The 71,250-nt window shown below is 46.2% G+C and overlaps 2 protein-coding genes and 2 long non-coding RNA genes across 9 annotated transcripts in view; 2 read left to right on the top strand and 2 right to left on the bottom strand.

The window, feature by feature from the left end:
- LOC121062937 (uncharacterized protein C18orf25-like) overlaps window positions 1–7,384 on the bottom strand; it is a 65,539-nt gene extending 58,155 nt beyond the window's left edge. For 2 of the 4 annotated variants that reach the window (XM_040543249.1, XM_040543248.1), the window contains exon 1: window positions 7,222–7,371. The gene's annotated coding sequence lies outside the window, so the exon portion shown is untranslated. Of the gene's footprint in view, window positions 1–7,221 lie in introns of all 4 variants that reach the window. The other 2 variants (XM_040543247.1, XM_040543246.1) reach the window with 2 other exon arrangements.
- Window positions 7,385–38,136: 30,752 nt separating this feature from the next.
- On the bottom strand, window positions 38,137–46,832 carry LOC121062941. 2 transcript variants are annotated; one of them, XR_005815748.1, is made up of 5 exons: window positions 46,646–46,832; window positions 42,789–42,919; window positions 40,879–40,944; window positions 40,113–40,404; window positions 38,137–39,570 (listed from the first exon to the last, which is right to left on the bottom strand). It is a non-coding gene; the product is annotated as an uncharacterized LOC121062941 (long non-coding RNA). The 2 variants fall into 2 exon arrangements; XR_005815747.1 differs by having other exon boundaries at window positions 38,137–40,404.
- A 525-nt stretch (window positions 46,833–47,357) lies between these two features.
- Window positions 47,358–54,252, top strand: LOC121062942. Its single transcript, XR_005815749.1, has 2 exons — window positions 47,358–48,052; window positions 51,455–54,252. It is a non-coding gene; the product is annotated as an uncharacterized LOC121062942 (long non-coding RNA).
- A 1,619-nt stretch (window positions 54,253–55,871) lies between these two features.
- LOC121062936 (ATP synthase subunit alpha, mitochondrial-like) lies at window positions 55,872–69,126 on the top strand. Of its 2 annotated transcripts, none has more exons than XM_040543245.1 (12): window positions 55,872–56,261; window positions 57,259–57,337; window positions 63,953–64,122; window positions 64,900–65,073; window positions 65,148–65,314; window positions 65,457–65,605; window positions 66,508–66,659; window positions 66,794–67,018; window positions 67,125–67,232; window positions 67,782–67,926; window positions 68,127–68,277; window positions 68,917–69,126. In XM_040543245.1, exons 1-12 carry the CDS (start codon window positions 56,202–56,204, stop codon window positions 68,996–68,998), a joined length of 1,662 nt encoding a protein of 553 aa, XP_040399179.1. In that variant the 5' UTR covers window positions 55,872–56,201; the 3' UTR covers window positions 68,999–69,126. The 2 variants fall into 2 exon arrangements, with proteins under 2 accessions (XP_040399179.1, XP_040399178.1); XM_040543244.1 differs by having other exon boundaries at window positions 68,914–69,126.
- Window positions 69,127–71,250: the final 2,124 nt, after the last annotated feature.

The raw sequence follows: 71,250 nt of genomic DNA, 5'->3' as shown, positions 1-71,250 counted from the left end.
AAAGTCATTCAATGGACTAGCAATGGTATGAATTTATGACAGCCATCTGTCTTAAACAAAGATGAGTTAACAGACATATTAAGCAAATTTACAGTCTGCAAGTATTTTACAATCAGCCCATTTTACACATCTTTGTCACATGTTAGTATGGAGGGAGTAAACGCAAACCACAGTTCATGTATTTTAAAGCTTCAAATACTTTAATTCAATACCAATACCATGTGTGTTTTTTTTTTTTTCTAAAGCCAGTATCTTCCTGCCACATATGGCAGTGACATAACCATTTTATGGTCTGGACAGCTGAAGAACTAGGTGACAAACCCAGACCCTACACAAAGGCTGGAAAGGATCTATAAGCCAGACCCTCACCTCAAGTCATTTCCTCATCCACAAGTTATTAACATTAATTTTTTGATTTAACTATTAAGCTAGAAGTGCAAAATCTAAATGCTGTGATATGAAATTGCAGTAGGCATACTACTAAAAAAATAAATGGCATTAATACACTAAAGACAAAGTCATGCTGCATTCAATCAAATTATGAAAATTTTAGCAACAGTAGATATCAACTGCTCTTGGGCTGTTATTGACAACAAAGTCCCAAATTTTTTTTAAACCAGTAATCAGAGATACCAATTCATGGTAATTTTTTGGTGTCTAACAGATTGCTAATGTAATCTTTACACATCCAATATGCTCCACTGAAGGAAGCGCTCATGGCACTGCTCTGTTGTGACCTAAGGACTCAGTAAGCAACAGACAGCTCCAGCAAAAACAACCTGCTGCCTTCTCACTAAGGAAGTTCACCTGTGCTGCTGGACCGTAACCAAGACCACAGCTAACAAGACAGCCAAACTTTTAGTCTGTATTTTTACAAATCCTAATGCACTGCTCCTTATTTGAGGTTTCCTAAGAAACTACTGCAACAACAACAAAAAAATTCTCACAGGACACAGCAGCCATAGATGTCTGGACGCAGGCAGAATGCAAGAGACTGGGGCATGATCTGTTACGGAAGGAAAACAGAGCACGTAAGGAAAAAGGACAGTGCAGGAGAGGGTTAATTAGCTTTTGACAGCCAGCAGGTGAATAAATTAGTATTAGGTACACAGGTTGGTTCTACAACTGAACAAAAGCTACTCTGGGTATTTTTAAAACACAACTGACTGGGTCAGAAACCAGCTGCATGTGCATTATGAATAATGCTTTTAATGCTGTTTTTACTATCAGATACTTCCTAAAGTATTTATTTCCAGTTGGCATAGGTGAAGAAATTGGACCTTTGCTATGAGAGGACAACAGACAGACCAGGAAACAGACATTTATTTCCCACAACGTACAGAAGACTTTGCATATATTTGACTACAGGGATTAAATATCAGCATACCTAAGAGAATACCGAGTTACCAACTATAAAGAGAGCAAAAGAAAACTAGATGGTAGTTTTCATCAGTACCATGCAGGTATTAACAGAAAAAAAGCCCCACTTACCCTTAAATAAAAACACTATTTACCCCCAAATGATTTTTGTGTTACTGTTCTTTACTTAAGAAAAGAAGCTCATCTGGAAGAGCTTTCTTAAGAATAATGCTAATAGTTAGCAATAGAAGACGTATAAATAACATATATACAACCTTCCTAACAAAAGAGAAAGGTAGAAGAAAAAATAGCATTAAGTCTGGAATATTAATTAAATCCCATAGTGTTCATCCAACACAGCCTTATCGTTACTGTAGCTTTATGAATTCCATAGGAACAGTGAAATTCACTACAGCTGTTAAGTAGAACAAGCACTTTCATCTTATAATCCAAAAAAAGAGAAATCAATTGTCTTATCAAATCCACTTTTAAACTACATGAGGTCTATAGCTTCATAAGCCCTCAAAAATTATCTAACTACAGTATGATACTCACTAGATTTCCCTAGCTTAGTTTTGCTGTATTCAACAATTTCTGAAGTTTCTGTTATTATAGTGGGCTGATAAAGACTGTAGATCAAGCATGGCCTGGGATCCAAAGCCTGTGAATTGCCTTTAAGATGACTTACTAATATCAGTAGCTGGAGCCATGGAAAATAAAACTTCATCTGGTAGGTTTTTAAAAAAAAAAAAAAAAAAAAATCACACAAATATTTATTTTAACTCCTCATAGATTCTACACAATGCTGATCCAAAGGTATTACAAGCTTTGAAGGAACCACAGCTACTGACAACTCAAATTGTATAAGTAATTCAGCTCATGGGCACTGTTACCTACAAGCATGTTCTTTCCCACAGTGACAACTTCATTTCCAAAAGACATCCTGTGAAACACAAGGAGGCCTCAGGCTACCGAAATTTCATCCAACTTACTTCCTTAGCAGAGTCTAAAAAAACCAACCCTTATCTTACATTGTATTCCTAACAAGAGTACATGGGATTAATACACAGCTTCCTGACCCAGCCTTTATCACTCTTCTTCCCTAAAATTTTGCTTGTACCACGTTACTTAGATCTCTCTATAGCAAGAGCTGGCATTCATATCAGCCTTGAGAAGAGAAGACTGAGAGGGGATCTTATCAATGTTTACAAATATCTTAACTGTGGGAGACAGAGGGATTGGGCCAACCTCTTCTCAGTGGTTTGTGGGGACAGGACAAGGGGCAATGGCCACAAGATGGAGCACAGGAAGTTCCCCACCAACATGCGAAAGAACTTCTTCACAGTGAGGGTGACAGAGCACTGGAACAGGCTGCCCAGGGAGGTTGTGGAGTCTCCTTCTCTGGAGATATTCAAGGCCTGTCTGGACGCCTACCTGGGCAACCTGCTCTAGGGAACCTGCTTTAGCAGGGGGGTTGGACCCGATGATCTCTTGAGGTCCCTACAATTCTGTGATTCCCACAGAGCAAGAACTGGGAGAGTAAACTGAGGAGTCAGGAGATTTTCAGCTGATTAGAAACCAGGGTAACAGAGAACTGTGCTATCTTAATCTTATCTGGCTATCACGTTACGTTGCTTCTTTTTACTTCAGCAAGTTTGACAGGACTGTTGGAGCATACAGTGCAAACTGCTATCATGGAAACATAACATTCCCAATGAAAAATAAATTACTGAAATTGTAGAAACTACTCACAGACAACTGGCATTGCAAAGTCTGGCACTTAGCTATTCCCAGCTCTGCTACTGCGAGTCTCTTGGTCTCTATCCATTTTGAATGAATGGAAGTGAAATCTGCTTTCTCCGAAATAGTCTTGGAAGACTAATGACCAAGCACTGCGAGACAAGACATTACAGAAGAAGCGTGACAAGAACATTATCCAACCACAGTCAGTCTCTGCCTGCTCACTTTCAGGAAATTCTAAAGCATAAAAGCAGAAGAGCATCCTGCAGGACGCTGCAGAAGTCTCACTATGAAGTCAAAACTACGATCCAAGCATACTGAAACAAAAATGCTAGCTTGAGTCTTAACTACCTGCATTTAATTGAAGTGTCCACCTGTTCTTATGGTTTAAAAGCTCCCAGCTTGAGACCTAACAGCTTTTAGCTGTCTTCTGGGAGATGAGTATCACAAGGTGCAATATGGCCAAAGCCTGTACACTATTTTGCTAATTAAATCCATTTGTGAACATTCAAGAGGCAGGCTACATGTTAAAATTGATTACAAATACTTTCTTAAATAAAAAGGCATATTACGTTGGATCACTCTGAATCTAAAGATGACTCGCCACAGCCACGTTACTTGACCTCCCCATGCATTCAGTAATGCATCTGCAACGGTGTAACATCAACACCTCAGCTACTGAGCTGCATCTCATTTCCAGTCCTGAATGAGTAATTGGCATGTGCCTCAACTGCAGAAACAAAGTCACATCCGTGCAGAAATTACTATACCATACCAGCTCTACTCCTGCTCATCAGCCATGTGAAGAGGGAACACAAATAAGTGTGAACAAGCAACCACAAATTTCAATTCTAACTCTTCACAGTAACTGGGTGAGTGACACTGTATCAGTCACTCCAGGAAAGTTCAGAGATAGACTCTTGGGATAAAGCAACTGCAGAGGCTTACATTTATTCCATATCCAAATTTGTACTTCAAAAAAAGTTGACAGATATTGTTCTGTTTTTTTTCCCCTCAGAACTACCCATTTGTAGCAGTTACATCCTAGCTCCCAATTTGCAGACTCAAAGCAGTAATTTTCGCTGCAGCAGATCCCGGTGCCGTAACAGCTCAGCTGCCCCACAGCTACAGCACTGAAGTCAAAGGCACGAGCACCAGTTCTCCACTGAGCTCCGATTTGTGTGCTGGAAAACTGAGCCAGAAGTGGTTTCCTTGCTGTCCTGAACACAGCCTAAGCTGCAGTCTCAGAGTTGTAATTGTGCAGCAGCACTTCTTTATCCCAGAGCTCTTTCCCAGCCCCAAGCCCATCCCGCTCTCCCGCTGCAGTTTCATTTTTGGTTCCCCACTGCTACCCACAATGCACAAGTCAGCAAATGCTTTTTAAGTTCCGGTACTTCTTCCCAGGAGTGCCTCTTCTGAAGTGCGTTATGTGCTTGCTGCTACAGTACCAAAATCTTTCACTTTGATCTAGTAAACGTGTTATTGAGTCTGCTGCCCAGTTTCTGTCAACGTTTACAGGTTTGTAAGCCACGTGGTCAGCTGCAGACAAAAACGTAGAAGCAGAGACTTACCATAGACCCCATGCTGTCAGAAAGTACCATCAACCCACCACCTTTGAGATGTTACAGAGAAGAGACACAGGTTGCTTGGAACAATTTACTCATGTGAAAAGTTTCCAAGCTTTCAACGTTTTTAGTGTTAATATTTTGGCCAGAGTGTAATCAGACAGCTCACGCAAACTGAAGCCACCTCAGCGCAGCGTGTGGAGGCTCCCACCTCAGTAACAGACGTGTGAGCGAGAGGCTGATATCCAGGTGGGTCACAAATGGCACAAGCATCCTTGATGGAGCAGGGGGATGATGAGATCATACGTAAGAAATAGCGAAGAAAGTGAACAAAATCGGTTCTGACCTTGGAGGCGAGGTGAAAAAGCCTGCACTTTAAATGTAAACACCCAGCAAGGAGACAGGCGGTGAGGAAAAACAAGGCAATTATTTCTTGTTGTTCTGATCGAGTTACACCAACTTCTCTCCCTAACACTTAGCATTCAAAGCCCCTCATGATTCTCTATATTTACTCTTTGTTCATCCAATCTTATTTTACCTCATTAATCCCCACCTCCTCCCCACTGTCAACTGCCCATGCGATCTGCCTGTTTGCCAGACACACGCAGACATCCTTCCTACCCCTCCGTTATTGGTTACGGCACAGCTCGGCTTGCCTGTGTTGTGACCACCACGTATTTACCGTTCCTAACTGCCTTGCAGTCAGCTTTGGGTTTCTTCCCTTTTTGCTCCCCCCCATGGTACCCAGCTCGATGCATCCACTCATTTCCCAACTTGTTTTTTGTGCGCTTCGGGTTTTACCAAGCGGGCAGCCCTCGTGCAAGCACAGAGGGCTGCACCACGATGCACATCGTGCGCAAGACCACATGAGGAAATAGTCCTTTTCTCTTCCTGATTTCTCAGGAATTTCTCATCACTCCTCTTTGTGAAGCTTACGTGCTAGCCAACTAGCAATTAGCTCGAAGAGCAAACAGAAATAGTCAACACATTATAATTAAAAATTCAAGTGCTTAAAAATGAGTCAAAAGTGTTATTCTCATACTTGAGCACAAATACCAGCTGCTTATACTCACGTACTGCCTTCCCTCACTCCCTGTCCCTCCTCCTAGCCACCCAGACAAAATACCAGCCTTGTTGGTATGCCAGAACCACAGAAAGCAACCTTTTATTAGCTTTCAGTGTTTACCTGTAATCTGAACTCCATGTGAGGCATTTGGGTTTAGCAAACACACCTCATGAGCAACTTCCTGTTCTCCTTTGAGGTCGTTACAAACTTATTCCCTCCACAAAGGCAGCTTTCCCTCCTCCAGGGCAGCAGGGGAAGCTGCACTGCTGGCACTGCCTGACTTCAGCTCTTCTATCAGAAACGGCGATTACAGGCACGAAGAGAGGCAGGAGGACCACACAATGAACACCTCAAAGGAGCACCATACCCAGTTTCCACTTATTTGGAGTATATAGTATATCACCAAGGTCAGACCTTAAGTTTATTAATCGATTTAGGCAACTTAATATACTTTAAGACAAACATTTTAAGTGTAAATGTTTGTCTGCTGTTCTAAGGAGACAGAAAATAAATTTGCACTTTTGCACAAGTTTTTAGCTTGAAAACTGTAAGTATCCTATCCTGTGAGACTGCTATTTGGCCTCATGCTTGACAAGTACCAGAAAAGACTTAAAACCAAATAAAATCTACTTGGAGGGGAGGTGTTTAAGAGAAAACTTACATTTTTAAGGAGACGATTACAGGTTCAAAGCTTTACTGTTCATTCATTTTTAAAAGCCAGAATTACAAGCCAGTAAAAAAAATATATATATAACAGGACTTACACTTATGCCACAACCTCTCCACATCCAAGTTGTTACAGCCTTTGAGGTGCAGCGAGGTACTCTATGCTGGTTTAAAGCATGCAGGGAGTTGCAAGCAAGACCTCGTTTAACTCAGTTATCGCAGTTAGGGCTTCACAAAGATACCTACAGACATCGACACGCGCAGCCGGATCCCGCCATGAACAAACCAAGACGTAAGCACAACGAGGAGCTGCCAAGCAAGGCTGAAAGCTCCCTGCCAGCTGCACAGCCACCCAAAAAAAGGAGGGGAGACTTTCCAGAGCAGCCTCGTAGGTGTTTGCCTGATAGCCTCAATGCAAAGCTGTGATACTGAAACTGGTGAAAGTGCTTGGCTGCTGCAAGCTGCTCAGTCTGCCCCTCTTTTTATTTAAAGAGGAACAAGTGACAGAGTTAAACTTTATATTCTCCTTGCTCAAAGCCACAGCTGCACCCACTACGCCTCGTGAGCCAGCTCGGGCTGGGTGAGCGATGACACCACAACTTTTCCCCAAAAAAACACCCCCTCCCACATCACCAAGGAAAACGAGGCCACATACAGCAACGGCGGGGCGCGCAGCCCCAAACCTCCGCTTCCAAAAGTTGTGCTTCTTTCCCCAAAATCACCCCCGGGGGACAGCGCCCGTAACCCCTCGGGGGCGACACCAGGACGGGACACGAGGTAACGTCGGCAACAGCGGCCGAGCCCGGCCGCTCTGCCCGCACTCACCTGGGCGCTGAGGGCCCCTCCAGGCCTCCCCCCCGGGGGGCAGCGGCTGAGGCATGGACGACCGGAAAGAGCCGAGGTTTCCCCTACGCCCCCGACGCCGGAGAAAATGTCCTCGGAGGCCACCGGACTCCGCCGCCCGCCGTCACTTCCGCAGCCGGAGCAGGCGAGCGCCGCGCAGAGCGGCCGCCGCCCCGCAGCGCCTCGCCGCGGCGGAGGCCGGCCATGGGGAGCGGCCCCAGGCCTCGGGCCTGGACGTGGGGGGACTGGGGTCAGGGTCGGCCCTCGCCGGGGCTCACAGCAGCGGCCCCCTCAGGGAGCCGCTGAGCACCGCCGCCGGCCCCCCGCTGCCTCAGTGCAGGTGGTGAATGTGGGGAGTGAAAGGAGAGCAACGTGTTTGGGAATAAAGGGTTCTGCTGAGAGAGGGAGTTAGGAGAATCTTAGCAAATACAGATAGAGCGCTGACAGTATCAAACTAGTGGATGCTGCTTAATGTCTTTGCTAACTATAGCATATTGTGCAAATTAACTAAATCAAGAAGCCTTGGGCCCCTTACTAAGGTTAGTCTCTTGATAAGAGTGTGAGCCTGATTCATGGAAGAACTCTACAACTCAAAGCAAATGAGTTATAAAGTAGGTATGTGGTTTATTTTGGTGCCGGGCACATGCGGGATAGCTCCCAAAGGCACGTGCACCTTAACACGGCAACTTGGTTTTGTTATATGCAGTAAAGAGTTACATATGCATGAAGTTTCCCAATATGCCTATACATATGCACAACCTATCCCCGCTTTGTATTAAAATTAGCTCCAAGAAGTCATTTCCATAAACTCCTCCTGTTTGTGCTTGCGCAGTGCCTTCTGGTGGTGGTCGTCAGGGGGTCCTGGGGATGAAGGTTGATAACTCCTCTTCATCACCACTAGTTGACCTCCTGCCTTTGTGCAGACTCAGCTGCTCCTTGGCTCTTGTCCAAACCACAAGGTCGGTCTCAGCTGGTTTTTGAGACAGGTTCCCCATTTTTGTCAGGAAACATCCTCTGTGAGGGGCCCCGAGACTCCCTGTTTTGGTTAATTTGCACAGTAGTAAGCAAAGACACTCAGCAACATCTACTTTTAATGTGATTAAGCAAGCCCACATTCTTCCATTCCTGGCTTCAATAATAACAATTGTTTTATTTAGAAATCATTAGTGCGATTAAGCAAACCCCCATTCTTCTATCCCTGGCTTCAGTCCCTCCTTTTCTAGAAGATCAGTAAATTCTTTTACTCGCAGCAAAGATTCCCCACTTGGTACTGATCACTCAGTGCCATACCGTGGACACGCGACAAAGAAGTCAGCGTGGCTATCCGGTATAACATTCTCCAGTTCCAGATTAGTATAATTACAGACAATACAAGACTTATACCAACTAAGATCAATATGACTGTGATCTGGTGACACAATGTATTGAGAATGCCATTTGCTGTTGGTGACCACCCGAAAAGTGTATCCCACCAGTGATGACCAGCATCTTGTTTAGATTGTATTGTTAGACCTGATCAACTGGTGGGATACCACTGGTGCCAAATATAAAAATCACACCCGACAATTCTAACAAAGTTACAAATACAAAAGTTAGAATGATTTCTGCTAGGGAGAGTTATATTCTCCTTATCTACTTCTACAAAAGCACAAGCAGTTCTTAAACACACACAGCCTTGCAAACATCTTGCTCAGCGTCAAGACATACGTCCTGAGCGTCAATTGTGTTGCTTTCACAGATAAATCCTTGTTGTTCCCGGGTAACACATGATTCCAGATTTATAGTCTGCCATTTCCCACTCTCCATCCGTGCCCATGTTCTATGCTCCGAAGGACAGAGCACTGTCTCCTCATGGTTTAATCCTAGTGCAATGATGGGGTGGATAACATAAACTGTGGCATTACGTATAGTAAGCACAAAGGCAGTAGCCATGTTAACAATGGGATCGTAGGTAAAATTTACCAGAGTCCACCAAGATTGGAACTTCCTCTCAAAATCATTGGCATTGTCTCAAACAGCCTTTCGGACTTCAACCAGGAAAATGCCTTCACTTCCTTCCCTAATGATCTTAATTGCGGTGAAGGTAGTAAGGAGCACCTGGTATGGTCCTTCCCACTGTGGTTTCAAAGTTTACTCTGCAAGAGACTTGACATATACATAATCTCCAGGCTGTATGTCATGCACCGGTCCATCCAGCTCTCTACTCTGAGTTCCAGCCACATGTTTTTCTATTTCTCTAAGTTGCTTACTCAAAGCTACCATACCAGTAGTCAGCGTCTCTTCCTCAACCTGGGTAGACATTCCCTTCTGGACCCCGTATGGTTTCCCATAAAGCGTTTCAAAAGGACTTAATTTTTCTTTAGTTCGGGGCTTAATCCGAATCTGCAGCAATGCTAGCGAGAGAGCTTGGGGCCAGGGCAAGTTAGCTTCTTGCCCTAACCTTACAATTTGTTGTTTGATCAAATGGTTCATTTTTTCCACTTGGCCACTCGATTGAGGGTGGTATAGAGTGTGGAGTTCCCAATCTATGCCCAAATGCCGACTAATTTGCTGTACTATTTTTGAAATAAAGTGTGGCCCCCTCTCTGAGGACATGGTGGCTGGAACTCCGAAGCGTGGTATTATTTCTTGTAACAATACCTTGGTTACCTCTCGGGCTTTGGCAGTTCTAGTGGGTACCACCTCTGGCCAACCTGAAAAGGTATCCGTTAATACCAACAAATATCGATACTCCCCTTTTCTTGGAAGTTCAGAAAAGTCAGTCTGCCATTGTTGTCCAGGCCCAAGGCCTTTCCCGATTTGGCCCAATTTCGGTTTGGGGGTATTTTTGGAGTTGGTCTGGAGGCAGAGGTCACATTGTCGGGTTACTTGAGTGACAGTGGCATACAAATTCCTAGCCGTAATTTTCCCAATCAGATAGTTATATAGGGAATTTATTCCCCAATGAGTTTTCCAGTGTTCTTCCCTTACTAGCGACCATAGCAAATTAGAGGGGATGACTAATTTCCCTTTCCCTTCTTCGGTAATAGCCCATCCCTCTTGGTTATACTCTCCCTTTTGACTTTCGATTAATTTTCTGTCCTTTTTGTTATATACTGGCTTACCTTCAAGGGGAATCCGCCCATCTGGGATTAGGGTTCCCTCAGTTGCTTTCTCACCTTTTGCTGCTTCTTTTGCCTCTCTGTCTGCCAGATCGTTTCCTTCCTCCAATTCTGAGCTCACCTTCTGGTGTGCCTTAATATGCATGACTGCTACCTTTTCAGGCAGCTGAACTGCTTCCAATAATCGCATTAGCTCTTTTGCATGTCTGATGTTTTTCCCTTGCGAGTTCAACAGTCCTCTTTCTTTCCAGATGGCTCCATGTGCATGTACAACCCCAAATGCATATCTTGAGATGTATATTTTCTTTCCTTTTGCTATTTCTAAGGCATGGGTCAGAGCAATTATCTCAGCCTTTTGTGCAGAGGTATCTGTTGGCAAAGGTCCAGATTCTATTACCTCTTTGCAAGTGGTAACTGCATACCCAGCATGTCATTTTCCGCTGATGACGTAGCTGCTCCCATCAGTGAACCAGATTTCCACATACGGCTGGAGTAGGTAGCTTCGATGGTCTCCAGGCAGTCATGGTGTACTGGCTCCCCTTGGTTTCCGCTGAGGAAAGAAGCTGGGTTGACAATGTTAGTTACCACTATTTCTACGTCATCTTGCTCTACTGTGATAGCTTGATATTTCAGGAACCTTTGTGGGGAAAGCCAGTGACCACCTTTCACTTCCAGCACTGCAGACACTGTGTCAGACACTAGCACAGTTATTTTCTGGCCCAAGGTAAACTTGCGTGCTTCCTGGATATTTAGCACCACTGCTGCAACAGCTCTGAGGCATCCCGGCCATCCCTTGGCGGCGGCATCCAGCTGCTTAGAAAAATAAGCAACTGCCCTTCGATATGGGCCCAGGTCCTGTGCTAGTATTCCCAGGTCCTGTGCAATCCCAGGGCAATCCCCTGTTTCTCATAGGAGAAGAGGAAGAATGGCTTATTCACATCTGGAAGTCCCAGAGCTGGAGCTGACATGAGAGCCGCCTTTAGTTGGTCAAAGGCTCGCGTGGCCTCCCCTTTGTCCATTGGAGGTCCCCGTTCCCATTTGCAATGAGCGCATACAGTGGTTTTACAAGCAATCCATAATTATAGATCCGCAGTCTGCACCACCCCATCATTCCCAAAAAGGTTCGCAGTGCTTCTATTGTCTTAGGTTTTGGGGTTTGACATATCGCTTCTTTACGATCTTGCCCCAAGGTCCGTTGTCCAGCACTAACCTCATAACCCAGGTAGGTCACCTTCTGCTTTACCACCTGAGCCTTCTTCTTCGATACCCTGTACCCCTGGAGTCCCAGAAAGTTTAGGAGGCTTATCGTCCAGGCCACACATGCTTCTTCTGTCTGGGTGGCTATTAGGAGGTCATCTACCTACTGCAACAGCCTTCCTTCTCCTGATGGGGCTTCCCAGGTCTCCAAGTCCTTTGCAAGTTGTTCTCCGAACTAGGTGGGCGAGTTCTCAAAGCCCTGAGGCAACCTTGTCCATGTGAGCTGTGTTTTGCGCCCACTCTTAGGGCTTTCCCACTCAAATGCAAAGATTTTCTGGCTGGCTTCATGGAAAGGGAGGCAAAAGAAGGCATCCTTCAGATCTAAAATGATAAACCAGGTTAGCTCTGGTGTTAAGCATGTTAATAAAGTATATGGGTTTGCCACCACAGGGTAAAGATTAACAGCTCGTAGATCCTGTACAACAAGATCCTGATATGATCCATCAGGTTTTCGAACAGGTGAAAAGGGAGTGTTGAAGTCAGACTGGCACTCTTTTAGCAACCCTAATAGTAAGAAATTTTCAATTATCGGGCTAGTTCCTTCTTCACTAATTTCCTTTTTAGTTTCACTAGCCGTCATCATCAAACTCAACACTTCCACATACCTTTGATCATTTACCTCCAGAATAATCTCCCCATTTTTAAATGAAATGGTTGCTTGTAATTTTTCCAATAAATCTCTCCCTAGGAGTGACTCCAGAGAGTTGGGCATATATAGGAACTTGTGAATGCCCCACTGTTTCCCATATTTATATTTCAATGGTTTGCAGAAATATGCTATTTCAGATTGGCCAGTTGCCCCCTTCACTACAATGTAATCATTCCCCACTGGTACTAATGCTTTATTTAAAACTGAATATGTTGCCCCTGTATCCACCATAACTTCCACCTCTTTTCCCTCCTTCCCCAGCTTCATTTTTATAATCAGCGGATCTGCTGGGGTAGACTCCCCCGGTCTTCCTCGGTTGTCTTTTGCACGCGCAAACATCACCTCCCTTCCCCCATTCCCTTTTCCATTTATTTTCTGTTCTGGGCATTCATTTTCCAATGCCCAAATTTCTTACATAAGGCACATTGATCCTTGCCTAGCTGGGGCTGTTCCTGTCTAGGCCTCCTTTTTCCTTCTTCCCTAATAACTGCTATCAGCCTCTTCTGCATGTTTAATTGAGGAAGATAAAAGTCCTCTCTCCTTCCAAATAGCCCCGTGTGCATGCACCACACCAAAGGCATATTTCAGATCTGTCCAAATGTTTGCCAGCTCAAAAGCTCTTATTAAGGCAATGATTTCCACCTTTTGGGCTGATGTTTGTTACCGCATATCCTGTGAGGCGAAATCCCTGGCGGACAAAGCTGCTGCCATCTATATACCAATCCTCCGCATCTTCTAGGGGTGTATCGTTTAACTCTGGTCTGCTGGAGCATACCGTGTCCATGGTCTTGATGCAGTCATGACTAAGGAAAGAGGCTGGGTTCACAGAATTAGTGCTGAAAAACTTTAGTAAGTCCATTATACCCATTCCTTTTCTTCTTCAGTAGCTATCATTTGCTTATTGCAACAGTGTCCCCTTTTCCCAAAGGGGTCTTTCAAGCTTCAAGATCACAGGCTGGTTGTTTCTCGAATATGGTGGGGCTATTCTTGAACCCCTATGGTAACACAGTCCAAGTAAGCTGAGGTTTTCGTCCTCTATTAGGATTTTCCCATTCAAAGGCAAAGAATTTCTGGCTTTCAGTTGCCACGGGCAGGCAGAAAAAGGCATCCTTTCAATTTATTTCCATTTTTCCTTGTTCAAAAGAAATTTTTGCATCCATTTTTTCCAGCAAGTCCCTTCCTAACAAGGACCTTGGCAAATTGGGTAAGTATAAAAATTGATGAATTCCAATCATTTTTTCCTATTTAAATTTCAAGCATTGAAAAAAAAAAAAAAAAAAAGCCTTTTCCTGTTTCCATGACAACTCACTCGGACCCATCACGGTCCCTCCGCCCCAGAGGGCTCACACCCGTGATTTTGAAATCTCAGCCTCGGGTTGAGGCGGAACTACTAACATTCCTACATCCTCTTTCCCTGCTCATTCAACTTCAAACAGCTCTGTCAAATACTACATGCCACACCTTTAACACCTTCAACAACCCTTTTAACACTTCCTTTATCTTTTTCCAGCCTGTACTTTAACCAAAGGCTCAGTTAGGGGCCAGCTTAATTCCATACCTTTTTCCCTCCAAGATGCTGAAACAACATGTATAAGAAACAGTGTGGCCAGCAGGTCTAGGGAAGTGATTGTCCCCCTGTACTCGGCTCTGGTGAGGCCGCACCTCGAGTACTGTGTTCAGTTTTGGGCCCCTCACTGCAAGAATAACATGGAGGTGCTCGAGAGAGTCCAGAGAAGGGCAACGAAGCTGGTGTGGGGTCTGGAGAACAAGTCTTACGAGGAGCGGCTGAGGGAGCTGGGGTTGTTCAGCCTGGAGAGGAGGAGGCTCAGGGGCGACCTCATCGCTCTCTATAGGTACCTTAAAGGAGGCTGTAGAGAGGTGGGGGTTGGTCTATTCTCCCACGTGCCTGGTGACAGGACGAGGGGGAATGGGCTAAAGTTGCGCCAGGGGAGGTTTAGGTTGGATATTAGGAAGAACTTCTTTACTGAAGGGGTTGTTAGGCATTGGAATGGGCTGCCCAGGGAAGTGGTTGAGTCGCCATCCCTGGAGGTCTTTAAAAGACGTTTAGATGTAGTCCTTAGTGATATGGTTTAGTGGAGGTCTTGTTAGTGTTAGGACAGAGGTTGGACTAGATGATCTTGGAGGTCTCTTCCAACCTAGACGATTCTGTGATTCTGTGAACATATCAGTATACAACATTTCATCCTATTTTCCTTCTCTCCTCAAAAACAACATTAATTGCAAGATAGTGTTATAGTCGATAGATCCATAAAGTGGCCATTTAGCTTATATAGTGGCCACCATTGATTGCAATACTTCTTTGGATATTACCCATTTCCTTGATTTCCCATTCCCTTTTATTTATTTATTTATTTATTTATGTATTACTATTCCTTATTAGTTCCTGCCCCTTGTTTCAATTTCCACGCAAACCTTTTTATTGAAGGTTTTTGCTATCATTTCCTAATCTTCTTCCCAAACGTCCCGATTCTCTGGGATTAAACTCTTCCTTCCACATACAAACTTTACTATTTCAGATTCTTAATGAGCCCCGTTCCAATCATAAATCCACAGGGCTTCGGGAAAACACCTGAAGCACTCAGTCCTCCTTCTTCCAGACAAACAATACCACCTTTTTCACAAAATTTACATTTCAACAGGACTGAATTTCAAGCCAAATGCCATTTTTCTCATGCACTTTGTTAGTAAGCCCACACAAAACAAGGAATCACTCCTGCGTATCCATCAATATGGAGGTTTAAAAAGGTATTGAGACCTAAGTAAATTCACTCTCCCCGCAGTGCCTTCTGGTGGTGGTCGTCAGGGGGGTTGTGGGGATGAAGGCTGATAACTCTTCTTCATCACCACTAGTTGACCCCCTGCCTTTGTAGACTCAGCTGCTCCTTGGCTCTTGTCCAAACCACAAGGTCGGTCTCAGCTGGTTTTTGAGACAGGTTCCCCATTTTTGTCAGGAAACATCCTCTGTGAGGGGCCCCGAGACTCCTTGTTTCGGTTAATTTGCACAGTAGTAAGCAAAGACACTCAGCAACATCTACTTTTAATGCGATTAAGCAAGCCCCCATTCTTCCATTCCTGGCTTCAATAATAATGATTGTTTTATTTAGAAATCATTAATGTGATTAAGCAAGCCCCCATTCTTCTATCCCTGGCTTCAAGACTATCTTAAGAAACTGGCAGAAACTGGTCCTGTGGATGGACAAGAGCCAAGGAGCAACTGAGTCTGCGCAGAGACAAGAGGTCAGCTAGCAGTGACAAGGAAGAGTCACCAACCTTCATCCCCACGACCCCCGGCGACCACCACCAGGAGACACTGCACAAGCGCAGATGGGAGGAGCTTATGGAAATGACTTCTTGAACTAATTTTAATATGAAGCAGGAACAGGTTATGAATATGTATAGGCACATTGTAAAACTTCATGCATATGTAACTCTTTACTGTATATAACCATGGCAAGTTGCTGCGTGGGGCGCGCATGACTTTGGTGGGAGTACCCCCCGTGCTGCCCAGCGCTGAATAAACATACCTACTTTACAATCTTAGTGATTGTGGAGTCCGTTTTCTGCAAGTCACTGTCCTAAAGATGTGGTTTTGGAGGTGCTTCAGAGCGACCGTCGTTTGTAGGGGCACCAGACTCATCCAAAATTGGTGCATCTGGAATTGGCGCATAAAAATCAGCCTGTCCAAAATCAACACATCAAAATCTGACCATCCAAAACCGGCCCATCCAAAATCGGCCCGTCCAAAACTGGTGGTCTCGATAGCAGAGGGCACAAGGAGGGCACTGTGCTAGGACAAGGGGTAATGGGTATACATTGAACCACAGGAGGTTTTGTTGTCCCATGAGGAAGGACTTTACTCTGAGGGTGACAGAGCACTGGGACAAGTTGGCCAGAGAGGTTGTGGAGTCTCCTTCTCTGGAGATATTCCAAACCTGCCTGAATGCCATTCTGTGTAACATGCTCTGGGTGACCCTGCTGGGCAAGGGGTTGGACTGGGTGATCTCCAGAGATCCCTTCTGACCTCAGCCATTCTGTGAATGAGCCCTGGGCACCCCTGCTGGCAGCTCAAATTCAGAATCACCTCTGTGAGAAAAATCTCAATTTTCTTCAGACAGGACCTTCTGTGAAGCTATTTTATTTGCGATTGCAATTGCAGTCGTCCTGCAAGCAGGAGCGCACAGTAAAAGTTTATCATAACCTTATATTCCCTATTACCCGACACCTGATTTCTCCCGTTTCCTCATTGGCTGAGTACTACAGGTTCACAACCTACTCAACACACTTCTATACCATATATGTACAATTTGATTTGACCAACCGTTAATTTCTCTTTTTCCCTTTTTTTTTCCTTCTTCTCTCGTGACTAGAGGGCCCATGATTTTTGTTTTTACTGATTTTGTACTGCTCATCCTGTTTTCCTTAGCTATCCTCCTTATTTTGGGACAGTGGGACCTTCCCCTTATCTGCTTAACATACTCCCCGCTGCTATGCTGCACAATCACTTTTGAATATGCAAGGTTAGTGGAATTTTCCCCTGCAAAAACACCTTCTATTGCAAAAACACAACTTTGTTTCTCACACCTCTGATCTCCCAAGCAGCTTTAGTCATGCCCTCCCACCAACTAAAACCAGCTCTGAGAACCTGGCTGGCTACCTCTGGTTCAACAGCCCAGCATCTCTATTTAAAGGAAAGGACATGCTTCAGAGGTGCGACTCCTGAGAGACAGCCAGTGGGTGGCACACAGTTACGCACACATTAGGACACAGCAGTGAGGAACAGGCAATGCAGTTTTGGATGGCGTACAGAAAAGCATAACGACACAGGCGAGGGCAGCAAGCATCTGCCGCACGTTTGCAAGAAGAGCGATAAATGGAAAGGAGCTCAAAGAACCACAACTGAAGGAATCATCTGCCCAGAGGCATTACGAAAGAAAGAAGATATTCTGAATATAATAGGCACAATATAATTAGTAAACTAAGCAGGGACACATTAGTGATCTGTAAATATTTGAATGAAGTAAATGGCATAAAGGGAGAAGACTGGTGATACATTAATGATTTTAATAGGGTGAAATTAAGAAAGGACATGTCTAAGCTGAGAATCAGGATGGAAAGCTTTTGAACAGAGAACCGTAGGCTGGAAAATTGTCTCCCTAAGGGAAGTGGTGAAAGCTTTATTGCCTGAGACTTTAAATGCCAGATTAGGAGAAATACCAGGGGGATCATTTTGAATTTTCAGGGAGATGGGCTGAAAGATTAGGAAAGGAAGAAGAAAAGTGAGAGGTGATGCTGGCTCCAGGAATTTAGGGAGTACAGCCTAGCAACTCCTGCACATTCCTTTGGCTCCCTTTTATCACTCTTAGACTGCATCTGCCAAGAGTGAAATTATTTCAGCATTAGTTACCTCCACAAGGAAGCAATAAGAACTCCGCCACCGCAAAGAATGGCTGAGACATGGGAGTCTCAGTGGAGCACCTGTCAAAAGGCTTACCAGAGAAGCAGCGGAGGTTTGTTTAGCTATGGAAGGAGGCACAGCCTGAGCTTCCAGGGGACCTCAACATCCCCTTTGCAGCACTTGTGCTTCCCCAAAGACAATGGGAGGAAATTAGCTCAGCATTTGCCTGTGGTGTGACAATGTCTAGCAGATGCAGGAATGACCCTGTGCTGTGCTCCCCTGTCAAAGTAAAAGCTGGCTGCCAAGCTGCTTGGCTAGTAAGCGTTTCCAGGTTGGTTTCCCTCGCTGGGTCTTGCAGGGAGAGCAGAGCTCCTCCATACTTGCTCTCTTCTTTTGTCGTCGTGTCCCGTGTTGTGGTTGTGTCCCCCCCCCAGGGCAAAAGTTTCCCTCCAACTCCAGACCGGGAGAATGGTTTTTCAAGAACCCATCCCCATGGGTCCAAGGGCAGCATCCATAGGCACATTGCTAAACATCCTCTGCAGAAGGAATATATAAAAACTTCACCTTCTGAGTAACATTTAAAAAACACCCATTTTCCAAACTCAGCTGCAGGCTGCCAAGCATCTGAAATCACAAATGTGATGCTGAAACCCAGCCAAGCCATCCTCTCTGCATTCCTGCTCCCTCACGATGTCGCACCATCTCCTCCACTTGCTGACCTGCGATCAGAGAGAAGGTGCCCAGGACACCAGCAGAAGGGTGGCAATGCCCCACACAGCCCTAAAGGGCTCACCCATTCTCTACCTACAGCCCTCCTCTTCCAGGGAAGGAAGACAAACCTTCCTTGCTGCTGTTTTTTGCCAATGTTGGCTAATTAAGCAGCTCTAATTAAGCAGCTTTAAAGGCACATCTAGCATGGGGCTAGAGGAAACATTTATTACATTAGATCATGGTTTTGGAGGTTGCTTTTTTTTTTTTTTTTTTTTAAAAAACAAGAGATTGCATGGTTTAGGAAGAATGGTGTAATGCTGAATTACTTAAAGGCAGATGAAGGTAGTGCTGTGTCCTACCACGTAGGTGGTACCCAGCTAAGAACGAAGGAAACACAAGTTTGACTTCAAGCACGCACTTACTGGTAAAGCCTCTGCTTACTCACTTGTGAATTACTTTAAGTGAAATATTTCTGAATTGGAGAAGCAGAAATCCTTCCAGCCTGGTACAGAATTGTTTTAATGAAGTTAGTGCATAAGAAAACGTAAAATGTTTCTAAAGCCACATGAAGATACTAACAGCAACAGCATACCCAGAGACAAAGCTGAAGGATTTCCTGCAGCACGCATGGCTGCGCGGACCAGAATTACGATTGTTCCAGTGCTGGCCCCTGTAATTTAAAAACTCAAAGACTAGCTTAGAAATACAAAATCTTTCCCAGACCTATTCAGTACTAGATGTGATAAAAAAAGCCTTGAGTACATTTACAGGCATGTTGGCACATACCATTTTTTGTTTAGAACTTTCCAAAATGGAATTCTGTATCAAAAGAATTGGAGCGTTTTATTGGAGACAGTACAATACGCAGCCAACTTCCTTTTCAAATACATCTTGAAACTATTTTAAGATTTTAAAAATGTATTTAACTCCAAAGTTCTCTATCTACTAAAGGGTTGAGATGAATGAAGAAAATTTTGAACGTTTTGAGCTGGGGAAGCTTGAAAAGCAACCTCAATGAACCATTTGCAATAAATAGAATATTCATATAATATGGACTAGCCAAATGATAGCCAAGAGAGTCCATCCACATTTTTTGATCCAATGTATTTTGAGTAAATACATACATATTTTAGAACATTGGCCTTAATTTTGTCCATGTTTTTTGCATTTCTCTAGCATTTTTATTATTCTGATTTAAGTACCTAAGCATTTTCTTTTTAAATAAATCCATATCATTGAGCTGATTTGAAGATTTTCTTATTATTTTCTAAAGCAATTTTTATTTTGCATGTTATCACAGAATCGAAGGGACCTCAAAAGATCATGGGGTCCAACCCCCCTGCCAAAGCAGGCTCCTTAGAGCAGGCTGCCCAGGTAGGCGTCCAGACAGGCCTTGAATATCTCCAGAGAAGGAGACTCCACAACCTCCCTGGGCAGCCTGTTCCAGTGCTCTGTCACCCTCACTGTGAAGAAGTTCTTTCGCATGTTGGTGGGGAACTTCCTGTGCTCTATCTTGTGGCCATTGCCCCTTGTCCTATCCCCACAGACTGCTGAAAAGAGGTTGGCCAAATCCCTCTGTCTCCCACACCTCAGGTATTTATACACATTGATGAGATCCCCTCTCAGTCTTCTTTTCTCCAGGCTGAACAGACCCAGGTCTCTCAGCCTTTCCTCATAGGGAAGATGCTCCAGGCCCCGTATCGTCTTTGTGGCCCTCCGCTGGACTCCTTCCAGGAGATCCCTGTCTTTTTTGTACCAGGGAGCCCAGAACTGGACACAGTACTCCAGGTGAGGCCTGACCAGGGCAGAGTAGAGGGGGAGGATCATCTCCCTTGACCTGCTGGCCACACTCCTTTTAATGCTCGCCAGGATCCCATTGGCCTTCTTGGCCACCAGGGCACACTGCCAGCTCATGGTCAACCTGTCATCCACCAGGACCCCCAGGTCCTTCTTCTCAGAGCTCCTCTCCAGCAGGTCATCCCCCAGCCTGTACTGATACATGCGGTTGTTCCTTCCCAGGTGCAGGACTCTACACTTGCTCTTATTAAACCTCATCTGGTTTCTTCCTGCCCATCTCTCCAGCCGGTCCAGGTCTCGCTGAATGGCAGCACAGCCTTCTGGCACGTCAGCCACTCCTCCCAGCTTTGTGTCATCAGCATACTTGCTGAGGGCAGACACTATTCCCTCATCAAGGTCATCGATGAAGATGTTGAACAGGACTGGACCCAGCACCGACCCCTGGGGAACGCCGCTAGTCACAGGTCTCCAGCCAGACTCTGCGCTGCCGATCACCACCCTCTGAGCTCGGCCAGTCAGCCAGTTCTCAACCCACCTTACTGTCCACTCATCTATCCCACACTTTCTCAGCTTTGCTAGCAGGATGTCATGGGAGACAGTATCAAAAGCCTTGCTAAAGTCAAGGTAGATGACATCCACTGCTCTCCCCCCATCTACCCAGCTGGTGATGCCATCATAGAAGGCAACGAGGTTGGTCGAGCAGGACTTCCCCTTGGTGAATCCATGCTGACTACTCCTCATAACCTTCTTCTCTTCCAATTGCTTGGAGATGGCATCCAGAACAAGCTGTTCCAACACCTTTCCAGGGACAGAGGTGAGACTGACTGGCCTGTAGTTTCCCGGATCCTCCTTCTTGCCCTTCTTGAAGACCGGAGTGACATTGGCTATCCTCCAATCTTCAGGCACCTCTCCTGTTCTCCAGGACCTTTCAAAGATGATAGAGAGCGGTTCGGCAATCACCTCTGCCAACTCCCTTAGCACACGTGGATGCATCCCATCGGGACCCATGGATTTGTGTGCGTTGAGCCCACTCAGGCGCTCCCCAACTACCCTCGGGTCAACCAGGGGGGGAGCCCTCCATTTCCCAGCCCCTTTCTCCCCCCACCAGGGTCGAGGAGTCCCAGGGGGGAGTCCTTGAAGCAAAGACCGAAGCAAAGAAAGCATTCAGTATCTCTACCTTCTCGGCGTCTCCCGTTACCAGGACACCCCCCTCGTTCAGCAAGGGACCCACATTATCCCTAGTCTTCCTTTTACTGTTTACATACTTAAAAAAAAAAAAAAAAACTTATTATCCTTTATCTCTTTTGCAAGCCTCATCTCTAGGTGGGCTTTAGCCTTCCTCATCGCATCCCTGCAGGCCCTGACAACACTCCTATACTCCTCCCAAGAGGACAGGCCCTTTTTCCACATTTCATGGACCTTCCTCTTCCTTTTGATCTTATCAATGAGCTCCTTGCTCATCCACACAGGTTTCCTGCCCCCCTTCCCCGATTTCCTACTCTTAGGGATGCACCGATCCTGAGCTTGGAAGAAGTGCTGTTTAAATGTAGCCCAGCTCTCACAAGCACCCTTGCTTTCTAGCAACCTAGCCCAGGAGATACTCCCAAGCAGGTCCCGGAAGAAGTCGAAGTTGGCTCTTCGAAAGTCCAGGGTAGCAATCCTGCTACTAGCCTTACTTCTTCCACCAAGTTCCATCTTGAACTCCACCATCTCATGGTCACTGCATCCCAAGCTGCCCCCAACCTTCACATCCCTAACAGGCCCATCCCTGTTGGTAAGGACAAGGTCCAGAAGCACCCCCTGCCTCGTCAGCTCCTCCACCACCTGTGTCAGAAAATTATCTTCCACACATTGAAGGAACCGTTTGGACTGCTCATGCCTGGCCGAGTTGCTTACCCAACAGATGTCTGGATAATTGAAGTCCCCCATGAGAACCAGCGCCCGGGATTGTGAGGCTACTACCAGCTGTTTGTGGAAGGCCTCATCGACCTCCTCCTCCAGATCTGGTGACCTGTAGTACACCCCCACAACAGTGTCCCCCATACCAGCCCACCCCTTAATTCTCACCCACAAGCTCTCCACTAGTCCTTCACCCTCCCCCAGGTGGAGCTGGGTACACTCTAATTGCTCCCTCACATAAAGGGCAACCCCACCCCCTCCCTTCCCCAGCCTGTCTTTCCTAAAAAGGACATGCCCTCCATGACAGCATTCCAGTCATGCGAGCTGTCCCACCACGTCTCTGTGATCGTGATGAGATCGTGGCCCCGTGACCAAACACAGATCTTGAGCTCATCCTGTTTATTTCCCATGCTCCGCGCATTGGTGTACAGGCACTTGAGGGAAGCAGCAGGTGCAGTTACCTCTGGAGGGATGCAAGATTCCGGACGGGGTATCAGGATCATTACCATCTCTGAGGAGCCCTCAGACAATCCTATGGGACAACTCAGAGGTGCTTCCCTTCTGCCTTCAACAGTGACAACTTCCCCTAGCCCTTCTCTGTCACTTTTAGCTCCCCTCCCTTCCCCCATCAAACCTAGTTTAAAGCCCTGGTAACCAGTCCAGAGAGCTTGCTCCCCAACACACTTGTGCCCCACTTGCTGACTTGGAGGCGGTCAGCAGCCCACATACCCAGCTTCTCAAAGGACTGACCAAGATCAAAATACCCAAATCCCTGGTCCGGACACCACCCCCTCAGCCAGTCATTTACCTGTCCCGTTCTCCTCCTTCTTTCTGGGTCCCAGCCACCCATCAGGAGGACAGAGGAGAACACTACCTGCACCCCCGATCCCTTCAACATCCTTCCCAGGGATGCAGAGTCCTTTTTAATATTCCTCATTTTTCTAGTTGCAGCTTCCCAGGATCCAACCTGAATGACAACAAGAGGATAGTAGTCCTCCAGTTTAACAAGCTGTGGCAGAGCCTTCCTAACATCTCTGACACATGCCCCAGGGAGACAGCACACCTCTCTGGGTAGGTTATCTGGGCAACAAATGGGAGCCTCAGTGCCCCTGAGCAAGGAGTCTCCTATCACTAAGACTCTGTTCTTTTTTTGTGGCACTGGTTGTGATGCAGCACCCCATCCGGTCCCAATCCCTATGCTGAGTACTTCCCCCAATGTTGACACGCTTCTCCTGGTTGCTTCCCAGGTTCAGACTACTGTCCAGACCCTCAACCTCTTCCTTTTCCTGCCTAAGAGCCTCAAATCTATTACCCAGGGACACCATGGGGGTTGGTGGCATCACGGGTGTTAGGGGCAAACGTCTCCTTCTGCTGTGAGCTGTGACAAGGGTCCAGTCCCTTTTCTCTTGTGGGCGGTCAAGCCCTCTGTCCTGCATGTGATCTGCTAGGTCAGCTTCTACCCCTTGCAGGGACATAGGAGGGGGCTGCAGGGTATCAGCAGGGACAGGTTGACACCTCCTATCTGTTACCCTCAGAGACTCCCAGGAGCCCCTCAGGCTGCCCATTTCTCACTGCAGCCCAGCCACCTGCTCAAGGGGTTCCTTAAGCAGGGCACACCTGCACCCACAACAGCCCTTTCCTCCCTCAGGACCCAGGTGGGTCTCCAGATTCTAGAGCTCCCCTCAATCACCTGTCTGGACTGCCACTTCCCCCCCTCAGGGGATCCACCTGAGTGCCCACATGACTCCAGAGAGGCAGCATCTCCTCCATTTGGGTTGCTTCCTCGGACCGGCTGCTGCAACGGGTGCCCACCATGGTGAGGTCTAGGTGCAACGAGGAAGCGGAAGCGTTGCCCGAGGAAGCGAAAGGGAGGTGGGAAAGGGTCCTCCTTGTACTCCTCTCTGCCCCGCTTGAACTGCCCCGCGCTAACTGCCAAGCCGGTCCTGTTAGCGCGCCCTGTTGGCGGTGCTCCTGGGTCGCAGCGCTCCCTAGGGACTGCTCTTATAGCGCCAGGGGGTGGGTGGGCTGCCGTCACCCCTGGCTCCGCCCGCAGCACGTCAACGCCCGCGGCGGCACAAGCACAGCTCCTGCCTGCTCGGGGGGAGGGGGTCGGGGCTGCGGCTGTGACCAACGGCTCTGCGCCGCGTTATTGGGGGGGATTAGGGGTTGGATCCGTTCGTCTCCCTGCCAGGAGCCCTCGCTGCAGCCGATCCGCACGGGGTCCTCGCTGAAATGGCCGTGTTATGGCAAATGTTATCCTGATAAGAACAGTATATCACTTTGTGGTAAAATTTATTACACATTTATACAAGTTTATACTTGAGGTTGACTACTGATTTTCATGCCTATTGCATAATTTTAAATCCTTTTTTCTTTTTTCCAGGTGGAATTTGGATCTTCATATTTCCTAGGGGGAGGAATTGAATGAGCTGTGACAAAGTACACGTCCTACATGGGTCAGCAGTACAACAGAGCGATCCCCAGATCAGGCTGAGCTGCTGGAGTCCCACACAACTGCAAGCGCGTGCAGGTGTTATTATACAGCATCCCCAAAAATCAGGCTCAGAGCAGATGATGTAATCTGCAATTGGGCTGAAGTAGCAAAAGCCTCCCCAAGCAATTGTGTTATTCCCAGTTGGGTGATTATTTCCTAATATGCAGCAGCAGAGAGGTCCAGCTGGCAGTCTCCCTCCAGGCTGCGGCACAGCTCGCCCACCACCTGCTCTGACCTCCATGGAAACACTCAACAGCTGCCAGGGCAGAGGGCAAAGCCCAAAATCAAACATTTTCTCAGCCAAGCACGCTCCTGTCTCGGCAGCACCCCTGCAAGTTGTTCCTGTACTGGCATCCGATCCTCAGTTTGGAGAAGCCAGGCTGCCATAAAATACCAGCGGCTAGGAGGGATATCTCTGATTGCCCTGCAAGGCACCCTGCCCATGCAAATGTGTAACTGAAGAGCTGAGACATCTTACTGACAGTCCATTTGCTGCATAAATCTCATTTATTTGACTTTCCCTGTTCTCATCAAAAGCTGAACTGTAGGACCTGACAACTGGCCCCTGATTTATGTTGCATGTGCTGCAGATGGCTCAGCTGTGGCACACAGCTTGCATGCAGCTGCTGGGTATTTTTTCTCCTTATGTTTCCAATGCTGGGAAGCAACACACGGCTATCTTTGGACAGCTCTTGAGTCAGAGTCTGGCCCTGCCGCCCTCTGTAGTCGGGCTTTTTGCCAATGAGTGGGCTGCAACACATGCTGCTATGCTGTGAAACAGTACAGCCAGGAACCACGCAGCTGCCCTCAGGGTGCAGGAGTAGAGACCCCTCTTCCCCCACCAAATTTCCCAACTGGTGTGGTATTGTGTGATAAAGTGGTGCTCAGGGGGTGCCACTGCCCCCAGGAAGCCTACTCAAGCCTTGAGTTATGGTAACACACGTGCAATAAAAAGCCTTTGTGTGTTAGCTGAGTAAGTCCTGAGGCTTTCATTGACAAACAAGGCTGGTAGCATCCTCAAGGTGTCATCTAATCCATTTTACTATCTCAAAGCATGATCAACTCTCCTTAGCATAATAAATGCTTAAGCAAAGCATTTCTGATCTGCTCTTAAAAGCCTCAAGTGATTAAGATACCATAATTGTCAGGTCATGACCTCCAATGCCTTACAACGGCTTCCTTGTTAAACTGCTCTCTAATGTCTGCCCAGATGTGTTCTGTTTCTGACTATGACTTCTTTTCCCTTCCACGATGGAAAAAATTACCTCTTTGAGGCAATTTCCCTTTAGCCCGTTTAACCCATGTGTATATACAGAATAAACAGTTCATCCACCTGTTCTTGCCATCTTGATTTTTAGCCCAGAAAGAACTGAACAGTCATGAAACTGAGGCAACTAATCCTTTCCTAACTTTCTAATTAAAAATCCTGAAGCTAAACACCAACTCGCTCTGGCATCTGGAAGAAGAGAGAGATCCCATGGGCATCAGCTCTCTGAACATCCTTTAATTCTTCCCCATCAAGGTGAAAGAAATGAGGTGAGAAAGATCGCAAGATGATGAGGCTGTGGCACTTTACTTACACTTCTGTCTTTCTGAGCTTGCAGCTTCTTAGAAATCAGAGATACATGTAATCATCATAATCATCAGATGCCAATCTCATGATCCTATTGCTTCAAGAGAGGACATGAAGCAATAGACTGTCTCTTCCTGCAGATCAGTGAAATCAATTTCTGAATTGAAATAAGCAGCAGCTCCTGGTGACAGGCACACCATGCACAGACAAGGTGACAGGCACACCATCACAGACAAGGACATAGGCAAAGCAGAGACGTTTAACGCCTTCTTTGCCTCCGTCTTCAACACTGATGATGGGCTTCGGGACCCAGGGTGCCCTGAGCTGGAGGACTATGATGGTGGGAATGACAAACTCCCAACCGACCCTAAACGTGTGCGGGATTTGCTGCTCCACCTGGATCCATACAAGTCCATGGGTCCGGATGGGCTTCATCCCAGGGTGCTTAAAGAGCTGGCTGACGTCATTGTGGGACCTCTCTCAATTATTTTTAAATGGTCTTGGGAATCTGGAGAGGCCCCATTGGACTGGAAGCTGGCAAATGTTGTGCCAATTTTCAAGAAGGGTAAGAAAGAAGACCCTAGCAATTACAGGCCTGTCAGTCTCACGTCAGTGCCTGGTAAAATCATGGAGAACATAATCCTTGAAGTTATTGAAGCGCACCTGGGGGACAATGCAGTCATTGGTCCCAGCCAACATGGGTTCACGAGGGGTAGGTCCTGCCTAACAAATTGGATTTCCTTTTATGATAAGGTCACCCATCTAGTCAATCAAGGGATACCAGCTGATGTGATCTTTTTGGACTTCAGCAAAGCTTTTGACACAGTTTCCCATAGGATCCTACTGGACAAAATGTCCAGCATACAGCTAAACAAAAACATCATATGATGGGTGAGCAATTGGCTGACGGGCAGGGCTCAAAGGGTTGTGGTAAATGGGGCCACATCAGGCTGGCGGATGGTCACTAGTGGGGTCCCTCAAGGCTCCATTTTAGGGCCAGTCCTCTTCAATGTTTTTATAAATGATTTGGATGTAGGACTAGAAGGTGTTTTGAGCAAATTTGCTGACGACACCAAACTTGGAGGAGTTGTGGACTCGGATGAGGGTGGAAAGGCCTTGCAGAGAGATCTGGACAGATTGGAGAGCTGGGCGAACACCAACCGCATGAAGTTTAACAAAAGCAAGTGCCAGGTCCTGCACCTGGGACGGGCCAACCCTGGCTATACGTACAGACTGGGCGACGAGATGCTGGAGAGCAGCCCCGCAGAGAGGGATCTGGGGGTTGTGGTTGACAGCAAGTTGAATATGAGCCAGCAGTGTGTCCTGGCAGCCAGGAGGGCCAACCGTATCCTGGGGTGCATCAAGCATGGCATCGCTAGTCGGTCGAGGGGAGTGATTGTCCCGCTCTACTCTGCGCTGGTGCGGCCTCACCTCGAGTACTGTGTGCAGTTCTGGGCACCACAGTACAAAAAGGATGTGAAACTGTTGAAGAGTGTCCGGAGGAGGGTGACCGAGATGGTGAAGGGCCTAGGGGGGAAGACGTATGAGGAGCGGCTGAGGTCACTTGGCCTGTTCAGCCTGGAAAAAGAGGAGGCTGAGGGGAGACCTCATTGCGGTGTACAGCTTTCTTGGGAGGTGGAGTGGAGGGGCAGGTGCCGATCTATTCTCCTTAATCACCAGTGATAGGACCCGCGGGAATGGTGTCAAGCTGAGGCAGGGGAAGTTCAGGCTAGACATCTGTTGTGGTTTAGCCCGGCTGGCAGCTAAACACCACACAGCCGTTCGCTCACCCTCCCCCCTCCCTCTCTGGGATGGGGGAGAGAAACGGGAAAGTGAAGCCTGTGAGTTGAGATAAAGACAGTTTATTAAGACAGGAAAAATAATAACAATAATAATAATAATAACAATAGTATTAATAATAATAATGTGTACGAAATAAGTGATGCACAATGCAATTGCTCACCACCTGTTGACCGATGCCCAGCCTATCCCCGAGCAGCCGGCCCCCCCACCCCAGCTAGCCACCCCTATATATTGTTCAGCATGACGTCAGATGGTATGGAATACCCCTTTGGCCAGTTTGGGTCAGCTGTCCTGGGTCTGTCCCCTCCCAGCTCCTGCTGCATCCCTAGCCTGCTCGCTGGCAGGACAGAGTGAGAAGCTGAAAAGTCCTTGGCTTGGTGTAAGCACTGCTCTACAACAATTAAAACATCAGCATGTTATCAGCGCTCTTCTCATCCTAATCCAAAACATAGCACCCTACCAGCTACTAGGAGGAAAATTAACTCTGTCCTAACTGAAACCAGGACATCAAGCAATAAAAGCAGCCGAACCGAGATCAAAGCCTGCAAAGTCACCAGAGCAGTGCAATTTGATAGACCTGGGGGATGACAAGGAAGAGGGCCGCGGACCGCCGCCGCAGAGCCCCTCCCCGCTGACCCCCTCGGCTCCCGCCTTGCCTGCCCCCGATAATGCCTCCCTGGGGGCCCGAGCTTTCGACCCACGGGAACGATGGGAGCTGGTGCGCCGAGAAGCGCTAAAAGACGGGGACCCGGTGGGAATGGCTTTCCCGGTGCAGGTGCGACCCAACGGTCCAAATGAATATAATGCCTTCCAATGGGACCTAATTAAAGAGTTGAGAAAGACTCTGACTACATATGGATTACATGCACCATTTACTCAGTCATTGTTAGGAAAACATTATGACTGGTCACTTGCTGGTGCCGTACAACTGCCGTCAGATAGCCGCGATGATTTTAACGCCAACACAAAAATTACTGTGGGAGCAAAAATGGAAAGAAGCGTGCGAATTGGCCGCCCTGCGTAACCTGGACCGGCAGCCCGGCGACCCCCTCTTGGGAGCCGGGATCCCACAGTTGATGGGGACTGAGCCGTTACTTGATCCGAGATTGCAGGCTAGGCTCGACGATGCCATCTTGCGGCAGTCCGCGTCTCTGGCCTTCCAGGCTATGCTGAAGTTGCCTGAAGTTGGAAAAGCCGAGCCATCATTTACCAGCATTAAGCAACGAGTTACCGAGCCTTATATGCAATTCATTGATAGATTGCGAGACGCTTTGGACAAACAAATTGACAACCGCGAGGCCAAAGAGGCCCTTATACTAAAACTGGCAGTGGAAAATGCAAACACAGACTGTAAGAAAATACTCCAAGCCCTGCCTGCTAATACTACACTGGTACAAATGCTAGAGGCTTGCAATCGAGTCCGATCCATAGAACATCACACTGCCGCTTTGGCCGGAGCTTTTGCTGCTGCGCTTAAAACCGGGGGTAAACGGTGTTTTCGCTGTCGCGCCACGGGGCATTTTGCCACCAAATGCCCACAGCGAGGAGCGGGGGGGGAACGCGGTAACTCTGCCCCTCCCACTGTTTGCCCACGGTGCGGCACAGGATGGCACTGGGCTAGACAGTGCCGTTCTACGCATGATGCAGAAGGACGACCTTTACAACCGCGGCAGGGAAACGGGAAGCAGAGCGCGGGGCGGGGCCGCGCGACGACACAAGTGCCTCGGCCCTCCGTCGTGGGCGGGCCGTCCTCGCAGAAGTCACCGCCCTGGGCGATGATGACTACCGGGCTGCGACCGCAGCCGCCCACTGCTCCAGCGATCCCGCCCAGTACGTCACGGTGGATTCCCTCACAGCCAGAACCCGAGGAAGCGCCGGATTGGATGTCTCCACAGTAACGAGCTGCACGCTTTGGGACACTCGGGTCCGCAAAATAACTCTAAACGTAAAAGGACCAATAGGGAAGGGATGCAGCGCCCTCTTGCTAGGGCGGTCTAGCACCACACTAACGGGTCTTTTTATACTGCCTGAAGTCATTGACGTTGATTATGAAGGCATAATACAAGCAATGGCATGGACTCCCTCCCCACCGATGCTCATTCCCAAGGGGACTACAATTGCACAGTTAATACTATTTAAAGCCATAGTTCCACAAGCAGAGACATGCGACCGACACGACGCGGAGTTTGGATCAACGGGACCCCCGTCAGCGTTTTGGGCCTCGGCCATTACCATCAAGAGGCCTACGCTGACCCTAACACTTCATCACCCAAAGGCCGACCCCTCCAGCGCACAAATAACCGTATTAATGGATACTGGGGCAGATGTCACAGTAATTTCTCTTCACGATTGGCCCAAAAGTTGCCCTTTAGATTCCACCACAAAAGGCCTTGTGGGAGTCGGTGGTGTCTCTGATACTTTTCAGAGCCGGTATATGCTTACCATTAAGACTCAGGAAGGCTCGCTGTATAACGTCCGGCCGTATGCTGCCCTCATACCTGTCAGTCTCCTGGGGAGGGATGTGATGGGACAGGGCGAGTTCCCCCTGAGCTTTCCGGAAAATTTTCGATAGCGGCCATTGACGAGCGACCGCGCATGAGACTCACCTGGAGAACTGATAATCCTGTGTGGGTGAATCAATGGCCGCTTCCTGCAGAAAAGGTCTCTGCTCTCCAAGAACTTGTCCAAGAACAGTTACAATTGGGACACATTACCCCCACAACCAGTCCCTGGAGTTCACCCATGTTTCTTATTAAAAAGAAAAGCGGGAAATGGCGATTACTTCACGATTTACATCAAATAAACAATGCAATGGAAGACATGGGAGCTCCCCAGCCCGGATTACCTTCTCCCGCTATGATCCCTCGCAATTGGAATATCTTGATTATCGATTTAAAGGACTGCTTCTTTACTATTCCGCTTCATCCTGCTGATGCTCCTCGATTCGCATTCTCGGTCCCAAAAATCAATAAGACCGAACCAATGGATAGGTATCATTGGACTGTGCTGCCTCAAGGGATGAAAAATTCCCCAACAATTTGCCAAACATATGTAGCAGAAGCGCTACGCCCCGTACGCAAATGATTCCCGCACATATACATCTATCATTATATGGACGACATATTGCTCTCCAGTCCGACAGAAAACTTAATGCAAGAGGTACTGCCTGTTCTACGACAGGAGTTCCAGACATGGGGATTACAAATCGCACCGGAGAAAATTCAAATCGAGCCGCCTTGGAAATATTTAGGCTGGAAGATACTGCAGCACAGTATTCAACCCCAGAACGTAGCCATTACAATGGAAATTCGCATGCTCGATGATGTCCAGAAGCTTATAGGCAATATCAATTGGATAAGGACGCAATGCGGAATTGACAACCATACACTAGCACCCCTGTTCGAGTTGCTAAAAGGGGACACTAATATTAATGTGCCCTGCCAGCTGAATAATGAAGCCAGGATGACGCTACACCGTATAGAGAAGATCTTTGCCCAACAATGCCAGCGGCGAGCAGAAAATTTACCCATTCAGCTCTACATATGCAACCAGAACCCACAACCTTTAGCTATTATTGCGCAATGGGACTCCAATGCAACAGACCCGTTGCTGCTATTAGAATGGGTGTTTCTACCCCACCAACCAACAAAGACACTTGCCACTCGCATTGAAATGTTTTCGGATTTGATTAGGAAGGGAAGAGAATGAATTATAGAAATGGCCGGAGAAGAGCCAAAATCCATTATCATTCCGATAGTTAAAGACTATCTTGATTGGTGCCTCCAGAATAGCTTAGAGCTACAATCAGCCCTTTCGGGTTTCAATGGTCACCTTGATATACATCTCCCGTCTCATAAAATGCTTACCTTTTATAATAATGTACACGTTGAGGACGAGCTGCTATATCGATGGCACCCAGTCCAAGGACAAACAGTATTTACAGACGGGTCAGGGAGAATGGGAAAAGCTGTAGTCACGTGGGAACAAGGAGGCCACTGGCAACATGTGATAGAAACAATACAGGGCTCCCCTCAGATAGTAGAATTACATGCAGTAGTAATGGCGTTCAAGCAATGGGACCAGGCTCCACTAAATATTGTCTCTGATTCACATTATGCAGTAGGAGTAGCACAACGAATTGAAAGATCTCAGATCAAACACATCCAGAACGAAGCACTATTCTTAAAATTTAGAGAGTTATTATTTCTTATAGAGCACCGTACCCACCCTTATTGCGTGATCCACATTAGAAGTCATACGACACTCCCGGGATTCTTTGCAGAAGGAAATGCCCGGGCAGATCAATTGACTAACATTGCATTGCAAGTCCCAGTGCCAAATACATTGTCCCAGGCTCGTTTATCACATCAATTCTTCCACCAGGCTGCAAAGGCATTGTCCAAACAGTTTGCCATCCCCATAGGAGATGCTAAACTCATAGTACAGACCTGCCCAGATTGTCAACAACGACCAGGCCCACCGACTACAATTAATCCTAGGGGCCTCTCTTCTCTTCAGCTTTGGCAAACCGACGTTACTCATGTTCCCGAGTTCAGGAGGCTAAAATACGTTCACGTGTCCATAGATTCTTTTTCGCACGCGCTCCGGGCCTCTGCGATGACGGGCGAAACAAGCCGTCACGTACAGGCGCATTTCCGTGCGGCCTTCGCCGCCCTCAGAATCCCTAAAGAAATAAAAACTGATAATGGCCCGGCTTATGCGAGCCGCTCTACGCAACTTTTTTTCCATACCTGGGGTATCACTCACAAGACAGGCATCCCACACTCACCCACAGGACAAGCAATAGTAGAACGTGTTCACCGCACGTTAAAGGACTTATTGGCTAAGCAGAAAAAGGGGGAGACACAGGAGACCCCGCAGAATAGATTGAACAAAGTGGTATATGTCATAAATCATTTGACACTACCTTTTCAATACGAAGACGTACCACCTATAATTAAGCATTTTAAATCAATGGAATCAGGACTAACGTCCGTTCCAACAAGAAAAGCGATGGTTATGATGAGAAATCTGGATACTGGGGGGTGGGAAGGACCATATCCCTTAATAACCTGGGGGCGAGGGTACGCTTGTGTTTCCACAGGGCAAGGACCACGATGGGTGCCGGCTCGTGGCGTGCGACCATGGTTGGGACCATCATCCTCGTCCGCCTCTGCAGCTTCGGCGCCTCCTGGGTCTCAGTCCAGCCCAGACTGTGGGTGACCCATTCGGTGATAATCTCGAGCTGGTTAATACAGCAGTGCACTAAAGGTTAGATGGGAGGAGGTTCCTGGATCTGGTGGAGCCAATGAAACGACCCATCTACGACATGTCTGGTGGGGAACCCGGCGGATAACAGACTGGACTGTCTACTTATGGCAAGCGCCCCTAGAGCCACAGGAATTAGATATCCTGAGATGTGAAACAGTAAGAGCATGTGTAAGGTTTAATTACTTGGAAAAAAAAAAAAAAAAAAAAGGTCAGCGCCACACTTGCTCCTTATTGCAATGCATCTCTTTGCTGTCCTTATACAAATTATAATAGCATCCTTCCTTGCGCCAGGAGCCACTCTGCTCGGCTGTGGGATTGACTGTGGAACGGACGCCCCTAGGTGCACCCCGAGCATTTTTTCCTCGGAGGGGTCTCCACTCTCAGCCGCTCACCACAGGAGCAGACAAGGACCTCCTGAAGCCACACACAAATTATTTTAAGTGATGTTTTCTTGTGGTATGAATGAGAAGTGCAAGAGGCCTCTTTGCGTGATTGTGTGATTGTGTGATTGTGCTGTTCAAGTAAGAAGCAGTATTGTTGCAAAGCAACATTCCTAGCACTTAGTGGCTTGTTGACTGATGTAGATTCTAGTAGGCACACTACTTTACAATCGTAATTCTGCATGTGATTTTTTCACCCTGTTGCTTATTGTACCTTGCTTATAGCAGTGTGTGCGGTGATTGATAGAAAAATCTATAGAAAGCGTTTGGTTGATTGAAAATAAAAAAGGGGGAATTGTGGGAGAAGAATTCGCAGGGAGCTTTGTGCTGTTTTGTGGGAAAGGAATTTGCAGGTGGCTTCATGCTGTTTCACATGTCCCTAAGTTAGAGATAATGAGGAAACAAGAGGTAGAACCAAAAACTTGAGCAAGGACGAGATAAAGTAAATTGTCTACAGTGTTAAAGATGAGTTTTGGGCAGTGGCCAATTGCTGGCTGGCTCGAGGCATGTGTCTGAGGGTCTCTAACCAATTGTAAGACAGATTCGGGCGCGTGGACAGCGTGTGGGGCTACGGGGAAAGTATATGGGGCGTAGCGCTTATATACGAAAGTATACGGGGCGTAGCGCTTCTGCTACATATGTTTGGCAAATTGTTGGGGAATTTTTCATCCCTTGAGGCAGCACAGTCCAATGATACCTATCCATTGGTTCGGTCTTATTGATTTTTGGGACCGAGAATGCGAATCGAGGAGCATCAGCAGGATGAAGCGGAATAGTAAAGAAGCAGTCCTTTAAATCGATAATCAAGATATTCCAATTGCGAGGGATCATAGCGGGAGAAGGTAATCCGGGCTGGGGAGCTCCCATGTCTTCCATTGCATTGTTTATTTGATGTAAATCGTGAAGTAATCGCCATTTCCCGCTTTTCTTTTTAATAAGAAACATGGGTGAACTCCAGGGACTGGTTGTGGGGGTAATGTGTCCCAATTGTAACTGTTCTTGGACAAGTTCTTGGAGAGCAGAGACCTTTTCTGCAGGAAGCGGCCATTGATTCACCCACACAGGATTATCAGTTCTCCAGGTGAGTCTCATGCGCGGTCGCTCGTCAATGGCCGCTATCGAAAATTTTCCGGAAAGCTCAGGGGGAACTCGCCCTGTCCCATCACATCCCTCCCCAGGAGACTGACAGGTATGAGGGCAGCATACGGCCGGACGTTATACAGCGAGCCTTCCTGAGTCTTAATGGTAAGCATATACCGGCTCTGAAAAGTATCAGAGACACCACCGACTCCCACAAGGCCTTTTGTGGTGGAATCTAAAGGGCAACTTTTGGGCCAATCGTGAAGAGAAATTACTGTGACATCTGCCCCAGTATCCATTAATACGGTTATTTGTGCGCTGGAGGGGTCGGCCTTTGGGTGATGAAGTGTTAGGGTCAGCGTAGGCCTCTTGATGGTAATGGCCGAGGCCCAAAAAGCTGACGGGGGTTCCGTTGATCCAAACTCCGCGTCGTGTCGGTCGCATGTCTCTGCTTGTGGAACTATGGCTTTAAATAGTATTAACTGTGCAATTGTAGTCCCCTTGGGAATGAGCATCGGTGGGGAGGGAGTCCATGCCATTGCTTGTATTATGCCTTCATAATCAACGTCAATGACTTCAGGCAGTATAAAAAGACCCGTTAGTGTGGTGCTAGACCGCCCTAGCAAGAGGGCGCTGCATCCCTTCCCTATTGGTCCTTTTACGTTTAGAGTTATTTTGCGGACCCGAGTGTCCCAAAGCGTGCAGCTCGTTACTGTGGAGACATCCAATCCGGCGCTTCCTCGGGTTCTGGCTGTGAGGGAATCCACCGTGACGTACTGGGCGGGATCGCTGGAGCAGTGGGCGGCTGCGGTCGCAGCCCGGTAGTCATCATCGCCCAGGGCGGTGACTTCTGCGAGGACGGCCCGCCCACGACGGAGGGCCGAGGCACTTGTGTCGTCGCGCGGCCCCGCCCCGCGCTCTGCTTCCCGTTTCCCTGCCGCGGTTGTAAAGGTCGTCCTTCTGCATCATGCGTAGAACGGCACTGTCTAGCCCAGTGCCATCCTGTGCCGCACCGTGGGCAAACAGTGGGAGGGGCAGAGTTACCGCGTTCCCCCCCCCGCTCCTCGCTGTGGGCATTTGGTGGCAAAATGCCCCGTGGCGCGACAGCGAAAACACCGTTTACCCCCGGTTTTAAGCGCAGCAGCAAAAGCTCCGGCCAAAGCGGCAGTGTGATGTTCTATGGATCGGACTCGATTGCAAGCCTCTAGCATTTGTACCAGTGTAGTATTAGCAGGCAGGGCTTGGAGTATTTTCTTACAGTCTGTGTTTGCATTTTCCACTGCCAGTTTTAGTATAAGGGCCTCTTTGGCCTCGCGGTTGTCAATTTGTTTGTCCAAAGCGTCTCGCAATCTATCAATGAATTGCATATAAGGCTCGGTAACTCGTTGCTTAATGCTGGTAAATGATGGCTCGGCTTTTCCAACTTCAGGCAACTTCAGCATAGCCTGGAAGGCCAGAGACGCGGACTGCCGCAAGATGGCATCGTCGAGCCTAGCCTGCAATCTCGGATCAAGTAACGGCTCAGTCCCCATCAACTGTGGGATCCCGGCTCCCAAGAGGGGGTCGCCGGGCTGCCGGTCCAGGTTACGCAGGGCGGCCAATTCGCACGCTTCTTTCCATTTTTGCTCCCACAGTAATTTTTGTGTTGGCGTTAAAATCATCGCGGCTATCTGACGGCAGTTGTACGGCACCAGCAAGTGACCAGTCATAATGTTTTCCTAACAATGACTGAGTAAATGGTGCATGTAATCCATATGTAGTCAGAGTCTTTCTCAACTCTTTAATTAGGTCCCATTGGAAGGCATTATATTCATTTGGACCATTGGGTCGCACCTGCACCGGGAAAGCCATTCCCACCGGGTCCCCGTCTTTTAGCGCTTCTCGGCGCACCAGCTCCCATCGTTCCCGTGGGTCGAAAGCTCGGGCCCCCAGGGAGGCATTATCGGGGGCAGGCAAGGCGGGAGCCGAGGGGGTCAGCGGGGAGGGGCTCTGCGGCGGCGGTCCGCGGCCCTCTTCCTTGTCATCCCCCAGGTCTATCAAATTGCACTGCTCTGGTGACTTTGCAGGCTTTGATCTCGGTTCGGCTGCTTTTATTGCTTGATGTCCTGGTTTCAGTTAGGACAGAGTTAATTTTCCTCCTAGTAGCTGGTAGGGTGCTATGTTTTGGATTAGGATGAGAAGAGCGCTGATAACATGCTGATGTTTTAATTGTTGTAGAGCAGTGCTTACACCAAGCCAAGGACTTTTCAGCTTCTCACTCTGTCCTGCCAGCGAGCAGGCTAGGTGTTGTGGTTTAGGTGTTGTGGTTTGCACTGCTCTGGTGACCTTGCATGCTCTGATCTCGGTTCAGCTGCTGTTATTGCCTGGGAAGCAGTGTTCTGTACTTTCTTTTCTGCCTGCCACGATCTTAAAGTCTCAGTCACCAGCCGCCACGTAGTCATCACCTCAGCAGCATTAGTATCCCCACTGGACGCTGCTTCCCATATTTTTTCCCTCGCTTGGTCCCAGGTTTTTACATCAAATACTGCGGGAGCCATTGAGGGGAGCCCTTGTTTTCGCAAAAATTTCAATAATAGCTTTATCTTAAACGGATCATTTTTTACTCCCCTGTCTATTAGGAGTTGCGTCAGTAGTTTCACTATAGCCTCTTCCTCTGCCGGAAGGCTAGCTCCCATGATTAATGCCCAGCCGCTCACCTGTCCTTCAGGTGATGTCCCAGGGTTGAAGCTGCAGTCCAGCTGCGAGCTTGACTCATTCGGCTGGGTTCCCTTCGGACGCTCGTGCAGCGCTGCTCCTCCCCTATCACGTCTCACGTCGGGGTCACCCTTTGAAGGGATGCAAGAGACAGACTCCTGATAGCTCTTGAACAGGAGACCTTTATTGCCCTTTTTCACTGCTACATATGCTTTCCCCGTAGCCCCGCGCACCTGAATTGGTCATACAATTGGTTAGAGACCCTCAGACACAGGCCTTGAGCCAGCCAGCAATTGGCCACTGCCCAAAGCTCATCTGTAACACTGTAGCCAATTTACTTTATCTCAACCTTGCTCAAGTTTTTGTTTCTACCTCTTGTTTCCTCATTATCTCTAACTCAGGGACATGTGAAACAGCATGAAGCCACCTGCAAATTCCTTTCCCACAATTAAAAGCCTATTATCAGTTTGGTTTGGACAATCAGATATTTTTCAGAAGTCTGCTATGACCTAATGCCTGAAGAAATATTTGTATCTGTTTTCCAAAACTACCAATTGAGGAACTAGATTTTAAACATATCCAGGAATGAATTTACCAGAACACAACAAGCCTTTAGTAGTGTGCAAGCATTAACCTTCCTCCTTCATTTTGTCTGCACCAGCAGCAAGGCATCAGGGCTCTCTCCCCATCTCCACTGACAGAGAGTCGGGGGGGGAATTGGAGAAACCTAATCCAATTTGAACATCCTGTTTTGCTTGAGAGGAGGCAGCTGCCTCTTGGGGTAAGACAGATTTAAAAGAGTATCAGTCCCCCCCCCTTCATCCTTTTGTTCTAGGAGGGAGACAGCAGTATTTGTATAAAGGAGAAATTAGGTTACAGGAAGGGGTGCTGAGGAGCAGGAACCCTGTGCAAGGGCTGAAGAGGTGAAGGGTGATCCAGCAGACAGGTCCCCAGTTCACAACACAAAATACATGATTCATCTTAGAATTTCTACATGAGTTTGGACAAGTCCCTTTGTTTCTCTGGGCCTCTACTCCCTATTTATAAAACTAGAATAAATCCTTCACCTCAGAGGTTACCTGTCTTATAGACTGTGGGGTGCTCAGATGAGGAGGTAACAGTGGCCATACCAGGTAACTCAAGTACAATTGCAACCATTTAGTTTACCATTTTTATTTACTGTAGCCAAAACCCACTCAAATATCCACTCCAGTTTTTGCCAAATCTCACTTGAATAACAGAGAAAATCCTTAATACTCATCTGTAAAAGTAGTGACGATCTTCCAAGGGAGACCAGAAATACTCAGGCTGAATCGTCCCAAGTACCTCAGGCAGTGATATACACACATCACACAAAGCCAAAGACATCTGTTTCACATATTTACTGTTTCTCCATGATTTCTTTAAGCCATTAAATTGTTTACAGAGCCACCCTCAACTGAAAGTCTTTTGTAACACAGGTTCTTCTCATTTGAAATGAGTAAAACCCTTTTTATAAAAGGTGCTTCAGAGAGCAGCCTGATGAGGTGCATACCCAGCACCCTCAAGAGAAATCAAGGAAGAGGATAGAGCAGCCAGTACTCATACAAGCTACAGTATTTGACTTGCTTAGGGAAAAGTCTGTATTTGGGTATTTCTTCATAATTTTTACAGTGTTGCTCAGAGCTTTAACCTCTGCAGTGTGCTGTGTCTGCCATATTGACAGCCTGGCTTACTAATGTAAATTAATTAGGACATGTGAAATCTAAAAACTTTTGTTATACTAAGGAATTACATTTTCTTCTAAGTTTTTAATTTCTAGCTAATTCATCTTGATACTGGGCTCAACTAGCCTTTTTCTTCAGGTCACATTCCTAGACATTTTGTTAGAGCACAGTTTGCCTGGCAAACACTTCTTTTAGGCTTTGATTAATCAATATATAGCTTAAGTGAAGTCTTTTGTTTACACCACTCATTAATAGATCTATAGATAGATCTTTATCTATTGAAACATGCAACAATTTCCTTTATATTTTCAAAGTCCATTGAAATTAATCTGACTGCAAATATAAAAGAACAGTGAAAAAATAATTACAGGAGTTAAATCAAGGTAGTACTCAAGTTTCTTCTTCAAAGGCACAATTTCTTCCTGCATTTCAGCCAGTTTCTATGGACAGAACAAATATTATATTCCATAGTCTTACATGTAAAGAGATGTAAATCAGTGAAACACATTTACAATTATCTACAGCATTTCAGAATTCACTGATATTAGAGTTCTTGTGATCCTTCTCAAAATGTATGGAGAACTGAAGATCTACCTTTCACTCAGTCAGTCAAACCCAGTTCAAGTTTTACAGAGGTACATTCTCTTCCGTTCTGAAAACATACAACACTGTTTCCTACAGAATAACCACCCGATCTCACCTCCCTGACAGGAGGGAGCCTGTCAACTCAGAAGCCACCAGAGGACTTTCATGGTCAACATCGCTGTAGGCCACACACAGACCTGAGCCCCAAGGAAGGAGATACAGTCTCATGTCTATGGCTTGTGTGTGAAAATTTTACACACGCAACAGAAAAGAAGTCCCCAAACATGCACTGCTTTGCTCATTCTGTTAACAAGGGGAGGTAGTTTCCCTGGGGGGCTGAAAATTTAGCACGTTAAAGTTCTTTTTCTTCCTCTCAAATAATCAACCTAAAACATACCAAAAAACGCACTCCAAAGATGAAGTCATTTGTGCTGCATAATTCACAGAGCTCTTGGCAGAGCAGACATAGAAATGCCAGGGAGTCAAACATGCCCTTTTACTCAAGTTTGAGAAGATGATGAAGGTCAGATAAAGACTAGAAAGGTTCCAATTCCATTTTGGATGTAGAATTCCAACATGATTTTTAGTTAGTGCTCTTCTGAAACACTGTGCAACGTCAACATTGCCACCCAGTGCTGGTTCACAAGAATGACAACGTACATTCAGGAAACGTATTTTAATTGTTCAACCTAATAGACAGGAAGAGATAGTAAAAGAAATGGGAAGAGAGACTGAAATGCCCATTACAGTAACAGCAAGTAACATTAAAACACATTGAGTGCAGACAACTACTCAAATACATTAAATTTGTATAAATACTCAGTACAAAGCTGGACAATCTATAGTTAGTAACTCAAGAAATGTGGTTTTTCCTTTTAAAAATATCCTGCTGGACTTATGATTTAAACATAACATTTTTAACTAAAGACAAGAAAAAGGCACACAACAGTTCAGAATCTGGGCTTTGCTCAACCTCCTCCCTTTGCTCAGGGGCATTTGAGAGCAGGTGTATTTCACACACACTAGAAGCGATCACCTGGGTAATTTTATTTAGTAATTGCAATACACAGGCAGCCATGTAATGAGATATATTCCACAGAATATCCACTCCATTGGCAACATGGATTGCTGTAGAAACATCTGTCTTGTACCAACAGACCTACCTCAGACATGCTCACTAGTGACTGATATGTCAATGACTGATCCAACCCCGTGGCAGCAAGCTGCTCCTACAAACAGGAAAGAGTTCAAAGATACATGACAAAGTATAACAGGAAAGAGAGAGATTTCGCCATTTCCTTGGGTTTTGATTGAAACAGGCAGACAAGAACGCAGTCTGAAAATAGTAGAAATGTGTTACTTGAACTACAGCTCTAGCTGGTGTATGAAATCAGTCACTACTAAAGTTTACTCCAAGAATAACAAATCTTTACAGAAAATTAGTGGGAGAAAAGCACATGGCAAGGTTGTGGAGAGGTTTCTCAGTAAAGTGTTGTTAACACTAATTCAACATTTTCTATCTGATATTTGTCAGGATATTGAACAGCATCCAAGTATTAAATAAAGCATTCACATATCCTTCATCACATAGGGAAAGGCAAAGAAGACAGAACAACCTCTGCCTTCAACATTTAATCATTCATTAATCCCCCCCAAATAGCTATATTCAGGATTTTGATACAATTTTCCTCAGCGAATCATATGTTCTACTGTTAATATAAAAGTATACAGACAAGTTAACAGTACATCACAGCAAGCACAAAGTAGTCTTAGCTAATATTCTCAGAAGGGAAAGTATCTTTGCATTTACCCAAGGACATTCAGAAGAATGAGCATGTACATATCAAGAACAATTGAAGTATGATAATGACTCATCCTGTTAGGCCAGATGTCCTGAATCCAGGAGTTTAGAAAGCTCCAGCGATGTCCCTAGCTAGTATTTAGGCCTGACCAATCATGACTATGCCAACCTGTTACAGCATCCTGTTAGATAATTCCTTCCATCTACCTCAGCAGCCTTAATCCTGATTTTGAAATCCTCAGATTTGTCTTTCATGAACTTCAAAGTTCTGGGATCAGCTCTCAGCCTTGGCTCTTTCTACCTCAAGATGTTCCTTTGTTTTTTTAAGATCCATTAAAAAAAAAAGAAGAAAGAAACCTTCACATTCAAAGAAACACCAGTATTCACATACCACTTAGTCATCTATGCTCAAGCTAAATGCCATAATATAACCAACTCCAGAAGGGAGAGAATGTTTGCATTTTCCTGTGAGATTCCCTTACGTAAATATCCATGGCCATCAACTCCAGACTCCCAAGGCCCACAGGATAAAAGGTCAAGGGGAAAGCCATCTGTGTAACAGCACAGAGTAACAGTCTTTCACTTAATTCTCTAATTCGCTTAGGGACCTGTTATGCAGGCTAAACTTATGAGCATAGAGAGGAGCCATGGCAAAACTGTGAGAGGCATGTGGGTCTTGTATCTTTGCTACAAGAGCACCACAATTACAACTTTGACAGAACCAGACAATAATTAGAATGGAAAGAAACTGTGGAGATCATCTGGACCAATGCCCAGGGAGGGGCTGATCACACTGTACTTGACAAAGCCCTTCAGATGGCATACTTTAGGGAATGGACTTGATACTGATTATTTTTTCTTTTAGACTCTCCCGTGCAACGGTTAAAGGAGATTCTTACCTGGGAACCCTTTTTGTTTTGCCTGGCTCCTTCATTCTAACTACAAAGCCCACAGTAAGCATAGTAAGATGATGTGGTTTGCCCTCGACCTCAGCTGAAGAGGACTGGTGGAAGATGCCATCCCATATCTGAAAACTGCTTGCAAACCATTTTTGGTTTAAAATAATAGGTTTGATCATAGCCCCAAAAGTCTTGACTTCTGAACATGTCCATAGTACACAGCTTTTGGCAGACACTTCCCAATACTGTGGATTAGAGATGCATCAAAAACCTGTCAGTATGGTTACCCTTGTTAGTTGTCACAATGAATGCACCACATGGCAGAGATCAGCAGCACTGCTTACATCTTTCCCCTTTCTCATCCATTACTTACTCCTCTGCTTTTTCAGCGCCAGTGCAGCAGTTCATTTTTTCCTAATGTTGGTCAACTCCAGTTCCATTTCTCTGTTCTTTGATTCTGTTGTATACAGCTTGGAACTCATATCATTGATGGCACAGAAGCAGCTGGTGGAAAGAAAGATTCAGTGGGAATACTCAGTCAACTTTTATGAAAGTCAGAAATCTTGTTGTTGTTTACCCCACACACATTTTCCTCAAGTGACCTGTTTTTCTCATGTTACGATGCATCAGGTAACTAACTACCAGGTATTTTAGAAGAGGAAAATAAATCACTGAAGGTATTTGCTTCCCTTAATTAGCAGAGATTTTGTCCAGAAGGGGAATCAACTCAGTAAACTGAATACTAGGACAGACTAAACAGGACCTGACATTCTAGTGAATATAGCCACCAGGTTTGAAATAATAAAATGCTCCACTCCTGGCTTGCCAAACTGCCTTTGAAATTCAGTTTCTGAAAATACATGTCCCTAGGACACTCCCAGAAGTATTTCATTCACTTATTCTTCTCAAGTTGTTCATTGTTGCCTGCCCTGCTGTCTCTAAAGAGCTGTAAGAGCAAAGCTCCCGAATGCGATAAAAAAAATAAATGGATTCCAAGGCAGACTTCAGCTCCCCCTTACTGAGGATGCTCAAGGGACTCCTGCTGTGTTATAGTTTAAGGTCAGACAGAGGGGCTGAGAAAGAACAGACTAACAGCTGCCATTTCTCTGTGGCTGAGCCAAAGAATCACAGAATTGTAGGGGTTGGAAGGGACCTCGAAAGATCATCGGGTCCAACCCCCCTGCCAAAGCAGGCTCCTTAGAGCAGGCTGCCCAGGTAGGCGTCCAGACGGGCCTTGAATATCTCCAGAGAAGGAGACTCCACAACCTCCCTAGGCAGCCTGTTCCAGTGCTCTGTCACCCTCACTGTGAAGAAGTTCTTTCGCATGTTGGTGGGGAACTTCCTGTGCTCCATCTTGTGGCCATTACCCCTTGTCCTGTCCCCACAAACCACTGAAAAGAGGTTGGCCAAATCCCTCTGTCTCCCACACCTCAGGTACTTATACACATTGATGAGATCCCCTCTCAGTCTTCTTTTCTCCAGGCTGAACAGACCTGGCTCTCTCAGTCCTTCCTCATAGGGAAGATGCTCCAGGCCTCATATCATCTTTGTGGCCCTCTGCTGGACTCCTTCCAGGAGATCCCTGTCTTTTTTGTACCAGGGAGCCCAGAACTGGACACAGTACTCCAGGTGAGGCCTGACCAGGGCAGAGTAGAGGGGGAGGATCATCTCCCTTGACCTGCTGGCCACACTCCTTTTAATGCTCGCCGGGATCCCATTGGCCTTCTTGGCCACAAGGGCACACTGCTGGTTCGTGTTCAACCTGTCATCCACCAGGACCCCCAGGTCCTTCTCCTCAGAGCTCCTCTCCAGCAGGTCGTCCCCCAGCCTGTACTGATACATGCGGTTGTTCCTTCCCAGGTGCAGGACTCTACACTTGCTCTTATTAAACCTCATCTGGTTTCTTCCTGCCCAGCTCTCCAGCATGTCCAGGTCTCGCTGAATGGCAGCACAGCCTTCTGGCACGTCAGCCACTCCTCCCAGCTTTGTGTCATCAGCATACTTGCTGAGGGCAGACACTATTCCCTCATCAAGGTCATCGATGAAGATGTTGAACAGGACTGGACCCAGCACCGACCCCTGGGGAACGCCGCTAGTCACAGGTCTCCAGCCAGACTCTGCACTGCCGGTCACCACCCTCTGAGCTCAGCCAGTCAGCCAGTTCTCAACCCACCTTACTGTCCACTCCTCTATCCCACACTTTCTCAGCTTTGCTAGCAGGATGTCATGGGAGACAGTATCAAAAGCCTCGCTAAAGTCAGGAAATCTCCTTAGAATAACTGAGGCTTGATAAGAAAGGAAAGAGAGGAGCTGAGACCGAACAACCAGTTACATTTCCACAGTCCTTGTCTCAACAGTAGAAAAGCTGCTCCAGCTTGTGCTACCTAGCATGAAAGTTGTAATGAACACATCCTGCATGCACTGATCGTGAAGGCATGGGCTAAAAAGAGATTTAATTGTGGCTAAGGCACCTTCTGGGCTTCAAAGACTTTCCTTACTGAGAAAGTCAAGTGTTGTGCTCAGTTTCTGGGTCCTCTAAAGCTGCCCCAGTAGTGCAAAAGAAGCTGGACAAGTAAGATCCCTGGTGTGAAAATACAGTTTGAAACCATAGAAAGGGAAATAGCACAGACCATCACCCCGATGCAGAGTGGAAAGAATTACCTGACAAGAGAGGTGTCTTTCATTTCAAGTGTCATTTCATTGTTTACCAGGGCATTGAGGTAGGCGTTGCCTTCGCTGGACAGACTAGATAATGAAAGAGATTTTTTTTTTTTTTTAATATAACTGTTCTTTTAGGCTCTAGGTATGACCCAATCCCACTCCAGAAGGTGTTTTTTGTTTTTTTTTTTTTTTTTTTAAACCTCTCTGCTGTTATGGAAAGAGTCACCATGCTTGTCACATGAAACCTCTGCTAGTAATTATATTCCTTCCTACCAGGGGAAGTCTGAAATTGCAGCAGAGCTTGCACCCATACCTGTCTGGTAGCATCCACATTCTCTGACAGCCTAAATCAACTGTACAACCTCCATTATTGTTTATTTGATAGCAAGTCACTAGAGGACCCAAAGAAAAAAAATCAAAGAGTTTTTACCACATTGTCCTCTTGTGTGCAACATCAGTCTCTTTACAGAGCAGTAAAATTCCTTCCTGAAAGAAGCCAAGGAAGGGATGATCCTTTAGTACATGTGTTAAGATCTATTATGGCCCCCTAAACCACTCACTTGGTCTAGAAACAACATTATTGGACACAGACTCCAGGCTGTGAGAACATAACTTAATCACCTCACTGTTGTTTCAGATTCCTCAAGTGTTTTCCTTAACAGTGGATTAGCACCAGCTCAGACTCTTAAATCAGCTGTAGGGTCTCTCTGTTATCTATCCAGCCAATATTCCAAAGCTGTGCTTATTCAGCCCAGCAGGCTAGGAGGCTTTAGTAATCAATCTGCCTGTCCATATTTACAGCCTACTCAAGCTGGCTAAAAAATTGCTTTTGACCAACCTTATGTCAGTCAGAGTGTATTTTGCTGAAAGGAAAAGCATGGAGTACATTGGAGTAAAAGCTGTACCATAACAAAAGCTAAGCTTATTACTAGTTTGTTTTTTTAAATATGCTAGGTCATAAGGTTTTAACAAAAAAGTCTACAAGCTCACTAAGGAAAACCGTGATGAAACCAAGAACTGGAGCTTCTAACTCACCGTCTGCTTCATATTCTGCTGCCCTCTGCTCCATGCCTTCTATCAGCAAAGAAACATCTCTGTCTCTGGATCCACCGTATTCTTCAAGCTTATACAAGATGTCAATGGTCTGCGCATTCACTTCATATTGTGGAACGGGCTGATTCCCAAATATTTTCTTTAGCCATAAGGTAACCTGACAAAGAATGGGGGGGGGAAGTAAACAGTCAAATGAAAGAGAGAAAATAGCTAATGGCTGTGAGAAATGTGAAGCACTGTGAGCTCTCTGTTCCCAAAGAGCAGCTTCTACTACAGCAGTCAAAGCACTGCTGGAGAAAGGGGAAACAGCTTCCTTCATCTTTGCTTTAGACACCCTCTTCAGAGAGCCATTTCCCTTCTAACCATCCTCATGTTTTTCTGGGCACCTTCTTATCTCCTAATTTCAGGAAATTTTATCTTTTTATTCTCACGTCCTGCTTGCTACAGACGCACTGATGATCCAAGAGACATTAAAGACCCCAACCACCACAGCCCCCTCGCCCACCCCTTCATCACCTGAGCCCAGGACCAAGCGGTGCCAGGGAAGACACAAGCTCGCTGTCCCCAACCATACGCATTCCACCTCGAAACCCAACAGCGCCCCCAACACCATTAGCGACTATAACTTCTCCCCCATAGCCATGACCAACGGCCGCCTTCAGCCTCCGCCCCAGCATTCCTCGCGCGCCGCGGGGCGGGGCCTGCTAGGAGTTGTAGTCCTACGGGAGCGCCCAGCCAGCCAGCCAGCCCCCATCCCCGACGCCTTTATTGCAGGCACTGAGCCCGCTCCGCCTCTGCAATGTAGCCACAGCTGTGGTTGTCCTCTTCTTTTTCTTTTCGGGTCTGAGTTTTAGCACCTGAAGCCTTTTCAGGTTCCTATTGCTTTATCCAGCCAGTGCAGTTCAGCGACAAGGTCACTAGCAGACAAGCAACCGGGAGCTCTCCATTTAAAGTTTACATATAACACCTTAGATATGAGGTTACAACATCCTAGTTTTAAAAATCTCAAAGCGTAAATAAAATAACAAATTGGTTCAATTCACTAACTGCAGCCATCACTTTTAATAGAACTGATTTAAGTGCTCTGAATGTTTTGAAAGAATTTGCTTTTCCCTCTTACATACCTGATAGTTTAAGAAAACAGTCTTTAATCAGAAAAATACTTGAGGTGAAATCAGTAAAATACTGAGGTGATTTCTGATGGAACTGTATGTTTCATGCATATTGTAAGGAATGGTCCAGCAATTCGTGCCACTAAGGGATTTGAAGGGTTAACATTGAGGCCTGGGTTTAGGTGATAAGAGAACAAAGGGATTTCTTCAGAGAAAAACTGCTGACTCTGCACAGACGTGCAGTAACTTCTGCCACCCGGCCAAGAGACCACCAGATAAGGAGGAAGAATATGAGCCTCCCATCCGAGCGGCCCCCGAGAGACCACCAGAGACTGATAAGCAGGCTCCCCTGGGAGGACTTCGGATTCGGGAAACCAATTATAATAACCCTGCCTCTTCTAGAAGTAGTAATGAATATGTATTAGCCTAGGAGCATAAAAATCAGCCGTCTTATGTAACGGGTGTGCGTCCTGGTGGAGCAGAGACTCCTGGTGCACCCAGCGCTGTTTGCTTGCCTCTATTTGTTTAATAAATTGTAAACTTTGATTGCCGTCCTATTTGGGACTCAGTCATTTATAACAATTGGGGGCTCGTCCGGGATGGTCTTGGTTCCTGAATTCTGACTTGATCTAGGAGGGGCGCCCCCACCATTTGGTGGCTCCTGTTCGAGTCGGGTCGGGACTAACGCCATCTTGAACCTGAATAAGGGCAAGCAAAGATTTAGATTTTTTATGAGCTCCCTTTGCCGGCTGCAGCACTATATTTTGCCCGTAATTCTGCGTGCGAAGATCCGAACGAAGACGACGGAGTCGTAAGTATTTAAGGCGTATACCGTTCGGTTGGGTGGGATTCGGTTGCCTGTGTGTGAGAGTGTGACTGAGACGGAACGTAGTTCCGAAGCGATTGAGAGGTCTTCTAACCGCGGTTCCAATCTCCCGCGAGGGACTTGGCCGGTGAAGGACCGAAGCGATTCCTATAGGATTCGTGGGTGGGTGATAGGTCCTAAACCCCCTGCAAGACACTCTCACTAAGGCAACCAAGGGCTGTAGGAATTGCCACAGTAAAATTCCTAGATGGGTCAGACAAAATCGAAGACCCGGGACCAGAGAAAAGGGAGCAAATTACCAGACATACCACCAGAAAATCCGTTAGGGATAATGATTAGAAATTGGAACGATAGGGGCCCCAGAAAAGGAAAAAAGTAAATTAAAAATGGTCCAGTATTGTTTGATAGAATGGCCGAAGGAGCCTTTAAGACCACATGTCTTTTGGCCCGTTTTCGGATCCTTTGAAGACTGGGTTTGCCAGGCCTTAAATATACATGTTAATTCAAAGGAACCTTTTTAGCCAGGAGGAAAGTGATTATGCAGGATTATGGATCAGGACTTCACGTCCTTTTCCAGCCTCAATATTTACACTAAAAGGAGACGAGAAGTTTGAAGAAGAAGAAAAAAAAGAAAAAAAGATGATGAATGGGAGTCATTGGATAACCTACCACCTCTATATCCTAACAATCCACCCCCGGTGGTGCATCTTGTAATCCTATTTTGTTCTTAAATGTTTTGAGTGTGTCAAGGAGGAAGGTGGGAGCATTATCTAAGTAACAGTTAAGAAGTTTCGGTATATTTGAGGTGGTGTTTGGTCAGTTTCCCAAGTATCGGGGGAGGGGGGCTGAATGATTATCAAAGCGGTAGAAGGGAGAGTCACTTCTTTGGTGGTTCGGGCCTGAGCCCTGGGAATTTGGTAAGAAAGGGGAGAGCGAATTTATTTAGGCCTCAATATCTTTTTAAACCCCCATCTTGACGGATACACAGGAGTGATTCCTTGTTTTGTGGGGGCTTACTAACAAAGTGCATGAGAAAAATTAGCATTCGGCTTGAAATTCGGTCTTGTTGAAATGTAAATTTTGTGAAAAAGTTGGTATTCTTCGTCTAGAAGACGGAAGGCTGAGTGCTTCAGGTGTTTTTCCGAAGTCCTGTGGATTTATGATTGGAACGGGGCTCATTAATAATCTGAAATAGTGAAGTTTGTATGTGGAAAGAAGAGTTTAATCCGAGAGAATTGGGACGTTTGGGAAGAAGATTAGGAAAAGATAGTTAAAACCTTCAATAAAAAGGTTTGCGTGGAAACTGAAACAAGGGACAGTAACTAATATAAATAAATAAAAGGGAATGGGAAATCAAGGAAATGGGTAAAATCCAAAACAAAGACGTCCTAAAAAAAAAAAAAGCCTCCTTGGGTGCATATTGGCACATTGGAAGGGTATTGTTAGAACTGGGGGCACAGAAAGCAAGAGGACTTTCACTAAGTATTGCACTCAATGGTGGCCACTATATAAGCTAAATGGCCACTTTATGGATCAATCGACTAGAACAGTGTCTTGCAATTAATGTTGTTTTTGAGGAGAGAAGGAAAATAGGATGAAATGTTGTATACTGATATGTTGTTTCAGCATCTTGGAGGGAAAAGGTATGGAATTAAGTTGGCCCCTGACTGAGCCTTTGGTGTTGGCATTAGAAAAGTACAGGCTGGAGAAAGATAAAGCAAGTGTTAAAAGGGTTGTTGAAGGTGTTAAAGGTTGTGTGGCATGTAGTATTTGACAGAGCTGTTTGAAGTTGAATGAGCAGGGAAGGAGGATGTAGAAATGTTAATAGTTCTGCCTCAACCCGAGGCTGAGATCTCTAAATCGCGGGTGTGAGCCCTCTGGGGCAGAGGGACCGTGATGGGTCCGAGAGAGTTGTCGTGGAAACAGAAAAGCAGCTAACTCTTAAAACAACCCGAGTTCATGTGTGAGCTCAGACTGCCAATGGGACCGCTCAGGGAACTGTCAACGATTGCATTCCCCTGACCGACCCCCCCACTGAGACCCTAATCACCCCGGAAATTATGTAAATACCAAAATCTGGTTAAATTGGGAATTGAGAATCTGTTCCAACAAGGTCCAAAAGAAACCCCTATGGAATTTTTGAATTTTTGGACCAACTTTGAAATGCAATGAGGGAAAAAAAAAAAAGGACCTGGCTTCAAAAAAACAAAAAACAAAACAAAAAAAAAAAAACAGAGGCAATTGGCTAGCCTCTTTCCAGGGCAATCGGCCCCTGATATCAGAAAGAAATTGTCTTAGGCTGCAGGACAAACTTACAGCAGTCAGGAATGACAGGGACCTGGGGCATCTAGCCTAGCAGGTCCACTAGTTGAAATAAAGCTAGGAAACAAAGACAGAGGCTTGAATTTTTTGTTGGTTATGGGAGCTTCTTTCTCTGTGTTAATTAGGCTGTAAATGTAATAGGAGCAACATATTCAGTGTTAAATAGTTTAAAAGGACGATTAGGAACTAAGACAACTACAATAATTGGAGCCACAGGGAAGGAGGAGGAACGGCCATTCTTACAACCCCTTGATTTGCGTTTTGGGGGTAAGGAACTAACCCATGAATTTTTGTATGTACCAGAATGCCCGATTCCACTTTTGGGACGGAATTTATTAGCAAAATTAGATGCAACAATAACCTTTGAGGATGGAGAATTAATAATGAAGGTACCTGAGTCCAAAGTAGGACAAATCCTGATGATCAAAGATAAACCCTTTCTTAAAATTCCAAGAGAAGTAGAAAATGCAGTTATACCAACAGTATGGGAAACAGATATACCAGGGAAGTCGAAACTGGCACAACCAGTAAAGGTGGAATTAAAGGAAGGAGCCAAACCTGTTCAAATCAAACAATATCCACTCAAGATAGAAGCTAGGCAGGGGATAGTGAAAATTATTGACAAATTTCTCAAATATCAGATTCTGGAAGAATGTAAATCGGAATACAATACTCCAATTTTTCCAGTAAAGAAGCCGAATGGCGAGTATAGATTGGTACAAGATCTTAGAGCAATAAATGAAATAACAAAGGACATTCACCCGGTAGTAGCTAACCCTTACACATTGTTAACATCTGTGAGGGAGAAATATAAATGGTTTACCGTAATAGATTTAAAGGATGCCTTCTTTTGCATACCTCTTGATAAAGATAGTAGAAAATTATTTGCCTTAGAATGGGAAAACATATTGAAGTTTTTGGACCACATATGGTAACAACCGTTTTAGAACAAAAGGGGGGGGGGGGGCACTGGTTATCACCCAGCCGGATGATGAAATATCAGGCAATACTAACTGAACAAGATGACATAACCTTGAAAATGACTAACCTGTTAAAATCCAGCAGTATTTCTAGGAACTGTTCCAGAAGAAGGACCGTTGGAACACAATTGTGTGGAAATAATCGAACATATGCCAGCCGCAAAGATTCGAAGGATGTACCCCTTGAAAGGCATTCAGTGGGAATACCACACTCCGTGGCACCCACAAAGCTCAGGGAAAGTAGAAAGGATGAATCAAACAATAAAACAACAATTGGCTAAGTTAATGATCGAGACACAGCTGCCCTGGACGAAATGCTTACCATTGGCACTTTTAAACATAAGAACTAAACCACACAGTGAGACTGGATTATCATCCTATGAAATGTTATATGGTATGCCTTATTCTCAAGGGATGCCCCTAGGGAACAATGTAGTTGAGGATCGTAGTATCCAGAAATATATAATTACCATTGGAAGGAGATTACAGGAGCTAAGAGAAATTGGGATGATGACTCAAACACCACCTTTAGGATTTGCTATTCATAAAATACAACTAGGAGACAAGGTCTTAATAAAAACCTGGAGAGAAGAATCATTGAACCCCCGATGGGAGGGACCGTACTTTGTTTTACTTACTACTGAAACAGCTGTGAGAACAGCAGAAAGGGGTTGGACCCACGCATCCAGAATAAAAGGACCAATAACTACCGAAGCCTGGAGGGTTGAGTCCAGTCCTGGGGAACTGAAACTGAGACTAAAGAGGAACTAATATCCTAGCAATGAGGTTCGGCATGAATTAAGGGCACCGGATAAAGAGGACAAGGCTGAAGGGAGGAAAGGGAGAAGGCAAGACCGGGGTAGGACCCTCCACTGCGGTGTGTATGGTCTACCGAGGGAGGCAACCCCTATGGGTATTGACCGCCGAGTGGGAGTGCCTCGACCGGACTTCTCCCGCACTAAGATCAGGTTGTCCTGAGAAAAATAACATGAGAACCTTTTAAAACCATAATAAAATTGTGATTAGTTTTTCCAGGAGCTGGATCACCCCAAAGGGCTGAATGGTAACACAAGCTCTGAAAGCGGGCCCAACCTCATGATTGAAGGCGTTTCCCACACTCTCAAGATTGGACGGCGAAAAAGGATAAGAAATGCTATACTTCCTGGTATTGTTTTTACAGGGGCAATTGGGCCATGAGCAAGAATGGAGGAATAACTTTTCACTCTGGGGGAGGAAGTGGCCAAGGCCTTTAACCTTAGTAACTGCTGGATTTGTGGAGGACCGGGGGGGAACTGAAAGTTGGCCCTGGGTAGCAGGCCCAGTCAAACCCAAGTGGTGGGTCAGTAACTTGAGAGAAGTTCATAATGGGACGCAATTTTGGAAAGAGGAAGGAGGCCCATGGCAGTTGCACTCGTCAGCTCGGGGTGTATACTGCTTGAACAGAACAGGAACAGTGGCGGTGGGAAAAAGCATTTGCAATTGGACTCTGTCCCCCGGATATGATTGTACCGATCCTGGATGTAGTCCTATAAACTGTACAGCACGTAGTGGGAAATGGAACGCCACACATGTTCAGCTGAGAAATGGGACTTGGTTGGAATGCTCGTATAGAGAATTTTTTGGATCCGGATGTGAAACTGTGGCAAGAGCACAAGCGGGGGGACAATTCGATGGTCAAATCTTGAGCTGTCAGCGTGATAACACCACTAAGGAACAGCATGTGGTGCGGGTCTATCGCTGGAGATGGCAGAATGAGAATGGGAGGCGAGTGTTCTTTAAACATTTCTGGTCAGCTTATAATATGACAGGCCGCCAAGGAGAACTGAATTGTGACTGTAAGTGGAAACCCAACATGAGAGCTTGGAAGTGCACATGTACGAGTAGAAATGGGGCAGACATTGTAACAGGACCACTCGGTAACGAGGACACTCTGTATTATCACGCCCCAAGGGTTGAAAAGGGATGGGATGGCCCTTTTCCAAAAGGGACGTGGGCCCTAAAGGGACATTATTGGGTGTGTGGCAAACATGCTTACAAGAGGCTACCCGGAAACTGGTCGGGAATATGCTATGTGGGGTACATAAGACCCTTGTTCTTTTTATTGTCACAAACACAAGGAAATCATTTAGGAATAAGATTATATGATGACCTGAACAGAATGAAATGATCTATTGATACTTCCTTAGCCGGGGGTAGTGCCCAAAAATGGGGAAAGGATGAATGGCCTCCTGAAAGAATCATACAGCATTATGGGCCAGCTACCTGGAACCCGAATGAGTTGGTATCAGGAGCCCGAGAACCTATTTATAATTTGAACCGAATAATTAGGTTGCAAGCTATCCTCGAAGTTGTAACCAATCAAACAGCGACGACCTTGGATCTTCTGGCTGATCAATCCACTCAGATGAGGAATGCTATCTTTCAACATAGAATGGTCTTAGACTATTTACTAGCAGAAGAAGGGGGAGTGTGTGGAAAACTGAACGATTCTAATTGTTGTTTACAAATTGATGATAATGGAAAAGTGGTTAAACAGATAACAAAGGAAATTAGGAAGTTAGCCCACGTCCCAGTACAAACTTGGAAGGGTATGGATTGGGATTTCTTTTCGTGGTTGCCCGGTGGACCATGGGTTAAAAGGATGCTATTTTTATTTTTATGTGGTGTAATGACAGTATTGTTTATACCTTGTATGATACCTTGCTTTACATTGTTGGTATGGCGAATAATAAATAGCACCCAATTTGTGATGACTTCGGTAGAGAAAAAAGGTGATGTGTCGATAACGATGCTTAAGAAATGGACACCCCGAGAACTGACTGATGAAATCCAATTGTTACTAACAAAGGTTGAAGAAGAGACACGAATTGATGATATTAAAAAGAAGGGGAGGAATTGTAAGGAATGGTCCAGCAATTCGTGCCACTAAGGGATTTGAAGGGTTAACATTGAGGCCTGGGTTTAGGTGATAAGAGAACAAAGGGATTTCTTCAGAGAAAAACTGCTGACTCTGCACAGACGTGCAGTAACTTCTGCCACCCGGCCAAGAGACCACCAGATAAGGAGGAAGAATATGAGCCTCCCATCCGAGCGGCCCCCGAGAGACTAACAGAGACTGATAAACAGGCGCACCTGGGAGGACTTCGGATTCGGGAAACCAATTATAATAACCCTGCCTCTTCTAGAAGTAGTAATGAATATGTATTAGCCTAGGAGCATAAAAATCAGCCATCTTACGTAACGGGTGTGCGTCCTGGTGGAGCAGAGACTCCTGGTGCACCCAGCGCTGTTTGCTTGCCTCTATTCGTTTAATAAATTGTAAACTTTGATTGCCGTCCTATTTGGGACTCAGTCATTTATAACAATATCACGATACAAATTACAAAAAAAAAAGACATATAAAACCCTTCACCAAGAAGGTGTGAATCATCTTTTTAAACTAAAGGGCAAAAATTAAAAACCGAATAGCTTGCGTATCAATGCTTACATTAAAAAGTTGTGCTTTTTTTTGCTGAACATTTACCATTCCTGCAAAGGCCTGCTGGGAGCTGCGCTTTACCAACCTCCTGCATGATTCCAAGGCCACTGTCCTGATGAAGAGTGCTGCCCAACCTCTGGCGCCCAGCCTAGCCTGGGGGACCCGCTGGGTGCCAGTCCCTACAGGTGGACAGCAGGAGGCCCCTGCACCTCCCCACCTACAGGCCTGGAAGCCAGGCACTGTGCTGCTGCCATATAGCACTGCTGACAGCACCCAAGCAGCTGTGGGGTCACCTTTTAGTGAAGCCAGGGATAGAAGAATGGGGGCTTGCTTAATCGCATTAAAACTAGATGTTGCTGAGTGTCTTTGCTTACTACTGTGCAAATTAACCGAAACAAGGAGTCTCGGGGCACCTCACAGAAGATGTTTCCTGACAAAAATGGGGAACCTGTCTCAAAAACCAGCTGAGACCGACCTTGTGGTTTGGACAAGAGCCAAGGAGCAGCTTGAGTCTGTACAAAGACAGGGGGTCAACTAGTGGTGATGAAGAAGAGTTATCAACCTTCATCCCCACGACCCCCTGACGACCACCACCAGAAGGCACTGCGCAGGAGCAGATGGGAGGAGTTTATGGAAATGACTTCTTGGAGTTAATTTTAATACAAAGCGGGGATAGGTTGTGCATATGTATAGGCATATTGGGAAACTTCATGCATATGTAACTCTTTACTGCATATAACCAAGGCAAGTTGCCCGGTTGGGGTGCGCATGCCTTTGGGAGCTATCCCGCATGTGCCCGGCACCAAAATAAACCACATACCTACTTTATAACTCATTTGCTTTGAATTGTAGAGTTTTTCCACGAATCATTAGGATACAGGTGTTTTAGCAAGAGATGGGCAAAGAAATAAATAAGCTGCTTTGTCAGATCACTAAGACCAGCAAAGCACTGCACACTATAGCCCTTCCACCCACTTTCCAGAGTGCAGGGGAGATATAAGCACTTTTCTGCCTTGTGTTCAACCTCCAGAAGCTGCTATAAGAGGAGCACCAACAGCCACAGCCCCCAGAAGAGGGGCGGAGCCCCCAGCCCCCCATGCTCCCTCCCCGCCCCTTCCACCCACCCAGGGCCATTTCAAGGGCACCTGCCATAACGGCTATTTTTCTAAACACCCCATTTCTCCCTGTTTTTACAGACGCGCGAGGAAGGCTGAGGGGCCGGGGGAGTGCCGCGGGCCCTCTCTCCGCCCCAGGCGTGGCCTCACTGCCCATCGGGGCAGAGCGCGGCGCCGCCATTTTGTAGAGAGAGCGTAGGACCGGCAGCTTCATCCTGTCTGCTTCAACTGCCGCTACTATGCTCTCAGCCCGCCTGGCTGCTACCCTCGCCCGCTCTTTGCCGCGGTATGCTGGCCTGGTGAGTTTGCCTTCCTCTCCGCCCAGTGAGCGTCTGAGGAGGGCTGAGGGGAGGGCGGCCGCCGCCATTTTGGGGGCCGCGGTGACATTGAGGGGCCGCGGCCTCCTCAGCCCGGCCGGGGGTCGGCATGCGGCCCCCGGGGGTCCGGTATGGGGTGGGGGTGAGGGGGGATCGCTTTAGCACCCAGGGGACCGGGCCCTGCTGAGGATGTGTTGGTTTGGGGAATGGGGACGGGGGGTAGGGGGCGCCGTGCCCTTCGTTGAAGGTGAAAATTGGCCCGGTGGGGGGTGAAAGCGGCTGCGTCCCGGTGGGGCTGGGGGGTTTGCTGTGCGCAGCCCTGCTGGGGGGCACCACAAAGGGTGCAGGGAGCTGTCAGGGTCCGCCTTCGACCTGTGTCCCTTGTGAAGGTGAACGCGGAGGCCTTCATGGGATTTCAGAGAAATTGTGTTAATACTGCTGCGGATCTGCACTGTGAGTTTTAGGATATATAACAACAGTTTAATACATTTGTTATCACAACTCTTTCTCTTGTGCAATCATATATATTTTAGCCGTGTTTCAGAAATTTTGCCCTTAGACTTTACTAAGAAAGGTCAGTCCTCAGAAGACATAACCTTATTTTTCCCCTTGTGCAGATGCATGAGGTCTTCACTGATTTATTTGTGCCCTGACTTCTTGATGCCATGGGGAATGGTGGCAGATAAGAGGAGGTGCTGCTGTGGGAGCTGCTGCAATGCTGTGGTGGTGGCAGTGCAACACAAGGGCTATGCAGAAAAATGCAGCGAGTGATTTACAGTAGTCTCTTAGTACCTGTGGTTGTTTATTCATGTTGGATTCAGTTTTGTAACTGTGAATACAGAGCTTTGAAGCTCAATTCAAAATGGAGACATTAAATATCTAACCTCATACTGAGAAATTTTAATGTAGTCTCTCTTTAAAATATTGTATTTGGTGTGATCAAAGAGGCTTCGCTTATTGAAACAATTGCTTATTTTAGATTTCCAGAAACACCCTGGGTGCAGCATTTGTTGCCACAAGAAACATCCATGCTTCCAAAACATGTTTCCAGAAAACCGGTGAGTTGGAAGAAAGGCCTTTATTATAACAGTACTGTTTAGGACCTTGATCAGTCAGGCAAGGTAATTTGAACTTGGAGTGTGCGGTGTGTGTCAGTTGACAAAATATTTGAGGACGCTTATGTACTGCTAGTGTTGGGAAGTGAAATATCAGTTACATGGTCACATCTGTCAGACTTAACTTTAATAATTGTTCAAAGTATGTCCAAACCAATGGAGCGGTCGCATGTCAGCTGGCTTACTCAGCTTATTTGCCTCCCAAATATCCAATTCAGTCTTTCAGTCCTGCAGAACTATCTGAAAAATGACTCAAATTCCAATTTCCTGCCTGCTTGTTGGCAACATTAGGGAAAGGATGGCTTTCTCTTGCCTGCTTGAGTTTGACCTTGTGTCCTTAATTATAACTCCTGTGCTGCTAGCATCTTAAGAAGGCAGCAGCACTGCATAGCTGTGTTTTGGTAGCAGTTCATTGAAGGGATGCAAGACACGGGCTCCTGATGGCTCTTGAACAGGAGACCTTTATTGCCCTTTTTCACTGCTACATATGCTTTCCCCGTAGCCCCGCGCACCTGAATTGGTCATACAATTGGTTAGAGACCCTCAGACACAGGCCTTGAGCCAGCCAGCAATTGGCCACTGCCCAAAGCTCATCTGTAACACTGTAGCCAATTTACTTTATCTCAACCTTGCTCAAGTTTTTGTTTCTACCTCTTGTTTCCTCATTATCTCTAACTCAGGGATGTGTGAAAAAGCGCAAAGCTCCCTGCGAATTCCTTTCCCACAATTCCCCCTTTTTTATTTTCAATCAACCAAACGCTTTCTATAGATTTTTCCATCAATCACCGCAGACACTGCAATAAGCAAGGTACAATAAGCAACAGGGTGAAAATCACATGCAGAATTACGATTGTAAAGTAGTGTGCCTACTAGAATCTCCATCAGTCAACGAGCCACTAAGCACTAGGGATGCTGCTTCTCACTCGATGCTGCTTCTCACTCGATGCTGCTTCTCACTTGCACAGCACAATCACGCAAAGAGGCCTCTTGCACTTCCCATTCATACCACAAGAAAACATCACTTAAAATAATTTGTCTGCGGCTTCAGGAGGTCCTTGTCTACTCCCGTGGTGAGCGGCTGAGAGTGGAGACCCCTCCGAGGAAAATGCTCGGGGTGCACCTAGGGGCGTCTGTTCCACAGTCGATCCCACAGCCGAGCAGAGCGGCTCTTGGCGCAAGGAAGGATGCTATTATCGTTTTGTATAATTACACCAAAGAGATGCATTGCAATAAGGAGCAAGTATGGCATTGACCATTTGTTTCATGATCTGTTTTTTTGCCTGAGCAATTTAACCTTACACATGCTGTTGCTGTTACGCATCCCAGGATATCTAATTCCTGTGGCTCTAGGGGCGCTTGCGGCAAGTAGACAGTCCAGTCTTTGTTATCTGCCGGGTTCCCCACCAGACATGTCGTAAACGGGTTGTTAGCACTAGCCCGGAACAGGCACATCGCTTCTTGTCCTGTCATGTTGGCGAGGGTGACCCAGATGTTGCGGCGTGGTTGGATGGAGACCCAGGGCTGGCAATAACCGATGACAGCGGCGATTGTGAGGAGGAGGCCAACCATGGCCTTACCCCCCTTGCTGGTACTCACCTTGGTCCGTGACCTGTGGAGACACAGGCATACCCTCGATCCCAAGTTATTAGAGGCTGGGGTCCCTCCCAAAGATCTGTATTTAATTTTTTTACCATTACTAAGGCCTGCTCTGACTGTGGCACCTGTGACAGCGTGGAATTCATACTTTTGTAATGTTTTATTATGGGCGGTACCTCTTTGTGAGGAAAGGGTAATGATAGGTGAGTCATTACGTGAAGTACCTTTCCCAACCTGTTCTGTGGTGTTTCCTGGGTGTCTCCCCCTTTTTGTTTATTTAGCAGTGTTTTCAAGGTGCAATGTGTGCTCTCTACAATGGCTTGACTCGTGGGGGAATGAGGAATGCCTGTGATGTGTCGGATACCCCAAGTTTGAAAGAAGGTTTGAAGGGAGTGACTAGTATAGGCAGGACCACTGTCGGTTTTTATTTCCTTTGGGATGCCTAGTGCTACGAAAGTGACACGGAAGTGAGCCTGGACATGGCGGCTAGTTTCACCCGCCACAGCTGTCACCATAACTGTAAGGACCATAGACCTCTATGGCTTACCATTAAAGACGGGGTCGAAACATGTTGTTGACAGTCAGGACATGTTTGGACAATCAATTTGGCGTCAGTGATCGATATAGCGAATTGTTTGGCCAAGACTTTGGCGGATTGATGGAAAAAGGCATGGGATAACCGTGCTTGCTCCAGCACCTTAGGCACCAGGGCAGTCAGGGTCATATTAGTTAGCTGGTCAGTGTGTGCGTTACCCTCTGCAAAAGTACCAGGTAACATGGTGTGGCTCTGCATGTGAATAATACAACATGGGTGCACTCGCTGCTCTACCAAAAATAACAGCTCTTTAAATTTTAGAAACAAGTTTTCCTTTGGGATATGTCTCAAATGTGTCCTCTCAATGTGCTGAGCGACACCTACAGCATATTGCGAGTCCGATACAATATTCAAAGGTACTAGTTTTTTCTTTTTTTGTCTTTTTTGTCTTTTTTCTTTTTTGTCTTTTCTTTTTTCCTTTTTTTCTTTTATTTATTTAACACATTTTTATTGAGAGTGCAGCAGAGATACTTTCCCTGAAACAGTTACTTCAAAACATTTATGAACATAAATTGTCAAAAATATGCCAACAAATTTTCTTAAATACATACATTTAAAAAAAAAAAATCTGAAAAACAAATATTTAACAGCCTAAGACACGTTCACAATGTAATTTCTCCATTTATGGTTTTTATCTCTAACACAAGAGGACACAAGTCTGAAAATTTGCATATATTAAGGTATCACAGAGCATAGAAAATATACGAAAATATCTACTAGCATTCGGCACAATGCAAATATTCTACCCCAAGGGGGAGAAACGGTGTAATCTTTTGAGCTCCACAGGTTATTCACGCAAATTGTGATGTTACAACAGCAACTCTGGTTTTAGTTGGAAAAACCCAAAGGTGGTGAGCAGGGGACAAGGTGGTTTGTGAGAAAGCATGTTTAGGTACTTAGCCGTCTAATTTAGCTGGATAAGGAACAATGTAACGTTTTCCTGTTGTTAAACGTGGCCATCTGTATCGCTGGCACACAAATTATTTGTACTGGAGCAAACAATTTGTGAATAGCATATGCCAACAGAAATGTGCCTGTACCAGCAGCCCTTTTAGATTGCAGCGATGATTCACTGAAACCAAGTTTGAAGAGAACTGCAGTCATATGCACACCACTTGACACAGCCAGGTAGAAGGTTCCTAGAGATACTAATGAAATTCCAACATGGAATGAAACCCCTACAGCACCACATTCTTTGAAAACTTTTTTCAGCTGCTGGGATTTGAGTTTGTGTTCACTGCTGAGATCTGTGGCTGCCTTCTCAGGGGATCCACCCACATCCTTGGCCGAGCTGCCGGCGGCGGCCCGCAGCGCCAGCAGAGGGGCCGGCGGGCTTGGCGGGGGGGGGCGACGGCAACAGCGGCGGCGGTCGGCAGCGAGCGGGGGAGGCGGCGGCGGCGGCGCTTGCGGCCGCGCGGGCTGTCGCGGAGCGCGGCCCTGCCCGGCCTCGCAGGGCAGACAGAGGGGGGGCCCGCGGGGCGGCGGGCCCGGGCGCAGCAGCAGGCGGAACATGGCAGCGCCCGGTGCGTGCGTGCGGGCGCCCAAACCAGAGAAACACAGCAGCCGGCGGCGGGGCGGGCGGGCGGCGGTGCTGGCGGCAATCGTATGGCACCAACAATTGACCAGTCATAACATTTTCTAACAGTGACTGAGTAAATGGTGCCTGTAATCCATATGTAGTCACAGTCTTTCTTAATTCTTTAATTAGGTCCCAGTGGAAGGCATTATATTCATTTGGACCGTTGGGTCTGTGGTGGTTTTACTCAGGTGGGCGGCTGAGCTCCACCACAACTGCTCTCTCACTTCCCCTCCTGAAAGAGGAGCAGGGAGAAAATACGATGAAAAGGGCTCCAGGGTTGAGATAAGGACAAGGAGATCGCACAGTAATAATCCTGATGGGCAAAACAGACTCAGAGTAGGGAGATAGTAAGATTTATTGGCTATTACTAACAAGCTAGAGAAGTGAGAAACAAAGGAAAGAAAACAAAAACGCCTTCCCCCCCCCATCCACCCTCTTCCACCTCCTCCCCCCGAGCGGAACAGGGGAATGGGGGTTATGGTCAGTCTATAGCGCTGCTTCTCTGCCGCTCCTTCTCGGTCACTCTCATCCCCTGTGCTGTGGGGTCCCTCCCACGGGATGCAGTCCTTGCTGAACTGATCCGGCATGGGCTGTCCACAGGCAGCAGCTCTTCAAGAACTGCTCCAGATATGGGTCCGTACCACGGGGTCCATCCCTCAGGAGCAAACTGCTCCAACCTGGATCCCCCACAGGCAGCAGCTCCTGCCAGGTCACCTGCTCCTGCGTGGTCTCCTCTCCACAGGCTACAGGTCCGGCCCGGAATCTGCTCCGGCAGGGGTCTTCCACAGGCCCCAGTCTCCATCGGTGCAGGTCCACCTGCTCCACCATGGTCTCCTCCACGGGCTGCAGCGTGGAACCCTGCTCCACCGTGGTACTCCATGGGCTGCAGGGGGACAGCCTGCTTCACCATGGTCCTCACCACAGGCCGCAGGGGACTTCTGCTCCGGTGCCTGGAGCACCTCTCCCCCTCCTTCTTCACTGACCTTGGTGCCTGCAAGGCTGTTCCTCACTCCTCTCACTCTCCCAGCTGGTGTGTGTGGTGCAGCGTTTTTCCCCTTTCTTAAATATGCTCTCAGAGAGGCGCAAAACAACATCACTTATTGGCTCAGCTCTGGTCAGCAGTGGGGTCCTTACCTAACATGGGGCAGCTTCTAGATCCTTCTCACAGAAGCCACCCCCTATGGCCCCCCTTTAGCGCTTCCCGGCGCACCAGCTCCTATTGTTCCCGTGGGTCAAAAGCTCGGGCCCCCAGGGAGGCATTATCAGGGGTAGGCAAGACGGGAGCTGAGGCGGTCAGCGGGGAGGGGCTCTGTGGCAGCGGTCCGCAGCCCTCTTGCTTGTCATCCTCCAGGTCTATCAAATTGCACTGCTCTGGTGACCTTGCAGACTCTGATCTCGGTTTGGCTGCTGTTATTGTCTGGGTAGCGGCATTCTGTACTTCCTTTTCTGCCTGCCACGATCTTAAAGTCTCAGTCACCAGCCGCCACGTAGTCATCACCTCAGCAGCATTAGTATCCCCACTGGACGCTGCTTCCCATATTTTTTCCCCCGCTTGGTCCCAGGTTTTTACATCAAATACTGCGGGAGCCATTGAGGGGAGCCCTTGTTTTCGCAAAAATTTCAATAATAGCTTTATCTTAAACGGATCATTTTTTACTCCCCTGTCTATTAGGAGTTGCGTTAGTAGTTTCACTATAGCCTCTTCCTCTGCCGGAAGGCTAGCTCCCATGATTAATGCCCAGCCGCTCACCTGTCCTTCAGGTGATGTCCCAGGGTTGAAGCTGCAGTCCAGCTGCGAGCTTGACTCATTCGGCTGGGTTCCCTTCGGACGCTCGTGCAGCGCTGCTCCTCCCCTATCACGTCGGGGTCACCCTTTGAAGGGATGCAAGACAGACTCCTGATAGCTCTTGAACAGGAGACCTTTATTGCCCTTTTTCACTGCTACATATGCTTTCCCCGTAGCCCCGCGCACCTGAATTGGTCATACAATTGGTTAGAGACCCTCAGACACAGGCCTTGAGCCAGCCAGCAATTGGCCACTGCCCAAAGCTCATCTGTAACACTGTAGCCAATTTACTTTATCTCAACCTTGCTCAAGTTTTTGTTTCTACCTCTTGTTTCCTCATTATCTCTAACTCAGGGACGTGTGAAACAGCGCAAAGCTCCCTGCGAATTCCTTTCCCACAGTTCTTGTACGATTTTTGTTGTGGTTTAGGCTAAGTAAAGGTATTACTAGGAAATAAGTTTCACTACGTTGCTTACTGTTTCCTAGCTGAGGAAATAAAAAGTTGTTGGAGGCATACTGCCAAATTGGAGGAAGATAGAAAATACATGGTTATAGCTTATATTGAGCAATTTGTTCTGTAAACGTATTAAGTGTCTTTAGAATACGCTGGGTTGCAAATGAGTTGATGTTTTCATGGGTCTAGTCTAAGTAAATGCACTGCCTGCAGAGAGGGAATGTCTGTGCTTTCTGAGTGAAGTCTAATGGCCCTCCAGAGGGAGGGATTGCTAACAGTGTAGGACATACTGAAGGAAATCAATGGCAAAACTAAACAGCCATTTGTGTTTTGATTGAAGTTGGTTCAGTGATGAGTTGAAACTGCTTTTATTGGCTGTGAGCACAGAAACTGTTACTTACCTTCTGCATCATATGTAAGGAAGAACATTCCCTGCTAGAACTTACGGTATACCTGGGAGAGGGTACCTTGGCTTGTGAATTAAAGACAGGCTTACTGAATTTATACTGTGCCTTAATTCGCTAAATCTGGTTTGAAATATCTTCTAGGCACTGCTGAGGTATCCTCTATTCTTGAGGAACGTATTTTGGGAGCTGATACCTCTGCTGAACTTGAGGAGACTGGCCGTGTGCTCTCAATTGGTGATGGTATTGCCCGTGTGTATGGCCTAAGAAATGTCCAAGCAGAAGAAATGGTTGAGTTTTCTTCTGGGCTGAAGGTGAGCTTTCACTAAAGCAGTTTATTTATCATTGAAATGAACAGATGACCTTTTTAAAGGAGAATCTGAGACTGCGTATGGACTTACCCATATGGAGATTTTACAGACTTCATTGTAATTTTAATGTGTAGTAACTAGTTGACTACTAGTCAAATACTACAGAAAGGAAATATTCTTTGAATTTGTAATACTTTGCTTTTGGTATCATTATCTTGTTCTTGGCCAACACTTGAGCTTTATTTACCTTCCTCTAGGAAGTGTTAAGAGCTAATTTGGCACAGGATTTTGTTTTCTTTGGTTTTAGGCAGGCTTCTGTGATTCTGCTAGTCCTAAGGGTAGACTAGAGTTAAAAAGCTGACTGTTCCCTGAGACTACTGCAGCATCTCTTCCAGCATTGTTAATGCTCTGGCTTGCCTGAGGCAGATAAGCCAGTTCCCTTGTTAATTCCTTGGCAAGAGAAATGTATTTGAAGCCTACTTATCCTTTCTGGTTTTATTTGGGAGAGGAATGATTGCTGCAAGTATAATTATGTAGTAAACTGAAGGCTTAGGCAGGTTCTGTCACCAGTATGGGAGAAGATAAGTGCATTGGACTCGATCCTTGTGGGTCCCTTCCAGCTCAGGATATTCTATGATTTGGATGTAAGCAGAACATTGATAATTGTTGATGGTGTCCCATATTTCACAGTGGAGACTAATTGCATCAATATTAAAGCATCAAGAATTTACCATAGATGTTGGTATCATTTTTCTCATGTTAGCATGATCTTTGTCATAGGGAATGTCCTTGAACTTGGAGCCCGACAATGTTGGTGTTGTCGTGTTTGGTAACGACAGACTGATCAAGGAAGGGGATGTCGTGAAGAGGACTGGTGCCATTGTGGATGTTCCTGTTGGGGAAGAGCTGCTGGGCCGTGTAGTAGATGCCCTAGGCAATCCCATTGATGGGAAGGTCAGTGTAATGCTAAGCATAAAGCTTTCTCCTGTGTGATGCAGACTGCAACAGGGTTTTTTCTCTCTTTTAAGGGTCCTATTACATCTAAGACACGTAGGAGAGTTGGCTTAAAGGCCCCTGGCATCATTCCCAGAATCTCTGTGCGGGAACCTATGCAGACTGGTATTAAGGCTGTGGACAGTTTGGTGCCAATTGGCCGTGGACAGCGCGAGCTGATCATTGGTGACAGGCAGACTGGGTAAGTTAAATGCCCAAAGAAAAATGTTTCCATAAATAGAGACTTGAATGCAGCCTGCTCTACTGTACGAACCTGAACGCAGCTGGGTGGAGGTTCGGAGGACAATGGGTAGCTTAACTTAACCAAACTGTGTGTTGTACAGGAAAACATCAATTGCAATTGACACGATAATCAACCAGAAACGATTTAATGATGGAACAGATGAGAAAAAGAAGCTGTACTGTATCTATGTTGCCATTGGCCAGAAGAGATCTACTGTTGCGCAGCTGGTGAAGAGGCTCACCGATGCAGGTACAGATTTCAATCATCAGCCTGGCAAATGAGGACATCCTGTTCTTATTATAATGCTATGAACTCTCCTAATTGAAAGTACAGACAAAATTCTTTTCTCATTAGATGAAAAAATTACTTGTTTTTCTGGACAAGTTTTTACAGTTATCATCAGGGATGGGACACCTTTTTACTTCATTGGATTAGGAAAGTAGTATGATGCCCTGAAACTGTTGAATTGCTTCTAAAAACATTATCCTTCATGTTTTTTTCATTATTCCTCTTGGCAGTCAGGCAGGCCTGATTATAAGCTGTGGCCCGCAAGTATTTTTATGGACTTGGCGTTTGCTTCATTTGTGCACAAGTCAGTGTGAATGACAATTTAAAGCTTGGTGAAGAGACTTTACTGCCCAAACATAATCCATTATGTGATAGAATCTTTTCAGAAACAGTAATTTGTCTGACAAAAAAGCTGCATATATAACAGAGCTTAGAAGAAATTAAGCACCTTACCTCTTGCCTGCTGGTCAAGCAGAATCATACCTAGTAGGAAAAAAAAGGTATTTTAGTGGCAATTTGTTTTGGACTGTGAAGCAGTGTAGCGCCTTCTTGTAAAAGCTAAGAAATCAGACTTCCAGATCTCTCTCTTCTAGAGCCCAAGGGTGTCTTAGTCAAAGTTTAAGCCTCACTTTAAATGAAAAATAATCTGTGAGTGCTAGACAATAGCTGCTGTAAACTTGTTCTTGAAATTTCCTGAGTTAGTCAAGCTAACTGATAGGTTAATATCTGTTGTTCTTTCCTGTAACTAGTGATACTGTCTGGGTTTACTTCAGCAACTAGCACTTGGTATGCATGTTGCATTTGCTGATTACTGGCATGATAAGGTAATGTACTTAAGGTGACGAGTCTCAAATTCTTTCCAGATGCCATGAAGTACACTATTGTGGTGTCTGCCACAGCATCTGACGCTGCGCCCCTTCAGTATCTGGCTCCCTATTCAGGCTGCTCCATGGGGGAATACTTCAGAGACAGCGGAAAGCATGCATTGATCATCTATGATGACTTATCCAAGCAGGTCAGGAAACATTGCTTTATAGGCCTCATAGTCCAGCATTGATGCTTATAGCTGTAAGATCACCTTAGGCTTAAAAATTCCAAATTCTAAACGAGCTACTGAAATCTGAGAGCTTTCTTTATGCTTCTGCACAGGCTGTTGCCTACCGTCAAATGTCTCTGCTGCTGCGCCGTCCACCTGGTCGTGAAGCCTACCCAGGTGACGTGTTCTACCTGCACTCCCGCCTGCTGGAGAGAGCAGCCAAAATGAATGATTCCTTTGGAGGCGGCTCTCTGACTGCCCTGCCTGTCATTGAAACTCAGGCTGGTGATGTGTCTGCTTACATTCCAACCAACGTCATCTCCATCACTGATGGACAGGTAGGGCTTACTCTTCGTCTGCCAGTAAGTTACACAGATGTACTGGCATGTCTGAAGGAGGCTTCTGAGCTTCTAACCAGGATAATAAAACAAATTTCTCCCGTAGATCTTCTTGGAAACCGAGCTGTTCTACAAAGGTATCCGTCCAGCCATCAACGTTGGTCTGTCCGTGTCCCGTGTGGGTTCTGCTGCTCAGACCAGGGCTATGAAGCAAGTAAGCATGGAATGATAGCTTCTGTCATCAGAGATGAGTAGTGTGCAGGCTGTCCAACCCATTTCAGTCTTTACGGAGTCATGAATACAAAGGGAATTAAGTTCTTCAGAACTTCCTTAGTATTATGAAATAACTTTAGAAAATTCTCAAAGAACAAACTTGTGGGATCTGTGATATTTCTGTCACATGCTGGCAGGAAGCAGGGCGTGGGGAGTAGAGGGAAGAGTATCTGTGTAGAGATGTTTGACTAGTCAAAACCAGTCAAAAATAGTCAGTTTAATTATGCTGAACTGGGTGCTGATCTAGCTGGATACAGAGAATGCTCTCTTAACACCACACTTTTTAATCCAGATACAAGTTAGATGTATCAATTGTGATACTTTCAGGGAGGAATAACAAGTTATGGCCAGACAGTGTGGGATTTCTTAGAAATGTGATTAATCACCTATTTAGCTGACTTGTGACAACTGTCAGCTGAAGATGACCCACAGACAACTAGATTCATTTAAAAACTAGTGAAACTCAGTGTGACCTTACCTTTTATTGTAGGTGGCAGGTACCATGAAGCTGGAATTGGCTCAATACCGTGAAGTAGCTGCCTTCGCTCAGTTTGGGTCTGATCTGGATGCTGCCACACAGCAGTTGCTGAATCGTGGTGTGCGTCTGACAGAGCTCCTCAAACAAGGACAGTACGGTGAGTGTCTTGGGTGTAACATGCCTGCATTCCCTCTTAGTCTGTTGTGTCGGTCTTCGTGGCAGCATGAAGATAGCCTTTGGGTATTGTAAATGCAGGCTTGACTTGCATAAATACAGCTGATCTTCAGAGAGACTCTCTGATACTGATGTATCCTGACACAAGAGTTGCTGATGGTACGAATGTTTTCTTTCATGCAGTTCCCATGGCTATTGAGGAACAGGTTGCAGTTATCTATGCTGGTGTAAGAGGTCACTTGGACAAGCTGGAGCCCAGCAAAATCACTAAATTTGAGAGTGCTTTCCTAGCTCATGTACTGAGCCAGCACCAGGCCCTCCTCTCCACGATCAGGTATAATAATTTATCTTAGCTCATCTCAGGGGTGAGAGCTGGAGCACAGATAATGGTCACCGAACCATGAAGCTAGTGTATCCTTGAACATCAGGCCTTCTGTTGCCTCTGACTGGAGGTTAAATCAGCCTGCCTGCTGCCCTTGCACTGTTATCCAGAGCTCAGCATCTTGTCTGCAGTTTTTACTCAAAAAATCCAGCTGATGCTTAAAATGAACCTATTTGCATGCTTGTCCTGTAATCTGAAATTGAAATCACTTCAGGCAGTGAGTTGGCATGATTTTGATAGCTGTGAGTTATTAGAATACTGTAGATTAAGTGCTGCTTGCTGCCTTGTTACTGAGCTCACTGTTGGGATTTGAGTATTTCCATGGTCTTGTCCTGTGACCTGGTTCTAGCTTGCTTTGTCCTGAGTCAGATCTGTGCGTTCCACCTCTGTGGCGTAGCTGTACCCAGTTCAGCAAGGCTCTGTTCTGAGAGTATTTGTTGACAAACCTTAGTTCTTAACAGGACTAACTCTTCTTGAGGAGAAGGGATGTTGTGTTAGTAAAGTGTGTGTTTTTTTGTTTTTTTTTTAACTTGGGAATTAACCGTACATTCATTTCTGTGTCAGAAGCTTAATTAAACTCTGTTTCAACAGGACCGAAGGGAAGATCTCTGACCAGACAGAAGCAAAGTTGAAGGAAATAGTCACAAATTTCCTGGCTACTTTCGAGGCATAAACTCTTAACCATTCAAGCAGATGAGGTGTTTTTTGTGGTCACGTGCTCCAGCTCCATCAAAGACTTAAAAGTATGTGCGACTTGAATGTACAGATCTCACTGAGAATAAAAGTTTCCATGTAAAAAGACTTGGATATTCTGTTCTCAATTACTGTTTTTTTGGCTAGCTGCTCTAACTACACATGTGCACAACTTCCCTGGACACATGCTTGCTAAAGGAACTCTGAAAAACCAGGGTGCGTTTGACTGTTGAGTAGCTCAAACTCCCTGTATAAAACCTGGGAGGGGTAGTGGTGGGATTTTGTGGCTGACTGCGGTTCCCATCATGACAACTGAGGGTTGCTCTTGTTGCTTTTATTGTTTTTGCTAGACAGCTGATGTCAGAGGAAGGCATACACCTGTGGAAGCTGTCGAGCTGTCTTGGCATGGGTGGTAGCTAATACCTCACAGTATTCTTACCCTCTAGCAGTCTAATACTGTGACAGACTATTTCTTAGAACTGCTAAGTCATGCTCCTGGTGCCTGGCTTTCAGAAATGTATGCTTTCAGAACTGATTGTCCCTGCGTCTCAGGACACCTGCACATTTAGCTGTTACGTTAACTGCGAGGGATTTAAATACTACCTTCCTCTGTGGTTTGCTGCAGTTCTGTCAATAAGCTTCAGTCATAACTGGTTTGTAGGAAGATTAAATATCAGAGCATCTGTTCCATTCCTGACTTTCTGCTTGGTACCCTAAATGGAGCTTATGTGAGGTACAAGGTCCCAGTGTTAGAGCGTGTACCTGAAGTGGAAAAGTTTGGCTTCATCCTTGGCTTCAAGTGTGACTTAGCTCTGCTGACAACGTTTGTTAATGGATCAGTTGGGAAGCTGGAAGCAATTGGAGCTGTGGGGTGTGCTGGCCACAGGGTGGTGCTTACGAGGCAAAGAAACAGCGTGTGGGTCATAGTGGTGATTTTGGGTAAGCACTGCAGGGTCTAGGCCCTCTTGGAAGCAAGCACAGGCTGCCTCTGACTAAATCATATGAATGGCAGACAGTGAGAGACTGCTGTCAGGCACCCAGGAGAGCTGCTAGAAGAAGGCAGTTTCTATGTGCTAGAGAAAAACAGTTTGCTTTGTGCTGCATTTTTTTGTTCACATAGTACTTACTGTACCTCTTTCACTGCACTTTTCAGTGCCACTGCACTAACACTGTCTCCATGTGCAGGTGGTGCCAAGCAGTGCTGTGGCTGGGCTGCACAGCTGTCATAGTGTCAGCGTTCATAAAGACACATAACCACAGAGTGATTATATGAAGGTGCTTTTATTAGGCGCCGGAAGTTAGGGGCATGTCTGCCCAAATCTAACTTCATTCGATTTGTACACACAAACATTTATACTATTTAGAAACACACATTTGCATAATATACTCATAATCATCAGTTATCTTCATAATCATTGGATGAATGTATATTCCATCTTCTATAATCACAGACCCCTTATTAATCTGATTGGTCCCTTTTTCAGTTACTTAGATACTTTACTGATTACATTGGATTTCAATGGTATTTACCTTAGTTTCCAAACCATTTATTCACCTAGCAATAATCTCCCAGATACCCCTAATATTTACCCCTAATATTTATCCTAACTACTCTCTCTAGATCAAATGAGCATTTATGGTATGCATTGTTAGCAGCAATACTGGTTTTACTACTAATACACCTGTTGCCATGTTAACTTTTACCAACATTTCCCCCCCTTTGAAAGTATTTCACTCCTTCAAGGAGGGCAAGTGCTTTCACTAACTAATTAAAATGTCTCACACTCAACATACATAATCAAGAAAATTACAAAGATTACGATTGTCACGTCATTCCGTAAATCCACTACTTCTGCTTTATGTTGTATTCGCTTTTCTGGCCGGGTTCATTTAATCTGGAATGGATGCCATCTTTAACCTCTGGGTTCCTCAGGTTCTCTCTGAAATCCAAAATTGTCATATGCTGGTGGAGGGTATTGCGGATGCGGCTCCATATGCCGAGCAATGGTCTGCATCACTTTCCGGTTCCAGGTTGTCTTCTTCAGGATCAGACTTTTCAGCATTACAAATGTTAACCAAATTAATACCCCTACAATTACCAATATAATTACCATCTCCAGTAAGGATTTGACCCAATCACTAATATTCCATCCGCTAAAAATTTTGTCCAACCAGCTTGTTGTCATATCTTTCTCTTCCTGTTCTGCATCTCGTTCCACTCGAGCCACCTGT

This window comes from Cygnus olor (genome assembly GCF_009769625.2).
Source record: "Cygnus olor isolate bCygOlo1 chromosome W unlocalized genomic scaffold, bCygOlo1.pri.v2 SUPER_W3, whole genome shotgun sequence".
Taxonomy (NCBI): domain Eukaryota; kingdom Metazoa; phylum Chordata; class Aves; order Anseriformes; family Anatidae; genus Cygnus; species Cygnus olor.
Note: the sequence above shows the minus strand (reverse complement) of the source record. Positions and strands in the feature narration are given on the sequence as shown.

What these genes read in the sequence shown, in the direction of transcription:
- LOC121062936 (XM_040543244.1), top strand. Translation starts at nt 56,202, where the DNA reads ATGCTCTCAGCCCGCCTGGCTGCTACCCTCGCCCGCTCTTTGCCGCGG. An exon ending in TGCCGCGGTATGCTGGCCTG is followed by an intron (nt 56,262 to 57,258) that starts GTGAGTTTGCCT and finishes TGCTTATTTTAG; the next exon opens with ATTTCCAGAAACACCCTGGG. An exon ending in GCCCTCCTCTCCACGATCAG is followed by an intron (nt 68,278 to 68,913) that starts GTATAATAATTT and finishes ACTCTGTTTCAA; the next exon opens with CAGGACCGAAGGGAAGATCT.